The 72,089-nt window shown below is 36.0% G+C and overlaps 3 protein-coding genes, 1 long non-coding RNA gene, 2 other non-coding genes and 1 pseudogene across 12 annotated transcripts; 3 read left to right on the top strand and 4 right to left on the bottom strand.

The window, feature by feature from the left end:
* The first annotated feature begins 12,185 nt into the window (after positions 1–12,185).
* Positions 12,186–13,188, top strand: LOC147499054 (monothiol glutaredoxin-S2 pseudogene; annotated as a pseudogene).
* An 8,588-nt stretch (positions 13,189–21,776) lies between these two features.
* LOC147499053 (Galactose oxidase/kelch repeat superfamily protein) lies at positions 21,777–29,497 on the top strand. Its single transcript, XM_086560864.1, has 17 exons — positions 21,777–22,090; positions 22,228–22,271; positions 22,345–22,423; positions 22,507–22,659; positions 22,750–22,827; positions 23,140–23,244; positions 23,522–23,588; positions 23,683–23,744; positions 24,544–24,683; positions 24,962–25,088; positions 25,208–25,322; positions 26,886–26,974; positions 27,359–27,442; positions 27,536–27,922; positions 28,419–28,922; positions 29,063–29,122; positions 29,226–29,497. Exons 2-17 carry the CDS (start codon positions 22,234–22,236, stop codon positions 29,304–29,306), a joined length of 2,169 nt encoding a protein of 722 aa, XP_086416990.1. The 5' UTR covers positions 21,777–22,090; positions 22,228–22,233; the 3' UTR covers positions 29,307–29,497.
* An 806-nt stretch (positions 29,498–30,303) lies between these two features.
* On the top strand, positions 30,304–34,504 carry LOC147499052 (uncharacterized). 7 transcript variants are annotated; one of them, XR_015195681.1, is made up of 6 exons: positions 30,315–30,657; positions 30,743–30,868; positions 30,979–31,036; positions 31,275–31,528; positions 32,587–33,085; positions 33,986–34,383. XR_015195681.1 is itself a non-coding variant. In XM_086560861.1 (5 exons), exons 1-5 carry the CDS (start codon positions 30,446–30,448, stop codon positions 34,062–34,064), a joined length of 741 nt encoding a protein of 246 aa, XP_086416987.1. In that variant the 5' UTR covers positions 30,304–30,445; the 3' UTR covers positions 34,065–34,504. The 7 variants fall into 7 exon arrangements, 3 of the variants coding, with proteins under 3 accessions (XP_086416987.1, XP_086416988.1, XP_086416989.1); XR_015195679.1 differs by having other exon boundaries at positions 30,317–30,657; positions 30,731–30,868; positions 32,587–32,735; positions 33,986–34,504; XR_015195680.1 differs by having other exon boundaries at positions 30,317–30,657; positions 30,731–30,868; positions 33,986–34,504.
* A 5,283-nt stretch (positions 34,505–39,787) lies between these two features.
* LOC147499049 (putative serine/threonine-protein phosphatase 2A regulatory subunit B'' subunit TON2) lies at positions 39,788–51,921 on the bottom strand. Its single transcript, XM_086560860.1, has 12 exons — positions 51,427–51,921; positions 51,244–51,335; positions 51,112–51,174; positions 50,943–51,041; positions 50,045–50,203; positions 49,096–49,167; positions 48,805–48,937; positions 48,507–48,571; positions 48,222–48,297; positions 47,097–47,198; positions 41,288–41,480; positions 39,788–40,289 (listed from the first exon to the last, which is right to left on the bottom strand). Exons 1-12 carry the CDS (start codon positions 51,569–51,571, stop codon positions 40,052–40,054), a joined length of 1,437 nt encoding a protein of 478 aa, XP_086416986.1. The 5' UTR covers positions 51,572–51,921; the 3' UTR covers positions 39,788–40,051.
* On the bottom strand, positions 40,757–40,873 carry LOC147499051 (small nucleolar RNA snoR104). The gene has a single exon (XR_015197278.1). It is a non-coding gene; the product is annotated as a small nucleolar RNA snoR104 (small nucleolar RNA).
* Positions 41,011–41,127, bottom strand: LOC147499050 (small nucleolar RNA snoR104). The gene has a single exon (XR_015197279.1). It is a non-coding gene; the product is annotated as a small nucleolar RNA snoR104 (small nucleolar RNA).
* A 6,920-nt stretch (positions 51,922–58,841) lies between the features above and the next one.
* On the bottom strand, positions 58,842–60,411 carry LOC147499048 (uncharacterized). The gene is made up of 3 exons (XR_015194403.1): positions 60,180–60,411; positions 59,700–60,091; positions 58,842–59,141 (listed from the first exon to the last, which is right to left on the bottom strand). It is a non-coding gene; the product is annotated as an uncharacterized LOC147499048 (long non-coding RNA).
* Between the last annotated feature and the right edge of the window lie 11,678 nt (positions 60,412–72,089).

Here is a 72,089-nt window from a genome sequence, read left to right as displayed (position 1 = left end):
CAAATTGGGTTGCAAGAAAGATTGCAGCACAGATGAAGGTACATTACAAGACCATGTCTCCAAGATTTATCATGGCTGAAGTCATGAGAGGAGATTTCCATGTTAGTATTAGCTATTGGACTGCTTGGCATGCAAGGTTGAAATGTTTGCAAGATATTCATGGTGACTATGGAGCAAGTTATAACATGTTGCCTGTGCTATGTGATCAGGTATGTTATTTATACCCTTATTTATATTTGTAAATAATTTGGTTGTTTATCATAATGGTGTTTGAACTATTTCAAATGTTTACTTGATACAGATTTTGAAAAGTAACCCAGGATCCAGAGCATGTTATTCTAGAACTGATGGTACTTTGACATTTGAGGATATGTGTGTTTGTTTTCCTGCTTCTTTGCATGGTTTCTTGAATGGTTGTAGGCCTATCATAGGACTAGATGGATGTTTTATGAAGGGGAAGTATGGAGGGCAATGCTTAAGCATGGTGGCCTTGGATGGAAACAATGGCTTGTTTCCTGTGGCCATTTATATAACTAGGTCTGAGAATAAAGATAGTTGGATTGGGTTTTTGAATATAATGAAGAAGTATGGAATAGATGAACATATGGAACCTGTGACATTCATTCATTTGATAGACAGAAAAGAATTGGTTGAGGCTTTGGCACATGAATTTCCTAGGAATCCCCATAGGTTTTGCTTTAGGCATATGTTCAAGAATTTCAAAAAGTACTTTAAAGCCAAATACTTAGAGACTATAGTTTGGGGTGCAGCTAAGTGTTATAAGAAACTAGAGTTTGAAAAGTTAATGGAGAAGCTAGGAAGAGAATGTACGGAAGCCAAGGCATGGTTGCTACAAGAAGATGTGGAATGTTGGGCTAGGTCACACTTTGATCTTACTACAAAGTGTGATCATATTAGCAACAACTTCTCTGAGTCTTTTAACAATTGGATATTGGAACTGAGAGATAAGCCAATAGTTCCTTTTGTTGATAAGTATCATACATTGTTAATGTCTTTTCTGTACAAGAGGAGAGAAAAGGCCAAGGAATGGGATGAGGATGGTCTAGTTCCACAAGTGGAAAAGAGAATCAAAGAACTGATAAAAAAAAGTCCATTGGTATCATGTGGAATCAAGCAATGAGGTGGTGATAAGTGTTAAAACTGAAAATGGAACTAGATTTTGTGTGAACTTAGTTGACCATGAGTGTAGTTGTATGAGGTGGCAGTTATCTGGTATAGTTTGTGTACATGCAGTGGCAGTGTTGTATCCAAGGAGAGTGTATTGGAAAGAATATTGTAGTAGCTATTATTGGGTGTCAACCTACAAGCTTGCTTACATGGGACACATCATGCCAATGCCTGATATGTCTGAGTGGCCTATGAATTGTGTAAGTTGTAGTCTATCCGTAATTAATGATTGTGTAGTTTCATAATCTCAAAAGGACTAACATATATTATGTATGTAGGATCTTGAAAGACAAATCATGCCACCTCCATATGTCAGAGGCATTGGGAGGCCCAAAAAGGCAAGGACTAGAGGAGCAGATGAAGAAGTTAATCCCAACAAGCAAATCAGACTTTGTTCTAAATGCAAACAACCAGGACACAATGCCAAGACTTGTAAAGGTCTACCTGCTGCAAAGAAAGATAAGCATGGAAAAAAATCTCAAGAGGAAACTCAAGCTTCAGCTCCTGTTCCAGATGAAGCTCTAGAATCCACTGAAGCATCACAAGCATCATCTCCTACTCAAGCATCATCATCAAAAGCAGCAAAGAGGGTTTGTTCTAAGTGCAATCACCCAGGACACAATACCAAGACTTGTAAAGGTCTTCCTACTACAAAGAAAGATAAGCATGGCAAAAAATCTCAAGAGAAAACTCAAGCATCACAAGCTTCAGCTCCAACTGAAGCATCCAAAGCAAAGTCTGCAACAAAGTCAACCATCAAGCAGCTCTCAAAATCAAGTTTTCAAGCATCTCGGGCTTCATCAAAACTCCTCAATCAACAATTCACCGCAAACTCGACTTTTGGACCACCAAGAGTAAGAAGATCAAAACTGCGCCAAGCTCAAGTTTTTAAGGTATATTTTGTAATTGTTTTAAGTTACAATATGCTCCCCTATGTCAAACCCTAGTTGATTAGCTTAAAATTATGTTATGTTCGTTATCGGGCACCGGAACAAAGGCACACATTTGGTGATTTCTTGTCTAAGCAACTGTGCAAGTCATCCACTAGTGTGCTTGAAGCACCGAGCTAACATTTATCTTTGGGAACCGTCCGTGGCACCAATAGTAACCAAAAGGCCAAGGCCACATGGACCGGGATCAACTCCATTTATGCCGGGGACCAAAGATCTCAGCCTTGGGTGCCACCGGGACGTGGGGGGATGCACCATTCAAAGCAACTAAGAAAATATCGCCTCCTCTTGCTCCGGCCCTTGCCAACATCAAGGAAGAAGTTTTCAAGTTGTCGGACCCAAGTGATGTGGGTCCAGTATAGGAGTGGAGTGAATTGTTTTTGTTAGTAACTCATGTCAGACATTTGGTTAAGGTTATGCTCAAGGTTTTTTTTTGTTAGTAACTCATGTCAGAAATGGTTAAGGTTATATTGTTGATTTTTTGTTCATAATGAGCACATGAAAACACAACTATTATGGCTATGGCTATTCAAGATTGTAAATCAAGGATATCTGTGTTTGAAAATTTATGTTTGATTGTACTGTGTTTTCTCTGGTTTGAGGACCGGGTTTTTTATACTGTGTTTCTCTCGGTTTTATATTTTCTTGTACCTGTGTTTCTCTGGTTTAACCAATAAGCCTTATCACCACAATAGTAGTGATAACTGATAACAATATAAACATGGGTACCCTATAAACATCCACTTTCAGACTTGGCACGCAAGCATGATAACCAACATTATGTATACTAATAAAAATGTGTTATAAGAAAGTGGGTACCCTAAGAAAGTCAAACAGACAGGGTACCCAAACAGACAACTCAAGGTACCCAAACAGACAAAATGGCAAAGAAGAAACAGACAGACAACATTTCAAAACACAAAATCAAGTTCACACAGAACTTTAACAGCATTTCCATTTCCATTTCCATTTTACAGAATGCTTAAAACACAAAACACAACATTACAACATCAAAACACAACATTACAACATCAAAACAAAACATTACAACATCAAAATAAAACATTATAACATCACTTCATCTGTTCTTAACAACATCAAAACAAAACATTACTCCCTAACTTCTTAACAACATTACAACATCACTTCATCACTTCTTAAGCTTCGCAAGGACAGGACACAGAAGCAGCAAGTGCTTGAACCACTTCCTTAGTTCTTTGCCTTTGTTGAGGTGATGCTTGTGGTGGTTGATTTGTAAGAAGTGGCAAGACCCTTTGTAGATCTCCTACCAAATCCATGAGTTGGAGCTGAACCGGAGCTGGAGCTGGAACTGGAGCGAATACAGATACATTTCTCCTCGAAATGATTTGACCGGATGTTCAAAACACGGTGGTGGAGCATCCGCCTAGAGAGTGGACCTCGTTTGGAGCTACAAGTACATTTTTCCCTCGAAATGATCTCTCCACATGCTCATAAACGGTGGTGGCCAATCTGTTTCCGGATGCTCATGATTTCCACTTCCATCTCCACCACTTCCATCTCTCCACTACAAAACAAAGTTCCCTACACTTACGCGATGAAGTCATCCTCAACTTATCATTTTTCAACACCACCTCCATGAAAACCCTACTATTCACCCTTGCTTTCAACATAGTTATGACAGCAGCACAAGATTCCTCTATATTGTCATGATCCACCTCCATCGAGCATAACTTGGCCTTCACCATTTCTACACTTTTTGTCAGACCACTCAACTGAAAATGAACTGAAAATGAACTGAAGACCACTTTTTATAGAAAGATTTTTGGAACTGAAAATGATAGCAGCACTCTTTTTGGAACCTGTTAGAAAGATTTATAGAAAAATAGAAAACAATACAACACGGTCTCCAATCTTTACCTTAATCTACTAACAGCATTCATTCTTACCTAAAAGTAACTTCATAACTCCATCCCATTAATGATAAAGTAACTTCATAACTTTATAACATATTAATTCCCAAGTCAAAAGTCAATGAAAGTCTAAGAAATAGTTCTAACTCAAAGTTTTAGTTGCTATTTTTAGTAAAGAAATAGTTCTAGTAACTCAAAGTTCTAGTCTAAGAAATAGTTCTAACTACAACTAGAGGAATTACACCTAAAGTACAACTAACTAAACAGCTATAATAACTAACCCTAATAAGTATGTTGAAGTACAACTACGACATCACTGATATGTTGAAGTACATGCATTCCCAATCTAAACATATAGTTAAAGAAACAACCCCAAGAATACTATTTTTAATTTAGACTTGCCTCCCCAATATAAACCTATAACTAGATAAACACCCCCATTCTAAGATAACCATAAACCCTAATTTCAAAAGTAGAATAACCATAAGATAACCATAATGCAAACAACCAACAACCATTTGACTTTGATTTTCTTCACCTCCAACTCCAATTGACGATTCACCATCTTCAGTTTACGATTTTTTGCTTTTAAAGCTTCAACTCTTGCCTCCAATGTTTCTTCCTTGTTCTGTTGACGATTTGGATTATCAACCCAAAAAAAAGTGGCAAGACAATTTGGGGTTGTTCTTGTTGTAATGTCGCATCCATAGAACAATCGACACGGGTTCGTGGTCAGATTGGACCTTTTAACGATACGGGATCTCCATGATAACAAGTTCTTTGGGATGAACAAGAAGCGTAAGACATTTTAGTAATTGAAGATGAGGCGTAAATTTTAGGGTTCAAATTTAGGGTTTTTAAGTGAACAAGATGTTTACACGTGTTGTTTTATTTTTCAAAATAAAACTCGGTCTTGTGAAGTCAAGGGCTATTTAGGTAATTTTATATTTGAAAGGGTAATTTGGACATTTCACAAAGAGATAACGGTCAAACTGCATTGACTTAGACGGAGTCTGAGTTTGGGGGGCAAGTCTAATTTCCCTGAATTTGGGGGGGCAAGTCTAATCCATCTTTGAAATGGGGGGGGCAAGTCTAAAAAACCCTTTTTTTTATGAGTATGAGCTCGAGTTCGAGTTCAAACGAGCATAATTGAGTGTGATACCCCTGGGCATGGCCAAGGAGGGGTTATGATCATTCCAATTACATAAGGAAGAACACTCTCTGCTAGAGTAGCATTAATCCAAATCAGTAGAATCTGATCTTGTTTTATCCAATCATTATACTTAGGATTAATTACATCACCAATAAACTTTTGAGGACATGCAATTGAACCATCAACATAACCAAGTAGATATATTATTACTTTGAAGAATTGGAAGAAATGGATATTTCCAGAGCAAAACGTTATCTTTATTCAGTTTTATTGGAACAAAGTGAGTGCTATTAATAGAATTCGTATTTGGTGACGAAGAAGAATTAGCGGAAGCATTAATTTGAGAATTTTCAGCCATTGCAAGAGCAGTTTTGATTTAACAATAGTATAAATTGAGATAATAGATGAAACCTGGTGATTCAGTTTGAATCAAAGAAGAAGAAGAAGATGAACTTTTTGCTCGATTTGAGAAGCTTGAACAGACTCTAATGGCGGATCAATGAAGAAGAAATAAGAACTAGCTTCTTTGTCTCTGATGGCATGAACAAGTTCTTAAACTAAAGGGAGTTGAGAAATGAGGAGAAGGAAAAATTTCATTAACTTTCAATGAATGATTGCATCCCTTATTTATACTAACAATCTCTAATCAGTTAGAGAGTTTGTTGCAGTGTCAGAGAACAGTTAGAGTTAGTTATAACTGAATTGGCTGAGCTGGATATTCTAGGAGCTTGAAGTTTGTTGTAACTGTATTGCTGAGCTGGACACATACGTGGCCTCTGATGATCTAGAATTACTTGAAGTATGTCATACTTGTATAATATTAACTGATTAAGTTCTTTAACTCGCGCATTATATTGGAGCTGCCTTTGCAGATGCAGTCCGTATGTGCACTTATTGGCAAATGCAGTCTGTATGCGCACCCATTGTTGGCACGTTGCTAGCAAATAAATCAGACGTAATACACACAAGCAGGGATATAGCTAGTTGAGGAAGTGTGTTGTGCATCCATGATCCATATGCCGCGGTATGTCCACTGTGGTTGTGTATGTACACGTGAGACAACGAGACGAATGAATTGACGCTACATGTACTCAAAGGCCGTACTAATGTATAGCTAGCATAGCTCAATCTTGTAGATGGGGACATGCATGAAGAATCCCACTATATGTATATGCCGAAATCCATATAGTCCATGGATTAATACTGATACTAAACAAAAATCTAGATTGGAAATAAGAATAAACAAGTCAGTTTAGGCGTGGATTAATATTTTGTTCGATATTTGAAAGAGAAAGGGGGAGAATTTTTTCAACTTTTTCATTGGGTTGGCAGGACAAAGTGAATTAAAACTGTTTGTAAACTAGATGCTTTATCTTTCTTTATTTGTGTGAAATGTGTGTTATATATGTAATATGCGAGGATCCGACCTCGGAATCCTCTTATCCAATCCAAAAACCTTCATCAAACACTTTTCTTATCATTCACCCTGTCCATGTCATTTACCTTAATTCGATGTGCCCATCATTGCTTAGAAGTTAGAACATAATCAACATATTGTAATAATAACATTTCGTCCACAATATCATTTTCTAATTGATGGCATATAAGGTTTTGTCAAACATATAGCTCAAGATCCGGCCGGTGTGCATGTACCAAAGCTGTAACAAGTCAAGAAGGAAAAAGTTATCTATATGTATTCGATCTGAGATCACAAAATTTAGACATTGCCCTATATGCTAAGTGAGCAGCTTGACTTAGGGGTGTAATACGAGGCGTACAGGGTCAACCGCAGGTCAAATAGTGATGGGTCGGGTCGAGTCTAAGAGATACAAATTCAGTGGTCTTGGACGGGCAGGATGGGTTAAAGTGTCATGTCTTAGTACTATCATCCGGCCTGTTGGGTCAGCTTACGGGGCGGGTTTCGGGCAGGTCATCCAAGTCGAGTGGAAATTATCATTTTAACTCAATTTCACAAAAAAAAAAAAAAAAAAAAAAAACTTTATAATTCTGCAAGTAATATATTTCCAATTCACAACATAGAGAAAAAAAAATAGAATCAATCAATAAAAAATAAACAAAAATAAAAAAAACTTGAACTTGAACCTAAAACCATATTTGTAAATTTGAAACTTTTTTCTCCTGATTTACCATTTGTAAATTGATTATTTTCCATAACATGATAAAATGAAGATGGGAGCGAAGATCTATAGTACAAAACAATAAAATATAAACTAAACAAATTTGAAATTAATACAAAGATGAATTATTTATCTTCTCCAAAATTTCAAAGTTGAATTTAAACTTTTGATATTTGCCCAATGTTCAAATTTGAATATTTGAAATTGATGTTGAACTCATAAGTTTGTGTTCATATCTCTCAAATTCTTACAAAAGTTAAAAGAAAATATAAACAAAATACAAAAATATTAGAGTTAGAGTCTTGAAATTGTGCGGGTCAACGGAGTTGGATCAACGGCTTTTGACACGGTGTGGGTCGGGCGGCTTGATAGGTCGGATTTGAGCATAGAACCTACACCCATAGCCTGACCACGTAAAAACGGTGGTGGAGTGGGGCGGATCTATTTTCGGGTCAGTGCGGATTTGGGTGGCGGATGAAAATTGGGTACCCTACCAAATAATGGGTGAACGGTTTTTTTTTACACTCCTAGCTTGACTGGTGAGTAGTGACTGGGAAGGTCACAGATAATGCTCAGTTTTCATTTTGTACTGATGTGTATTAAAAAAAGTTGAGAGATATATATAGGATTCATGTTATTAATCTTTCAAAAAGTGTTAGTTGTTTGATTAGTTTTATCATAAATAGTTGTTGAGATTTTATGCTATGCAAAGCATCAATTTGGCTAGAGTCAACGACTGATTTTGGAAAAGACAATCTTCTCTTGGTGAGATCATATTCACAGAGGATCCTTTCTTTTTAAAATTATAGTTGTTGTAACTTGTAAGATATATTCTCTACACTCCATTAGGTATAATAAAACGTTTGTTTTGATGTGAATGCAATCATTTGGGCATATTATATTATTATATTAGACACTATTAATGTTTGTTATCTAATACACCAAGACTCCAAAATGGCATAGCACTATTCTTTCATAAAGTATTTTTAGGTGAGATACTATCCTAACATCAAATACCAAATTTTCAATAATTAGGTATTTTTTTTTTATTTTTAGGAGAGACACATGTTGATTAAAACACCAAACCAAACACCAAATCGGGCAAAATTTGGTTTTTGCTTTGGTGCTTTATCAAATCTCTTTCGCGAGCAGTTTTTCAAACACCGCATGGGCTTAGGTTTCTATGACGCGATTTATCCAAAACCGCGTGCGTGATATGAATAAAAATGATAGAAATTAGGAACTGTGCAATTGTACCTAATAAAAATAATCCAAAATGATAAAAATGATAAGAATTATCCAAAATGATAAAAAAAAATTATCCAAAACCTATGATTATGTATCTAATAAGAATGAATTGTGCAATAAAAATTATCCAAAATGATAAAAATTATCCAAAACATCTCATATTACATAAAATTTATTTAGCTCTCTTCTTACAGCCCTTTACCACTCAATGACTCTCCTATTTCTATTTGGATGTTCCGAAGCTGCTTCTCTAAATTTCTAACCTGAGAACCAAGATTTTCTCTGTCTGCACGAAGGTTAACTACCTCAGCCTGAAGTTCCTCATATCCCTGATGTTGTTGCGTATATACCTGCTGAATATCTTCATACGTTTTTCGAGTCTCATCATATGCACGTTGGGATTACTGATATGTTTGAGAATATGCCTCATCTCTTTCTTGGCTATAATGATATACGACAGTCCTCATCCCATCAAACATACGAACTTTGTTCTCATATCTTTCCCGAACCTCAGCCTGAAAATCCAAGAAAATACAGTGTGAGTACATATTATATATATAATGGAGAAAATAAATAAAACAACTAAACTCGCCAGGGTATACTGATCAATCTGCAGCTCTAACTCATAGAAACGAGCATCAGGCACCTCAAGAATGGAAATGTAAGTAGCGTCCCCATTAGGTCCACACACGGCAAACATCTGAAGATTAGTGGCAGACACAGAAGCTGAATGATATGCATTCACAGGTTGTGGGTTGTAAACAGGCTGTGGCGGATGAGGAATACGTAGCTCACGTCTCATCCCTTCTAGGCCCACAAACTCAAAGTTGCTAGCCTGACCAACAGGGGGCAACAACGGACCCATAGAGACACAGTTCCACCACCTATAATATTGAGCAGCAGTCTACTCAACAACAAAAGAAGACGCATCTAGCCAAGGACCACCATTGGCATGAACTTCATGAACTTGAGTTCTACTCCACGACTTAGCATCACTAACATCTGGTATGGGAGCACATGGAACTCCATAACATCCAGTCAACTGTCTCCAATATTTGTCGCCACAGTACCAAACCGTACAGTCACGTGCGGCAAAAACAACTCTGTGACGTGACAAAACACAAGCATGTTGCACAACTGGATCATCAAAAGCAGTAGACAAACACCAAGGTCTCCACTCAATAGATGACAATGATCTAATATCAATCTAAGCACAAGTCATACACATATTATTTCTAATATGCCCCCTGTTACAAGTCAAGTGAGGTCTTGACCAACTTCCAAATCTAGGGCAAGTATCAACAATCATGTCTATGTTAGGACAAAGACAACAGAATACTCATAAAACCAAATCTCCAAAAGTCCTGTGAATCCTGCAATCTAAGGACTTTTACTTCTAAATGTCTGTGAAGATTTGTCTAACGCCACTATCAATGTGGCATATACTGATGAGCTACCAAGGTCGTCATAATCTCTCATATTATGCAAATCAGAAACATAAGCATAATATCAAAGTCATATCGTAGAATGACCATTTGGAAACAAAACATGATGCCTAATAAAAAAAAAAAAAAAAAAAAACCCTAACATATACATCAGCACCCTCACTACCAGGTAGAACAGTCAAAGCTAACTCCGCTTGTGTATTAGGATCCAAGAGAGGTTCCATGTATACAATCGTAATATGAGATAGCTTAATACCAGAAGAATCATAAGCATCCACATCCAAGCGAGGAAAAATCATAAGCATACTACCAATGTTCTCATAATTTGTGTTAAAAGGTATCGGTTGGCCTATACCGATACTCAACCCATAAATCATGGTAAAGTCTAGTGGTGTGAACCCCAACTCCGCACAAGAAAAATGAAATGTATGAGTTGTATTCCACCATCTTTCTACTAAAGCTATGACCACTGCCCAATCAGTCATCTCATAATCTACATCAACCAAAAGACCCAAAGGTGTACACAAAATATTATCTCTAATATGTACAAACTCATCCAAACTCTTAAGAATCTTCCACCACTCTCTAACACCAATTAAAGTCATCTAACTCGGTAATCAATAACTTGCTGATATTATGGAAAAAAAAATAATGTATATAAGATAAATAATTAATTAGTCCAACTCAACTAATTAATGCATAATATTCAAAACATTTAATCAAAACTAATTAATTACCTGAGAATTAGCCACTACACTCGACACGTGTTTTGTATCACGTGTAGAAGATATAACTTGCATATCAAGTGTTTCATCGGGATTAAATTGTCAATCGAAGTCGTTCAATTGATACTCAAGTACATAGGGATGTCTATCAGTCGGCGCAACATCCTCGGCTTCTTCTCCCCTACTATCTTGTACTTTCTCGGGTTCTTCTACCTCTACATTATCGCCAATATCGTTTGTGTACTGTCAATACTCATCGTCATCTTCGTCGAAAGGTTGAAAATGATCCATATAAAATTTCAAAAGTTTAGGTAGGTTTTTGTTTTTTTTTTACTAAGTAAAGGGTTTATAAATTGAGAGAAAAGTTAAAAATAAATGAACCGCGCGGTTTTGGTCATGTTTATAAAGACATAGCACGCGGTGTTTCAAACACCGTGCGGTTTCTGGAAAACCGCGTGGGCTTGGACTTCAGTAGCACGGTTTTGAGAAAGCTGCGTAGGCTATGCGGTGCGGTTTATTCAAAACCGCGTCATTTGATATCAACTATTTGATATCGCTACTGAAGTTGGTTGGTGTTTTTTTTGGTTTGGTATTTGATTTAGTTAAAAATTTTAGTGTTTTATAGATTTCTCTCCTAAAGATGCTCTGATAGTGAAATTTTCTTATTGCTAATGGAGAAAAAAATTGAGAGAGAAGAGAGTTCCGCTTAGTTCATCTTCGGCCTCTTCGGTGGCTACGTGTCCCACCTTTCACGGGTACAAGAACTCTAACACTGACTTTCTTTTAAGTAAGGGTGGAATTTGAGCCGAGGGTTCGGAGCTTGGCTTGGGCTTGGCTCGTTTAAGCTCGGCTCGAGCTCGCTCGTGTAACAAATGAGCTTGATGAAGCTCGGCTCGTTTAGCTTAAATAGCATATTTATAGTGTAAAATAACCAAGCGGCTCGGGCTCGGCTCGTTTAAGCTCGACTCGAGCTCGCTCGTTTAACTATATGAGCCGAGCTCGAGCTCAATTTAAAGCTCATGTAATTAGCGAGCCGAGCTTGAGCATGGTAAAGCTCGGCTTGTTTAGCTCTAATTCCACCCTTACTTTTAAGTGTGTATGGTCTAGTTACTTCTTCAGTCCATATTTACTCAAGTACACCTTGCTACTATCTTTATTCTTCAGCTACTAGCTAGTTTACTAGATTTAGCAAAAGAAAAGAAAAAAGACGTCCATGATGTCACTTTTTCTAATAGGTTAGGAAAAGAATATACTAATGATGAAACAGATTGATACAAAGGCAATGGAGATAAAGATAGCAGGGTAATCCATCTTAATATAGCAACTTGTTACACTTAAGAAAACTGAAAACGTGTTATTCTTCTGATCTCCTTTTTTTTTCTCTCTTTTCCTATCAACTAACCAATACAGTACAGGTTCTTTATAAATACTCCCACATTGAAGCTCAATCTCAAACACATCCCTACTGTAATCCAGATCTTCTAATAACATTGATCACTGCATTACACAATTTCTTCTTTCATTTGCAAATTATTCTGTTTTAACTCATTGGGAGAGGTATCCACGGACCGGATAGAAAGTTGGAGTTTTCAGTCTTAGACATACACATGGAGAGAGCTCGTTTTCTACCTCCTTCAGATTTTGGTGTGGCAAGGCTTGCGTCACGAAGTGCAGTTGTTATCTTTAGTATGACAACTTGCTGCATGAGTCATACCATTAAGACATTGTTCCATGAGCTCAGAGTGAATTTTGCAGTTCATGAGCTTGATCAAGACCGAAATGGAAGGGAGATGGAGCGAGTTCTTTTGACGCTAGGCTGTAAACCAGCTATACCAGCTGTGTTCATAGGTGGTGCATTGATTGGAGGAGCTAATGAAATCATGTCACTACACCTCAGTGGCTCTCTAATTCCCTTGCTTAGAAGAGCTGGAGCTCTTTGAGTCGAATTGGAAGGAGTGTTTTCCAAGAAGCTCCTATATATAACGTACGTGTTAGAAATTTTTATGGCGACTTATAATAACGAAGTAATATATATATAATAGTAACATCATCAGTAATCAGTTGAGTGTTTTGGCTAATAGCATCACTCACTTCTATATATATAGCGTGTTATGGCTGAACTATAACGCCAATGTTGTAAATGTTGTAATCGTAGTGTGACACATTTTGCATCTATGTTTTCACTACGGGCAATGCATGGTATATATTATTGTATATATGTTTTCGCTAGCTAAAGAAATCTCTTAAAGTGGAAATGTGATCTTAACAATTCGATCTGTCAAAGAGTGTATGTATACATCTATGTGAATATCCAAGCGGATGAATTATTGAGACATGACGTACTTCAAAATAGAGTGGTACATCAAATGTTTCCAGTGCTTGTCCTACGCTGCAACTATATATATAATTCTAAGTCTTCAAACAAACTCAACTGGGATAGTTCAGAGTGGGATCGTAACCAATTCTGTAGAAGACTGGTATACTTTTTCATATCTTTTAAACTCTTGTAAGTTGTAACCAACTCAAGGTATCTCAGCTACACATCTGTAATAACTAACGAATCATACTGAATCCAGCTATAGACAAGTGTACGTGATATGTTTTTTACACGTTAATGAAATCTTGGAGTTTCAGTTTCAAGTGTTCTCACTTCTCAATGCATTTATATGGCGATTAAGTTGATATCAGTGTGTACGAGTTAGTTGTTGTCCAACTCGATCTATCTGTATATATGTTCGCGGCCGGCTTCATCCAGCAATCAATATGCATGCTAATTTGCTAGCTAGAAAAGCTGATATACAGGAATAATTCATGCATTTTTTTTTCGGTAATCTGGAATTCACGCATATCTCTGTGAGGGGTTTCGATGTAAGCCAGTAAGATGTACTGTGTGTTTATCCTTGATACCAATTTTAGAAGAAAAGGAATAAATATGAGAAGAAAGAATGTGTGGCAATGGCCTCACTGAGAAAGTGAGAATCTCTTTAACCAAAAATTCTCAACTGTACGTTGTATGTGTGCTAGTTAGATTAATACCAATGTAGAATTAAGAAATAATAAATTGGTCGGTTAAGGTGTGTAATAATATTCAGTACTTTCAGTTCTATATTTTTGTAAGAGAGAGTGAACCGACCTTTCAATTTTTATAAGCAAGATTTTGCATTGCCTTGTCATATCCATGAAAGCAAGATGTAGCTTTCTACGTGTTTCACTCTTTTTGAGTCATCTCTTTCTAAGAGAGTACTAGAATGGGAAATTGTTGGTTGACAAATCAATTTATTATGCTAGAGTTGGACCTTGCATGATATCCTTTTATGGATCAAATTCCTTCTCCGTAATCCAATTTAATCTGCTTTTGTTCTCTTTATACCTCACTCTTTCCATGTCATTATTTACAATGATCATCATTTTATCAATATATAATTAGTGCATGCATAATGCATATTTGTACCTTATATTAGGCAGTTGGAACATGATTCATATTTGTTCAATGCCTACATCACGAACCAAAGAATTAGTATCACCAACTAGCTAGCTTAGTTAGAAATGAGCTTGTAGCTCAATAGTTGTACGTGCACTTTTTTTCCTCTTGTTCTGTACAAGAAGGTTGATTTAATGAGAAGTACATTTCCTAACTAACCAACCTCATTCAAATCTGTAGTAAGTTACTCCAGGGGATTCCTACTTGGAAATCCAGGCATGTGGGTTTCTCTAGATACGAATCCATTTTGTTCTGTTACATTTTTTCACTTTTGCGTTCAATATAATTCTCTAATTAGATATACATATTGCTATGTGTGTTTAAGTTAATTAATTAAGACTATTTTTTGCAGGTTTATCAGTTGCGCTGTGAAATTTACTTCACGCCACGTGTTGTCATCTTCGCATAGCTGAGTTTCTCTAGGTTTTATTTAATGGAAGTTCTGAGGTGCCCAGGCAGTTTGATTTGATACCTGTAATAGCCATATTCAAGGATGTATCACATAGGTACTGGGCCAAGAGATAAAGCCCATACCATAATATGTATTGAGCCAAGAGATAAGCCCAAGACCAGACTAGGCCCCATGGGGTAAACCTAAGGAGGAGATATAAAAGAGAATAGAGGGGAGACTCAAAGGAAAGGAGGGAGGGGAGACTCAAAGGAAAGGAGGGAGGGGAGAAAGAGTAGAGGTGAACCTTCGAAATGGGTACATGAGAGGCAACCGAATGAAACATGGATCCAAAAAGCCGGGAATTGCCCCTAAAGTCGGGGACCCTCCATTCGAGAGTCGAATCAAACATGGGGACAAGCTGAGTTGCCCCTCATGAGGACTCCATGCAGAGACATGGGGATGAGATCCTCCGGACATGGGGATCAAACATGGGGACAAGCCGAGTTGCCCCCTCATCAGACTCCATTCCAGAGTAGAGACAGTGGGGGGGATGAGCCCTCTCGGACATGAGATCCGAATCAAACATGGGGGCAAACTAAGTTGCCCTTCATCAGACTCCACTCCTTAGCAGAGACAGTGGGGGGGATGAGCCCTCTGCGGACATGAGATTCGAATCAAGCTTGGGGGCAAGCTGAGTTGCCCCTCACCAGACTCCATTCCAAAGCAAAGACAGTAGGGGGTAGGGGTGGGAATTTGGCCCTAACGACCCTAACCCGGCCCTGACCGACCAGACCCTAAGCCCTATAAAGCCCTTACAACTAAAGCCCTCACAGAGTTTAGGGCAGGGCCGACCCGGCCCTAATACCTTATAAAAGGTGGTCGTGGCTAAGGTTTTAAAACATAGGCCCGACCCTAACTAAGCCCTAACCAAGCCCTAGTTATAATTTCACTATAAAATACACAACTAAAACTATCCAACTCCTTGTTACATATTTTCAATTAAAATAACACTCTCCTTTGTAATTTATCACTTACCGTATGGGTACTTCTAATAACTTGTCTTATATCATAAAAACTTGTAAACCTAATTGTTTCTATCTCACAACTCACGTACACCTCACAACTCCCCGTCTAACCTAGTCGCCAAGAACAATAATGAGCACTGGGCACTAGCCTAATGAAAAATAGGTTGACGTCAGTAAAAACTCATTCCATACTCTTATTTGTCTTTGTGTTCTTCAATGTTAAATGTAATTTTGGTGAGATTTGAGTACAAGAAATAACGGATTTATGTCGATTGAAAGCTCATTCCAAAATGTGTCTTGTGCATTTTAACCGTAATTTTGAAATATAAATATGAGTCTATATGTACTTCGGTTTATTAGATTGTGGATATACATTTTAAATTGTTGGACTTATCAAGAATTATTACTAGATTGGTTGTTATTCAAATTTCAAAGTGGTGGGACTTTGAGTTTGCAAATCTTTGAAATTTTTTGTAATATAAATGAGTTTTAAAAACCGATGCAAGAAAAAAGAAAAAATATATAGCCCCGTAATCCCGACCCTAAACTGTTAAAGAGGGCTTAGGGTAGGGTCAGGGCTTGAAATTTAGACTTATGACCCGACCCGACCTGGCCCTATGGGGACTTTAGGGCCGGGCCAGCCCGGCCCTAATAACTGAAAGGCTTTAAATGTTTAGGGCCGGGCTAACCCGACCCAGCCCATTGCCCACCCCTAGTAGGGGGGATGAGCCCTCCGCGAGTCGGAGTTCCAAAGTGCAATTGGGAGCAAGCAACATATCCAAAAGGAATAATACTATTGAGTTCGACAAAAGAGAAATAGAGGGGATGAGACCCTTTGTGGACGGGATATCGAGTTCCATGAGTAAGTGCAAAGGGGATGAGACCCTTGGCGGATACAAGGTTGAGTTCTAAGAAAGGAAAATAAAAGGGTGAGACACTCCGCGGACATAGTAGTGAGTTCTGTGAAGGAGAGCTTATGGCTGGGCTGAGACACTCCGCGGACATAGTGGTGAGTTCTCTGAAGAAGGAAAGATGGTGGCTGAGGTGAGACACTTCGCGGACAGGGTAGTGAGTTACGAGAAGGAGAGCTGGTGGCTGGGGTGAGGCGTTCCGTTGACATGGTAGTGAGTTCTATGTGAGAGGTGATGGCTGGGTTGAGACACATCATGGGCATTGTATTGAGTTAAAGAGTGAGAGCGAAGGGGATGAGACCCTTCGTGGATACGTTAATGGGGTATATGAACGAGAACCGATGGATTGAGTACTTCACAGACATATAGTCCAGTAGCAGAGTACATGGATATGAAATGACATGAGGAGAAGAAGATTACGTATAGTCACAGGATACTATGGATATCTAGAGTTCAAAGAGAGAGACAATGAAGTTTGAGGACTTCTCGGGTCCGCCGCCGAACCCGAGAGATGGCAAATGTAGTTGCCATATTCAGGGATGTATCACGTAGGTACTGGGCCAAGAGATAAGGCCCAGACTACAGTATGTATTGAGCCAAGAGATAGGCCCAAGACCAGACTAGCCCCCTGTAAGAACCGTTATTTTCAGAACAAATATTTCTACAAACCGCGAGAACCCACGCGCAACGGAATTAATAGGGTTCACGGTTTTGGATAGAAAGCATACCTTTGAATCTAATTTAGATAACTCTGAGAATCCAAGTTTTATGAATCTGAATCAACAATCAACCCATTGATCTTCTGTTGTATTCCTTTAGAATAGATTGGACGTTGTGTGGGCAACGATCTACCAATCCCCTTATTTCTTACAAAGCTAGATCCAATTTTTGGATCTATATCTTTCCTTGTCTCTTTTTCTAATACAGTGAATAGTTTTTTTTAGGTTAAGTTTAGCCAGAGAGAAGAAGTATTCTATTTATAGGCTACAACAGGGACCATGAGGAGAAATTAGGGTTGGGCCTCCTGACGGGCTTGGGCTTCCCATGTTCGCCCAGAACATACGGCCCAAGTCCGTCAACAAATGATTTATTCCACTAAAGGTCATTGTTGCACTACCATCCTAATCCCAAATTACGTGTCAGCATTTATGGGCTCCATATTATATGCTCGTTGATCTCTCCGTGTTTAAGATATCGAATGTCTGTTGATTAAGTCAAGTTACTGACAACTACATTAATCAACTTCTTATGTTCTTGAGTAGTACCACTCAACTTCATTGTCATGTTGGAATAAATCCACCTGCAGGGTTTACATGACAATTTTTTTGAGCTCCTCAAGGGGACATTATCAACCCGACTTCCTGCGGATCACAGATTCCTTCTATAATCAACAGCACACCTTACATACAATGTCATTACCCAATCCATCGAGTTTGTTGATTCACAAATGAATCTCACTCATTGATGATTTAAAGCAATGTACAATGCATGTAAGTGCCCATTATTATATCCGGATTAGGATGACAAACATCCATAATAACAGAGGCATTTGTTCTCTTATATAGTCAGTATAAAGAGAAACAACCTCACTTGGTCTTGTTCAATACACACAAAGTGTACTAGTGTAATCTTATAGTCAAGATAGACTAATATCAGATTATACTACAACCGTACTAATAGTTTGTCCAAATCCATCTAGGTTGTGAACGATTACTTATATTTTATAAGGTACTGATGATATGATCTTTTGTGTGTTCACACCATATCATCTACAACATAAAGTATTAGACACATGCATATAACTAATAACATATATAATATGCATAACATTTGCTCATATGATTTTCATTCAAAATATAAAGAATTAGAGTTAATACAAAAGTAATGCTTTTAGTATATAACCCTATCAGCCCCCATGGGGTAAACCTAAGAAGGAGATATAAAAGAGAAGAGAGAGGAGACTCAAAGGAGGGAGGAAAAGAGAAAGAGTAGAGGTAAACTACTGTGGTTTGATCTCGGAATGGGTACGTAGGCAACCGAACGAATTGGTGCAGCCGATCCAAAATAGAGCGGGAATACGAGTAAAGTCGGAGGTCTGTATTGGGGTGCGACAATACCCAAATTATGTTCCATCCAATATTACTCAGTGCCACTTCCACACTTTCTATGGTGTCCATGACTTCTGCTACATTACTTCAATTGATGCATGTACGTATTTCTACAAAAGATGGTCTACTTGTAGTACTTCACATCTACTATTTATATAATCACTTAATAGGCAAAATGTACAACCTACTTTATATTTAATTTGCATTTTAGATATTTTACTCTTTGTTTTTTTGAAACTACAGAACATTACAATTAAATTTATTTGCACTTTGATGAGACTATGACTCAATCCTGGTAAGTCAATGCTGATGTGACCACCATAATATACAACATGTCCGTTCATTTCATTAGGTGGCACAAATAATACATGTGAGAAGCACATGATGTGTTTTTTTTTTTCTAAAAACTAAAAAAAAAAATACCAAAATAAAATCAAACACTCAAAACAAAAATTACAACTTCATCTTCTCTACAAAAGCAGTTCACAAAAACCCTAATTATAATTTTCAATTATTCACTTGCATTAAAAAAAAAAAAAAACATTACTCTTAAATTAAAATAAAACTAAACTTAGAACATGACACACAAACATATAAGCCAACAAATTAAACCATACTCATAACAGTACAGGACGTACACATGCACAAACATAAGCCAACACAATCAATTATTCTTCTTCTTGTTCGTCATGTATACACTAGCAGCACTTAGAGCCAACACAACCTCCTTAACTTGCTGCATAGATGGCCCTGTCGTTGATTGTGTTGCTAGTGATACTGTTGCTGCTACGTACCACCGCTTCTGCTAGCCTGGGTGATTTTAGCTTCTAAGGCATCTCTCAAATCTTGGTGGAACTTTTGGAGTTGGTTCTTGTCGAGCTCCACTTCTCTCTCCATTCTCCTCCATCATCTCAATACAACAAATTTTACCACACTCGTTACAAACACTCAAACATATCTCATTATCTTCCATCGCAATCTCCGTAAATTAATATACTCCTACCACTATTTGTTTACATCATTTTTTGTACTGCTTCAACTGATTTCTCAAATTATTTAATTACTATCTCCCGAATTTCAAATACTTTTCCCTTCACTTTTTTAAGTTGAGGTTCACTAAATAAATAAAACTGTGTTTGGGAGGAGGTGAGAACCCAACTATCGTCTGTTTGAGTTTTTATAGCAAGAGTTTGAGTTCTTATAGCATTTTAACCCAATAAATACATCCAACTACTTAATCCGTTTCTCAATCCTCACACACACACATTCAAATTTCAAATAATTTCAATTTACAAGAAAACATTTATACATGGTTTATTAGGTTTTGACACTTATTAGTTAATTAATATTTTTTTAGCCATACCCATTTTTAATTTTCAAACAAGATTAGAAATTAGTGTGCGCTAGAAAAATGGGAAAAGAGAGTAGGGGTCATATGCCTTTCATGTGGTGTTTTCAGCTATTGTGGCATACAAAATAATGATATGACGCTACAATAGCAAAAAAAGTGACACAACAGCATTTGTTGAACGGAATTTGGCCCATGATCATTAACTGAAAGAAAAATCAATGTATAATAATGTATGTACTGCACTGTCTATATAAAGTGCAAAAAAAAAAATATATATATATATATATATATATATATATATATATATATATATATATATATATATATATATATATATATATATATATATATATATATATATACACACACGTTGTACATTTTGCCTATTAAGTGTTTTATAATTAAGTTGCACCATATCCTGCTGGTCCCGAATTTTCTTAAGAGTATGTATCAGTTTTTATTCTTTTGAAAACAACATGTATCATTCTCATTCTCAATCTCAACTTGGAGCATGTGTGACAAGGGCTGTCAATGGGTTAATTTCGATAACCCGATAATTGATCCGAACCAAACTGATAAAAAATGGTTTGGGTTTGGGTAATTTGGTTTGTTCTCCATCGATCTAAAACCGAACCGAACCGATAAGATATTGGTTTGGCTTCGGGTTTGCCCTCCACTGAACCGATATGATAGTATTTTAGCAATATTTATGATTAATTTTGTATATAATTATCAATTATTATAGGGTTGAAATTAATTAATTTAATTGATTTTATAGTTTTCGGTTCAAGTTGGTTCGAGTTCGATTTGCAATATATTTTATTGGTTCAGTTTGGTTTCGAATGAAATATAATATTATCTGTTCGGTTCGGTTTGAGATTCCTAATTTTTTTTTATCAATTTGGGTTTGGATTTTTCATAACCCGACCCAAACCGAGATTCATTGACAGCCCTCTCTGTGTGAGAATGAATGACCGTACCAAGACTTAAATATGGATCAAGACTTCACACCCAACATTCCAAGTTGTGAGCAATCATAACTTTCCACTTTCCAGGCCTGTAGCCCAGTCTATATAGTCCAGTAAGTCCTTGCAGCCAATGTTGAATCCATTTAATAGTAAGATAGCCCAGGCCCAGTTACCTAGGTATAGACAGGCCCACAATTCGAAAGATTTTGTACTACTACTTTCTGATCTGTCATTATTCATGATGATATAACACGTGGCAGCTACAAATCCCAAAGATAGAGTTTCTCTTGTCAATACACAAAGGACCAAGAAAGATAGATAAAATCAGCGGTCCACACTCGAGAGCCCCAAAAAGTTGTCAGCAAAACCAAACCCCCAAGTCAAGTTGCAACCTGATGAAAAGGCCGTAATTATGATCTCTGTTTTCTTGCCTCGACCTTCTCAACGTCATTATGACTTGTTACTCCAAAGCTAATAATCCCATACTCTTTCAACTTAATTTTTAACGTGTCTACATCGCTTTTGATTTGATAACATCGTTACTTTCAAAACGTGGCGACACGATATATAGAGTGGCAAATATTAGATGCGTATGCATCAAAGTGATCAAACAGATTCCGAATCTCATATACATCAATCAAAGGGATAATTGAAATTAGAAATTTGTAAGGGTAGAGATTATGACATTGTTCAAGGTATTAGCAAAATCAAAACTAGACATTCGGGCTATGGTACAAGGCCTATAGATAAGACAAAAAAATTGAAAGATTAATATAAAAAAAAAGGCCACACAGCTAAACATGAGTCAGTCACAGTGTCAAATGAAGTAGGCAGCTGAAACTACTGATACAACTTCACAAGCTCAGATTCAGTAAAACTCATAACCAGACCTCTCTTTCTCCAGCTTCTACATACACAGAAAACCATCTTCTCTTTTCCACATACTTAACAACTAACCACTTCCTTGTTTTCAACCAGAATCTCTCTCTCTCTCTCTCTCTCTATATATATTTACTTCATTTCCACTCTTCTAACAGCAGACTTCAATCTTAAGACGATATTTTATTCTCAACAGCAATATACTCAGATTGCTAACTTTCTGTTTTCCCACACTTGGTAAGCTTTTTAAGCTAATAGACTCATTTACTTATTTGCTTACTTGATGATGTCATAATTATTTTTTTTATCTTTTGTGGGCAGTGTAGTTTCTTTTGTAATATTTCATAGTTTAAATGTTGACTCTTTTTGTTTAGGAGAAAATGTTTGGATTTTCGCGAAGACGAATGAAGCTTGGAAGGTTAGTTTTGCTAATTTCTTATATAGCTAAAAGTTAAGGAAGTGAATATTTTTTCATATATGTTTGTTAATAGGTTGAAAGTTCATCTATCTGATCCAACTCAAGGGACTAGAAGTCCAATCCGACACATTAAACGCGGTACCAAGTCAATTGTAAGTTATATAAGAAGAATTTCATTGTATATGGTTTGAGTTAGTGAGAATGTATGTTAATTCTTCAAGTTATAATGTTTTAGGGAGAAGAAATTGCGCCGGCAAGTAGTAATTCTGATGAACTTAATTGCCAACATTCGCCCGCTGAGGCTGAACTTAATAATTGCACCTCGGGGAATTCTGAAAGTTGGATGGTTTTGTCAACTGCTGGAGACAAGCCTATAGCTCGATTCAATGTATGCATTAGTTATCTTCGAGCCTTGATTGTTTGCTTATTCGATTGTCCTAACTTATTATTTCTAATATTTATTATGTACATCATACAGCATGCTGCAACTGTGATTGGGGATAAAATGGTGGTGGTTGGTGGTGAATCTGGTCATGGGTTGTTAGACGATGTGCAGGTACTAGATACTTAATTTCTCTGTTTCTTTAAAATTTTAAGAGTGCTAATAGGGAATTAGATGCATAATATCTAAACTTGGCAATGGGAATTAGGGGTATTGTGAGTTTGTGACCATCAAACTTTTGGATGGTGTTTACAACGAAATAGTTGGATTTCAATCTCAATCCAATGTTTAGCACCTTGTTTGCATGCAAGGATGGGTTTATCTTTGTTTGGTTACTTTTTCAGCCCTTGATCTTGACTTTGCTCAAATTTGATATTCATCTGACTATTGCTTTGAGTTTTTTTTTTCTGTGATTCTCTTTTGCAGGTGCTTAATTTTGAAAAATTTACCTGGACAACAGCATCTTCAAAGCTTTATTTGTCACCAACAAGTCTTCCACTAAAGAGTCCTGCTTGTAAGGGTCATTGTCTGGTAAAGATCTAATAGCTTCTTCTTCCACTAGATGGTGGTGTATCATGTCCTTCCATTAGTTATTTAAATCAGTGCTATGCGTGTTGCAGTTTGAAATGTCTCACTGAGTGATAGTTTTTGCTTTCTAGAATGAAATTAGTTCGAAGTGAATTATTTGATCCGTTAAGTTTGGCATTTTAAATTACTACAGAATTATCAGAGTTCTAATGCATATAAATTGTAAATACTCCCGGACTGCTGAAGGTTGTTCTTTCAATCTTTTGTCTTGCTCAACTAGGTTACTTGGGGGAAAAAGGCACTCCTGATCGGAGGAAAAACTGACCCCGAAAGTGACAAACTTTCAGGTTAGAATTTTTTGTTGTTTGATAATCAAATTTACCTGTTAGGAGGGAGGAAATAAGTAACTCATGTTCTTCTGTTCTTTATTTGGTAGCACAGTTTGGGCATTTGATACAGAAGCAGAATGCTGGTCACTTTTTGAAGCAAAAGGGGAAATTCCGGTATTTTCTCAGACTTGATTGGAAGAGCATGCATATTTAACTGTAACTGGATGTATGACGTCATCATAAATGTCCTGGATCATGAGCTTATGGCAGTGTTTGTCATGGGTTACAGACTTACAGTAGTTAACGGTGTAAACTATTATCTTCTGGTGTTTAGGTTAGACTTTCATTTAGGGAATTCAAGTTCGTCAGTAAGAACATATTTGGCACAGGCTTGAGGTAGGACAACCTTCCTGAAGATAACACAGAAAGGTTATCACAATATCAAGCAGGCTCAAACATAAACCATAGCCTCTAGGGTTCACAACACTGTCAGGGAATTTGTAGAAATCCATCCGACGGGTGCAAAAGTAAACTACTTTGATGAAAATATCAGTCAGGTGGGACCACGTAACATCACATAGCCATGGTGTCATGAATCCCACCTTATTTTCCTGGTCCAAGATTTAGTTGGATTTCATAAAATCCTTGTATCCTGGGCTTGTTTATGCTCAGTGCTGAAAATCTGTTGTATGTACTTGGACATCTTTCTTGCCTATGGATAATGATTTATTTAGTACACTTCGAGAAAGAGTTACCCCATTTTCCAATGAAGTTATGGTACAGTGTATTCTAAACCAGGCTTATTAAGATTTATTTGCAGTTTGTCTTACTGTCAATGATTTCCCAGCTAACATGATCTGACCCCAATTTATAGTCTGTGCTCTGTGCTTTTCCTGTAATTGAGTAGCTGATCTTATGTCACTGGTAGCTAAAGAATGATGTGTTGTATGCTTTGGTTTGATGATATTACCAGGTTGCCCGCAGTGGCCATACTGTAATCCGAGCTGGTTCTGTTTTGATCCTTTTTGGTGGTGAAGATGCCAAACGAAGGAAACTGAATGATCTTCATATGTTTGATCTAAAGTCTTTAATGTGGCTTCCTCTTCATTGCACGTGAGTGAGCTAAGAACTTGCTTATTTTCGACGTTGGTATTACCTTATTACTTCATTCTTGTTGAACGTCCATTTTGTTGGCCTCGCAACTTAACTTTTGTATATCATTTTATTCGTGACACATTGCTATGCCTATTTAACTTTACTTTTTTGTAGGTCATTGCTATCTAGTGAGTGAAAACTAGAAAATAAAAACTTTTTTTTTGTGTGCTGTCTAGAGTAATCTACAATGTTTGGCTTAACTTGCTTGTGTTAAACATATATGAATATCATTACAGAGGTACCGGACCATCTCCCAGATCTAACCATGTAGCTGCCCTGCATGATGATAGAATCCTTTACATATTTGGAGGAACTTCAAAGTCCAGGACTCTAAATGATTTGTATTCTCTTGACTTTGAAACGGTATGTTAATTTGGCTACTTGGCTTGTATGTATTAATATTTCTTGTGCTTGTGCTCATGTGCTTCAATTCCTTACGAATGCTGCTGCGGTATTTTGAGGTCATCTTTTCTTTTCTCCAGATGATATGGTCAAGAATTAAGATCAGAGGGTTCCATCCATCTCCTAGAGCAGGTTGTTGTGGAGTTTTATGTGGATATAAATGGTACATTGCAGGGGGTGGAAGCAGGAAAAAACGTATGAAGCAAACTTTTGTAAAGCACTTACCTTGGTTATACTTTGATATGGATTTCACGCTGAGGTTTTTTCTTATTTTAAAATGCATAGAATCCTGTATCTTGGAAGGCAACCCGGGTCCAATCTGTGATTCTCTTCTCGAGGCCATATTATAGCATATTTTTATGTTCTGATTATTCTCCTGTTACTTGCCTCTTTCTGCTACTTAAGTATTTCTTATAGGAAGTTAACTGTCTTTGAGTTTGTTGATAAATTTGAGTCATTTAGATTAGGAATAAAAGCTTGTCCAGGTGATTGGGCATCTTGAACTCCAGTGTTGAGGGTTAGTGCGTGGAGTGAGCTTGAGTCTATCATTTGAAGGTTTCAAATAAAAAGTAAATATGGAATAAAAACACTGTATACTGATGTACGTATTCATGTTCATCATTCACCATGAATATTCTTTTAATCCACCAATCTTCCCTTGATACCCGTATTTTCAGATTAAGGGGATTCAGTGTAACAATCACAATTGATCTTCAAGTAGAATGGTTGATATTGTTTCACCGGAATAAAATTGCGTGAATGTTTGTTGTTCATTAGGGGTTTTACTTTAAAAGGAAAATCAATTCAAGTGTATTAATGGGTAGGCGGGTTCCATTTATTTTTTTTCTTTTCCTTCTTTGTTTTCAGCCTTTTCTATCTTTAAAGTATATAAACACCCGTATCCACTGTTCATCAAAGTTTTGTGAAGCAGACCAATTTCTCTAACAATAATTTGGTTGGTAACAAATGATAATTTGAGGATGAAGTTCAAGTATATAGATTTTTATTGCTATTTCCATCTTTCTGTATGATAAGGAATCAACAACTGGGGATTAACTTATACATCTGTATATCTATTAATGGCTTAATGCCATCTTCTACAATAGTTCATGGGATCTTTTAAGAATGGGGACATTAATTTAATAAGAATCACATCTTCAATGGTGTATGATTCAATCACTTGTTTTTTTAGCTATCTACCTATGAAGCACGGATACTTCTATACATCTTGTCGGATATCGCCCGGATCGACATGGTCGGATCGTGATTTGGAGTATCTGATTTTTTAATTAATTTTTTAATTTCCGATACGTGGGGGATACGTGGGGGATAGTAATCTCACAAATTTTTTTTGGAACTTCAACAAAAAAAAAAAAAAATGAAATAAAATCCAAGATAAGAAGAGATGCAAGAGAATAAAGATGAAGTGAATTAAGATGTAGAAAATGACTTAGTTGAAATTGGACAACTTGATTGACAAATACATTGTATTGTTTTGAACTTTTTTGTTGGCATTTGCTTGCAGTGGTATACACTTATATAAAGTTGCTGCTTAATGTGTTTGAATTGGTCATTTTATGAAGTAGAATTGCCATTTTAATTTGAATTTGGTGATATATATATATATATATTATTCAAACGTATCCATGACGTATCCGTATCCTATATTTTTGAAAAATTCTTCTATTACTACCAACAATCCGTGCTTCCTAGCTATCTACATCTTGTCTATCGACACTCGGCTTTTTTTATTTTCAGGTCACATGGAAACCTTGGTTTTTGATGTTCTAAAAGTGGAGTGGTCAGTAGTTGTTGCATCTCCTCCTTCTTCTATTACTACCAACAAAGTGAGCATTTCTAGTCTTTTCTGGCTTTATTTTTGAGATATCAAATGTAGTTTGGATAGTATATTCTTGCTCTAACAATATTTTCAAGCTAGGCATAGTTTTGATGGAGCTCACTGTGACACTGTGTGACTTGCAATATATTCATGTACTTTACTGTTCTTTGTGTCACCTTCTAGACGAAACATTAATAACCAAAAAACTATTCTTTTTCAACAAGGTGCTACTAAAACAATTAATAAGGGTTATACACTTACACTCATTGCTCTTACCCCTACGTTACTCAATATCAGAATTGATACATGCAGCCTCATATTTGTATGCGACAACGTGTAATAGTTGCTTATTTTCTTCTTGGTATAACAGCTTAATAGTTTTCTTATACAGGGATTCAGCTTAGTAATTGTGCAGCACAAAGAAAAGGTCTTTCTTGTTGCATTTGGGGGGTGTAAAAAAGAACCATCAAGTCAGGTTGAAAAGAGAACTCATATTTAGCCCTTTTCTGAAGAGACGTCCCATGATTTTATCTGAAGTGTTAGCTGTTATCATTATAATTTTTTACAGGTTGAAGTTCTGATGATGGAAAAGAATGAGAATTCCATGGGTCAGCGAACTACACTTGACCAAGGGTCATGTCCATTGGCATTTGCAAATCGATCATATACCATAAAGTTGGCTGCCCATATTGATAATGAAGCTCGTCCATACCCAATTGACTCTGTTGCCAGACATAACCTTGCATCTGTGCTAGACCATCATGGTTCTAGTAGGAGATCTATATCTGAATCCTGTCTTCTCAACTCAAATCCTGTCTCTGGAAATGTTTCACTACGCAAGCAATTTCACAATGAGGGGGAATATAATGTAGCTCTCAAAATACTTCAAAATATTGAAGGGGAGAAGTCTAAAGGGGTCGAAGATTGCTCCATACTGAAGACTTCATCTATACAGGTTCCTTGAGATAATCCGTCATAGTACATCGTAATTTATTGAAAAGAAAGTAACTACATATCTTCGCCATTTTCCTAGATGATTTAGCTGAGTTAGACCTACTGGTTGCCCTGCCCTTATCCTGTATAATGTCCCTACTCAAGAGGTGTGTATGATTTCTCCACGTCTTGCTAACCTGACCCAATGTTCTTTGCAAGGAGAGGTTACATGTTTACTTTCATGACGCATATAGTGCCCCTACATAAGAGATTTGTGTGGTATCTCCACGTCCTGCTAACCTGACCCAAACATTCTTAGTAAAGGATAGCTTGCATGCTTACTTTCATGACAACATAATATTTGGCTGTATGAAATGATGTTTCTGTTCTGTCATGGATATAAGTCGCTAGTTTTAATAAAAGAAAAAGTATGACCACATTACAAACTGATCTATCTCTATCAATATGTAAATGTATTAGTCTATTGCTGCTAAATTATTAGGTGCTAATTTGTTCAGGAAACAGATCAAAAGACAAAATCACAAGATACAGGAGTTCAGACTGATATTTCTGTAAGTGTGTCCAATGCAGAAGAGATACCTTTCATATTTGAGGATGATTTAACAAAAGCTCCTCAGAAGCATCTCAATGGAAACCTAGATAAAGAGGACAGGATAATCTCTGAAACTGATGGGAGCTCAGCAGGCTTGCATCAGGCATATGAAACTAAAATGTCTACTTTAGCAAGACAGAATGGGATTCTAGAAGGGCAGTTGGCTGCTGCACTTGCAAGCAGGGAAGCTGCAGATAAAAATTTACATTCTGTTACTAAGAGTAAGCAAGATGTGGAGAAAACGTTGGCCGAGACATTCAAGGAATTGGAGCTGCTGAAGGAAAAACTAGCGAGCCTTGAGGTTGCACAAGAAGAGTCTAACAATCTATCAAATATTGTGCATTCTGACAATGTACGTCTTGAGCATGATGTGGCTTTCTTAAAGGCAGTTTTGGATGATACACAAAAGGTGCTAATGCTCAATGGAGATTTACTTCATATGTACCTTATAACTTTAGTTAAATTAATAATCAAATGTGTCTTCAGTTGAATGCCTGTATGGAAATTCTGTTGGTTTTGAGTGATTTGCTTCTTGTGTATGCGCTGCAGGAGCTGCACTCAACTAGGGGAGTCCTTGCAGGAGAAAGGGCAAGAGCATTCCAGCTGCAGGTATTCTTTGAAGTAGTATTTTGGTTGTTTTTTCGATCTGCCACCATGAGACTGGTACGGTGGTATGTGTAATGCTTTCATCAAATCCACATTAATTTTACAGGTGGAAGTCTTTCATCTGAAACAAAGATTGCAATCTATGGAGAATCGAGCATCAACACCTAGAAAACCATTTAATATGTAGTTTGGATAGTATGTACGAACTTATCTCTGCTATAGTGCTATATATGTACGTCATTTTGAGTTATCTTTTTAAGTTTATTCATGTACTGTTTATATGGGTTAAAGGAGAAAGGGAGAGTAAAGCAGCCTTGTATATTGATGTATGTTCAAGTGTAAATTTTTTAAAAAGAAATACGATTTTAGTTCTGGTTAGCTAAATTAGTCTGGCAGAAAATGCAATATTAACAACGCAAAGACGGAAGAACAATCAGTGCGTAAGAACAATCAGTGCGAAGACGGTTGTTTTCTTGTCAGATGAGTGTAATTTTATCAGGAATATCATGGTATGTATTGCTGCTTTGTAAAACTTGACGTATTGGCAGTTAGGGAATTAGCTACTCTGAGTTTCTTGGCATAGTTTACTAAATGGGGTACTTCAGGAAAAAAGAAGTCAAAGTTAAATGGTGTCATTATTGTTTCAAGAAGTTAAGAAGTGGTAAATGTAAAATGAGTATCCCTTGCATACATGTCGCATTGGTAATTTCATTGTTTCTTATCACGGACAAAATTAAGTAGCTTCATTATTTCGCAATTCGGCCCGACATCCATCAAATTTTAGTTTCCCACATTACATCCACATCTTATAAAGAAGTGACTTGTTTCATATAATTTGTTTAATTCTATCCTCTATTTGTCCAAATTGCAGGCAGTTGGTTACAACAGACATATCTCCGATCATTTATAGGGTTCGTGGTACAGGATGAATGATTAATGATCAAGATCTAACCATTTGTTTTACATCCAGAGCTTCACTCCAAAAATAAACATATAATCACATATTCCATGGCACATTCCACAATTCTCATTTACAAATATCTCCAAAATTCCATAGTGCGATTCAACGATTTTCAAGTACAACCTGCTGTTCTGCATCCGTTTCTAATCCCACCTGTCAAAGTGTATAGAGATTCGCAACACACATACATATCGAAGGGTAAAAAAGTAATAATGTACGAGTGATCCTTGAATTAGAGGACTAATCCCTAAAGTTAAAAAAGGATGGAAACAGAAAAATGTCAATTTCCATGAAAATTGCTTGCGCAATTCGAAACAAATCTCGAACACATCAATGATCGAAAAGCAGCAGTTCTATCCACCTGTATGCACGTTTATTGCATCAATTGTATTAAAAAATGGACCAATTTGGAAAAACGAAATTGCCCTCTTTGTAATTCCAAATTCAATTCTTGGTTCTTAAAATCTAGATATTCAAGTAGGCAATTTGAAGAAGAGAGATTACCTATTCTTAATGAGAAGAAAAGGAATGGTCTTGAAGTCGAAACTAGTGAAACGAGGCGGTTTTCACATCAAAGGTGAGATTTTTAACTGAACTTGAGCTATTGAGTTTATTTTATTGTCTGAATTGATATTTGAGCGTCGGTATAGGAGTGTGAGAAGATTGAGGAGTGAATTGCATAGTGTAAACCAGCATTCTAGGCCATTACCGTGGCGGCGATTGTTTAGGCCATCAGGATTCAATGGAAAAGAGGAGATTGAGGAAAGAGTTCTTAGATGGAGAGCAAGGTATATTCTGTTTTTGTAATTCTAACTTGTGAATTGAGTTTAGTTTGAAGTTTGTGAGTTGTGTTTAGTACTTTAGAATGTTGGTCTTATTTTTGTTTTTGGTTTTTCAGTATTTATAATCGACGTTTGCAGGCACTTCCTCTTCCATCCAAGAATTTACCTGAACAGGTACTCACATTACTTGAAAATGTAATGTTATTAGATTACTACCATTACATGAATATGCAAAGTTGAACTTTGTGCCTAGTGTATTATATACTTTTTAAGTGTGTTTTGCACATTCTTTAGAGATGTGGTGAGAAGGTTTTCCTCCTACCAATTTAGTGATGTTTAAGTCTTGATTCCAGCATTTTCAGTTTTTGCATCATCATGAATTGATAGGTTTATTGTGTTTTTTAACTTATAGGATACATCAAGGAGTTCAATATTCAAAGAAAGGATGCAGTGCCGAATAAAACCATGGATTCAAAGGGAACTGCGGGCCATCCTTCAAGACCCGGACCCATCAGTTATTGTTCATCTAGCTACATCTCTCTATATGTTAAGCCTTGAAGAGAAGCTGAAAGCATCATCGGAGCATGTTGACCTTGAGGATAAATTTGTGAAACAATTAAGACCGTTCCTCCAGGATCACACCAATTTATTTTGGCATGAACTAAGGTATAGTTCGAGTGTTCAACTAGTTATTCATTGCAATTGGCATGTAATTATGCTTTCTATCTGGCCATGATACAGCGAAAAACAGTGTAGTTTGAGGTTTTCTGTGCACATTAGATATTTTCCTTTGTTTGGATCACTTTTTACTTTCATTAACTAACAATTCTATTAGTCATCCAATTTTACTAGTCACACAGTTCAACTAGTTGTCTTTATGGTTGATGTTATGCTTTCTACTCAAACATAGTATAATGATTAATAGAACTTACCTTCGCTGTGTGCAATGTTGGGTGGACTATTCTAGAAGGATGGATTACTAAGATGAGACATGTAAAAGATATCAAAGCATTTCTTGCTGTTATGTTTCACTATTTTTCTATCGATAACAATAGAGGATTATTAGATAGTATACAAAAATCAGTTCTAGGACTACTTTACAAAGACAATAACAGAGCAGAAAAGAACAAACAGAAAACAGTTACAGTAGGATCTACAATTCAAATCACCGACAACCTTGTCCAACAAGGAATCTTATCTGAAGATGAAGCTCCCAAATGACATGCACCTCCATTCCTCTGAGATCTTTGAGACTTTGACCAAAGAAATATCAGCCATTTGATTGATAAAATCACCTCCTCCATGTATAAAGATTTATCGTCAAAATTCTTGTGTTCTTCTTCATACAGAGGCCACACTGTTATCGGACACCTAAAATTTGGTTTCCTAGATTGTGAATCTTAGATTATGCATGAAACTATTACCAATAGTACGTGTTAGATATTGTATGATGTTACTGAAGGTCATTTACTATTAACTCTTTTGTGTACGTAAAAGATTATTATATTCTTGTTGAGAACTACTCTCACGTATTATCTGAAGCTCATGAGTCTTATTTCTTCTTTTTTCATCTTTGCCAAATCTGAAACTTGCTGAGCTGCAGGACTAACAATTCATTCTGTTTTCTTTCTCTGTTGGATTATGTGAGCATTGTTTGCTGGCATTACTTTTTAATTTGATACTTAGCTGGAAACTCTAAAGTTGTAAGACGTTTTATATTGCAGATGTTTTTCTGAAAGCGCATTCGAAATGGCAACTTATGATTCTATAGTTGAATATAAACCGCTGGAGTAGGTTAGGAGAAGTGTATTCTGAACAACAGCGAAGTTCTCCATGTTGGTATTGGGAACCCATAGGTGCTCGCTGGGGCCTGGTAATGTTCACGCTTCATGTCTGTATCAGGAGGGAATGTGAACTGTAAAGTTTTACAAACATCTAAAAATCGTTGTTACTATCATTATGAATGTCATGATTATCCACTGTTTAGAATCACGAGAGAAGGGATTTTTATTGACTGCAAGGCCTTATTATATATAAGTATCTTCTTAATGTTTACAGCCTAAAAGGCTAACATCTTGGGTGGCACATAAATGTGCACCATTATACGAATAACTCTATGAAGCCTCCAGTCGCCGGTTGGGCATCCCTTACCTTGTTTTTCCAATCAATCAACTGAGATAAGCGGTCAGAGATCATTGAGTTTGTGGTGATTTGTCATCTCAGGTTTACTTTGTTGTATATTTTCATTATTTTGCAATGCTTCAATATGTCTCTGAGACTGCATCATCTACATGTTTATTTGAAGGCAAGATAACCATTATAGGTGTCTGTTGCTCTACAAATAGCATATTGAGAGATCTTTGTAGAAGTAAGGTGTATACTAGAAAGGAATAGACAGAGAATTGGGATTTCAGTTGTGGGTAGTTTAATATGGGAATTGATTTGATTGGTAGCGAAACTGAGCTAGAGTGACATATATGGATACCATTACGGTAAACTACTGCATGATACTGGGTCCAATGGGTCCATTATTTTGGTAGCCAAATCAATAGGATAAGGGGCCAGGTTTTCTCATTTCAACACCTGTTTTCGGACCCAAGGAACTGAAGCAGGATGAAACCCTGTTACTCTTTAGCAAGAAACCTTATAGATTTATGTTATTATTCGTCAAAATTTTCTTTGCCACGTTACCGGACAAGGGTTTACGGTTGGTGATCTGTTGCACTTAATGCCGAACATTAGGAGTGTTCAGTGTTAATGGAGATGTGTACATCAAGTAAAAAAAAACGAGAGATGCTAAATAAGGAGTGTTTATTTTATTCTGTTTTCAGACATTGCAAGGTAGGTGAGATTGCAGAATAAACTCAGCACGGCAGCATGCATTCTCTTTCAATTTCTCTTTTTTGTGTCTTAAACTTTTCAGTAAAACAAGCATGGCCAAATACTAGTGATATCTTTTGATGTGTTTAAAGAAGAGATATTAGGTCACTACAAGGATATTATTCTCTTAAAGTATAATTTGTGACTTGTTCAGTTCATGCTCTGCATCAGCATATCTTGTGATTCTTCGTTCTCAACCGTACTTGGCATAATAACTGACAACATTTCTGCTATTCCTATCAGGATTTTCAGCGGTTGGTTTGACCGTGCTATATTTTCAGTTTTGGAGCCACCCAAGAATCAAATGAATCTTTTGTTGTAGGCCTATAAGTCTATAACCATATGACTGGACATCGAATCTTTGGAAGCATCAGGATTAATTTCAGGCACCCTATGCCAGCATCATAAGTGCACCTGTGTGAGTGCTGGATGTGGATACTCTATACTTGCTGAGGATCTCATCCACAAAAGTTGTGTCTGTAGAAAATTATAGGCTTATTTTGTTAGGAAGTTGTGCTCTGTAGAAAAATATAGGCTTATCTTGTTAGGAAGGTTTTTACATGCTCTCTTTTAAAGAGTTTTGCAACTTATCAAGAAGGGATCCCTATCAAGAATAATAATTGGAAGATTTAGTTTGCAGAGATTCAGTGTTTGATGTACTTGTGTCTTGTCATCTTGTATTGACTTGGAATGTAAAACGACATTAATGGGAGATATTTAAACTGCAAAATCTGTAAACAGAATTAGAAAAATTGTTGTCAATGTGTTATCGATGTATGTCCATATAACAATACAGGTATTAAGAGCTCAATTCTCAAGGAGATGGTTTGGATAAGCAGCCGCTGGATTCCACCTCTATGTAGTATACGTGAATGGACTAGATAGAATATACCCCTCAATGTTACTGAATTTTTTTTCCGGTGAATGGCAATCATCTTTTGTAATCTAGTTCTTGTAAAGGACACAGGAGACTTTGTTTGTAAATGTATTTTTAAATCTATTAACTATCGATATTTTTAGTTGACATGCTTGCTTACAGGATTCAAGCTGTAAAAATGAAGTGCTTAGTAAAGCCTCTTAGGGATGTAAGAGGGTGTTCTGAATTTTTTTTACAGTGACTTGTGTGACTCTAAATTCTGTCATGTGGGGTCCATCTTTATTCTAGGTAAATCACATCTACTATCTATATACTAAAAGAGAGACCTTTAAAGGAAGATTTTCTCTCTTCTATGTGGCATTATAATATGAGAGTTAAGACTTTTCTCTATCTTATGTGGCACTCTAATATAAAAGATAATATTTTCTAATAGCCTACAATCCCACATATATGGAATCTCTTTAGAGAGTTTGAGTGTATTTCCAATTTTTATATATTTAATTAAATAAAAAAATTACTAAAAAATAGGTGATTTGTAATATTTTTAGTGTTCCAATTCTTATATATTTAATCAAATAAAAAAAATTACTAAAAAATAGGTGATTTGTATAAACTAATTTCCTATTACAAATCATACAATTTTAGTGTCTATGATAAAACACCGACTTGTTTCGAATATATCCTTAATACGACCTCAAAACATAGTTAAAAATAATTATACAAAAAATAACATCACAAAATATATAATAGAAAATGAAAAAAAAAATAATAACGGCAAAGTAATAATGACAAATGTTTTAAAATATATATAATATTTAATGAAACTAACGTAAAAAAACAATTAATGGGGAACCAAAAACTGGATGCAAATGCATCGAACTAATCTCAAATAATATTTAACGGGAAATTGAAAACTAGCTGCAAATGCAAACACTAAACTAATCTTAAAAAGTAATTAATAGAAACTTAGAATATTGATACAACTGCATTAAACTAACCTCAAAGAATAATTAACGGAAAATCAAAATTTGGATGCAAATACATCAAACTAACATAAAAAAATAATTGTCGAAAAATCGGAAAATGAATGCAAATACATTGAGCTAACCCTCAAAGATTAAATTAATGGGAAATCGGAAATTGGATGCAACTGCATTGAACTAACCTAAAAAAAATTAATTATAAATTGGAAACATAATGCAAATGCGTGGAACTAATCTTAAAAAGTAATTAACGGAAAATTCAAAACCGGATGCAACTGCACTGAACTAATCTCAAAAAATAAACTGGATGCAAAACCTCAAGAAATAATTAACAGGAAATCGGAAGCTAGATACAAACTCATTGAACTAACCTCAAACAATAATTAACGGGAAATCGAAAACTAAATACATATGCAACTTTATCAAATAATAAACGAGAAATCGGAAACTGGATGCAAATGCATTAAACTAATCTCACAGAATAATTAACGGAAAATCAGAAACTGGATGCAAATGCATTGAACTGACCTCAAAGAACAATTAACAGTAAATTGGAAATTGGACGCAAATGTATTGAACTAACCGAAAAGAATAATTAACGAGAAATCAGAAACTAGATGCAACTGCATTGAACTGATCTCAAAAAATAAATAATGAGAATTGGGAATTGGATGCAACTGCATTGAACTAACCTCAAAATATAAATAACGGAAAATCAAAAACTGGATGCGGATGCATTGAACTAACCTCAAAACATAGTTGGGTTATATGTTGTGGGAATGTCTCGATAAGTATAGTTTTGCATTTAAAATGATGTTTATCTTATCTCTTTCCGTATGATTGGGAACTCCTTGCAATTCAAGTAGCTTCAATATATATGAACTTCACCTTATTAGGCAATCTCACAAAACTTCAATCAAACTTCTATTATTAAACAACAAAATGAAGTTGAAGGATTTTATCAAAGGTAAGTTCTTTTTTTTTAATGGAGAGTGAGGTTTCCACATTATAAGAAATTTGGTTGAGTGATCAATATAATATTAATATATAATAGTTCTGCATATTTGCAAATATTTTTCAGAATAATTAATATAACAACACCCATTCGTAAATAATCTTTGAAGATTCCACATAGTGAGCCATGCAAAATTTAAATAATAATTAACGGGAAATCGGAAACTGGATAATCTTCGATGATCTCACATAATAAATTAAGTATAATTTACTTTTTATGTCATGTTTGCAAGGACACTACAGATGGATCAGTAGAAGTTGGTATTACACACCACATTGGATAATTATAAAGAAATCGGAAACAAGATTCAAATACATAACTGAGCTCAAAAAGTAATTAACAGGAAATCGGAAACTTTATGCAAATTACATTAAACTAACAACAGAGAATAATTAACGGTAAATTAGAAATTGGATGCAAATCCTTGAAAAATATTTAACGTAAAATTAGAAACGGTATGCAAATACATCAAACAAATCTCAAATAATAATTAATGAGAAACTGAAAATTGGATGCAAATGCATTGAACTTAACTCAAAAAATAATTAGCAGAAAATCAAAAACCGAATGCAACTGCATTAACTAACCTCATAGAGTCATAGAATAATTGATGGGAAATCGGAAACTAAATGCAAATGCATTGAAATAACCTCAAAGAATAGTTAACAGGAAATCAGATACCCGATATAATTGTATCGAACTAACCTCAAAGCATAAATAATCAGAAACTAAACACAGATGTATTGAACTAACCTTAAAGAGTTATTAACGGGAAATCGGAAACTAAATCCAAATGCAATGAACTAATCTCAAAGATTAATTAACGAAACATTGAAAAATGGATGAAACTGCACTGAACTAACCTAAATGAATAATTAACGAGAAATTATAAATTTGATGTAACTGCATTGAACTAACCTCAAAAAATAATTAACAGGAAATCAGAAACTTAATGCAAATGCATTGAACTAACCTCAAAGAACAATTAACATAAAATCAGAAATTAGATGCAACTGTATTGAACTAATCTCAAAGAATAATTAACGGAAAACCAAAAGCTGGATGCAACTGCATTAAACGAAAATAAGATATTAACTAACGAGAAATCAGAAATTGGATGCAAATGCATTGAAATAATCTCAAAAAATAGTTAACCAGAAATCGGAAGTCGGATGTAACTACATCGCACTGATCTCAAAGCATAAATGTCCACTTTTTTAGCCTTCTCACATGAGTAATTACGAGTAATTAGGAACCCAGAACGAAAGTGAGTTTATAAAAACAGACTCTTACATGTATGCAAACTATATAGAAATTGTAAAATATCGAAATAATTAACCTAGAAAAACAATTAACGAGAAATCAGAAACTGGATGCAGATGTATTGAACTAACCTCAAAGAGTAATTAATGGGAGATTGGAACCTGGATGCAAATGCAATGAACTAATCTTAAAGACTAATTAACGAAACATCGAAAACTGGATGCAACTGTACTGAATTAACCTTAATGAATAACTAACGGGAAATCATAAAGTGGATGCAATTGTACTGAACTAACCTCGAATAATAATTAACGGAAAATCAGAAACTTGATGCAACTGCATTGAACTAACCTCAAAGAATAATTAATGAGAAATTAGAAACTTGATGCAACGTACTACATTAAACTAACCTCAAAAAATAATTAATATAAAATCATAAACTTGATGCATTGAAATAACCTCAAAAAATAGTTAACTAGAAATCGGAAATCGGATGTAACTGCATCGCACTGACCTCGCAAACTGTATAAAAATTGTAAAATATCGAACTAACCTAGAAAAACAATTAACGGGAAATCAGAAACTGGATGCAAATGTATTAAACTAACCTCAAAGAGTATTCTCACATTGAGCATTATCACAAAACTTCAATCAAACTTTTATTGTTAAACCTAACAATAAAAAGAAGTCAATGAGTTTTATCAAAGTTTGATGCTTCCTTTTTATAGAGAGTGGCGCAAAAAATTTAAATGAGTAATTAATATAATTTTCATATCTCATAGCTATGCATAGTTGCTAATTTTTTATAATAATTTAATATAACAGCACCCGTTCGTAGAACACGTTCATGTGATAAATCTTTTCAAGTGGGAGTAGTGTATTCTTTGAGAATATGAAAACAATCAATCTGTTTTAGTGATTTGTACACATTAGTACGTAAGCCGAACGGTAATGATTTACCGCTAAATCACCATAAATCTAATAAAACTATTATACAAACTAGATCGAGTTTAAGATAATTCCATTTGAAAATTACGGATTAATATTCTAAACCACAAAGTGAATACGCTATCTCAATTTGATCCCTTAGTTTCCAAGTACTTATGCACCATAATCGCTACTCATTAACGTATTTCGGTTGATTTTCAATAAAAATATATTCTGATTCGAAAATTTGCCACTAAATCACCATAAATCTAAGAAAACTATTATACAAGCTAGATCAAATTTAAGATAATTCTATTTGAAAATTACGGATTAATATCCTAAACCACAAAGTAAATAGGCTATCTCAATTTGATCCCTTAGTTTCCAAGTATTTATGCACCATAATCGTTGCTCATTAACGTACTCCGGTTTATTTTCAATAAAAATATATTCTGATTTGAAAATTTGCCGCTAAATCACCATAAATCTAAGAAAACTATTATACAAGCTAGATCGAGTTTAAGATAATTCTACTTGAAAATTACAGATTAATATCCTAAACTACAAAGTGAAGAAGTTATCTCAATTTGATCCCTTAGTTTTAAGTACTTATGCACCATAATCGCTAGTCATTAACTTATTTCGATTTATTTTCAATAAAAATATATTCTGATTCGAAAATTTGTGCGAGACATTTTGTAAAGCTTTTTTAACACACAAAATATTTAATAAATCCCAGGCGTATGCCCGGGTCCAAAATCTAGTATAGTTGATAATGGCGACTCCAAAACATTTGATTGATAACGTCACACATTATGTACGGAAAATGTTGATTGATAATCAAATGTTGGTTGCATAAAGAGTTATATACCCTATGGAAACGCAATCGATTTTCTTAAAAACGAGGTTCCAACTAATCAGAAGCGAGATCTGAAGAGGTTCCAACTTCAAAGTAGTCAAACACATTCAACACCATATGGTTTGTCAATCAAGGATTTCTGTGCAAACTATGTACTCATTAACAAGAACATGAAGGAGAATAACTAGGATAACATGTTTTGGCCCTAGCACTCATTAGATTTGGACGTAATGTAAATCCAATGTCAACCTAATACGCAGTTACCTAATAGACAACCTTAATGTGATTTGTATCAAAATGTCAGTAACAAAATACAAGCTATTGGAAGCATACATTCTTGTATCAGTACAAATACCAATTCTCAGAAGCAGAAATCAAGAATTGGTCACTCTTCTTCTGGCTCTTCCTCTTCTTGGAGAAGATTTTCTCTGTTGTCATGTGCCCAGAAGCCACGGACGTCAATAAGCATGCTAGCTACAGTACCGCCTTGTTTACATGAAAGTAGATCACCCAGTGTTATCCTTAGAGGATCGGCTGGTTTCACCATATCCCATATCTCATCCCTTACATCCTCAATGCACAACTCATAGTTCCCTCCTTCAATCCATTTCTGATGTACATCTCTGTTTTGCACCAAGAATTTTTTTCAAACCAAGCAATATTAACAAATAACTTCAGTAAAAGATAATATTTCGCAGGTGCCAACTAGCAAAGTTGGTAAAACCTTTGGGTGACGATACCAGAGGCCTGGGGTTCGAATCTTGCCAGCATCAATGAGTTACTGATCTCGTTTAAAACCAGGCTTGCCAACCAAAAAAAAAAAATCCAGAGAAGTATGGTTCAAATATAATACACTATAGCTCCATGTCCACATGGATTTTAAAATGTATGGTTGAAATTGTGGAGCATGACTACATAACTACCAACAAGAACACCTACAGACTTGTAGCTAAGAAGATTGCATCAGGTAAGATCTGCTGTTGAATGCTCTCCTTATTCTCTTCCATGTTCAGTTTAATACAGCAATGGAGATTCAGGTTTTGTGATGTTGGTGCATGGGTTGCAAAATGTTGACAGTGCTTTTTGGACAGCAAATGTGAGGTAATTTGAGACTTATAGAACTAATCTGCAGAGCTACAAGCAGGAAATTACCAAAAACTGTGTAGGAAGATTGTATCAGTTAACATCTCGCTTATGGATGCTCCCTTCTTGTTTTCCATATTCAGAAATATACATAAAAAGTGGACAATATTTTGACGGGAAGAAAATTCATGTAGAGATAAGGATTCAGGTTTTGGAGTTTTGGTGCATGGGCAACAAAATGTTTACAGCGCTTTTTAGACGGCAAATGTGCGGTAATTTGAGACTCATAGAACTAATCTAAAGGGCTACCAGCAGGAAATTACCAAAAACTTTGTAGGAAGAATGTATCTGTTAACATCTCGCTTATGGATGCTCCCTTCTTGTCTTCCATATTCAGAAAGATATATAAAAACTTAAAAAGCGGATAACATTTGACGGGAAGAAGATTTAAGTAGTATAAAAAGGACAACTAAGCTAAAAGTTCTTTAGTAATCAAAGAAAGAAAATAACAAACTAGCACATACAGGACAATGTTTACCTGAAAAGTGTGTGAATATCTGCTGTTGTAAGGTATCCCCTACCATTAAGATCGAGACAACGGAACAGATATGTCAACCCCTCCGGTGTGTCTTTGTTTTCCAGGGCCAAAACAAAATCAAGAAAGCTTTCAAAATCCATCTCTCGTGCATTACCCACTCCACCTTTGCCCCGGCGTACATGCTCATCAAATGCTGGAAAAGAATATGATGAACAATACAAAAGCTCGCAAAAATAGAAGGAACGAGAATACTATCCAATCACGATAATGAGGGGATGTTTTGTGCTAAACAAGGTTACTATAACAACCCCAATTTTTAAACAACGTAAATTATATTATTTAGATTGAAACTAATTATTTTGAAGTCTAGCATGTTACAAATTTGTTATTTTTTAGTGAAACATTAGTATTCTTGTTGTTGTTGATTTTATGAAGTAGATTATTTGAATTGGTTGTTAGAACTTTTGTGAGTATTTGAGAATTATTTTGGACTTGAAAACATTGTCAAAATGTACCCATTTATATAGGTATGGACCTTGGGTGTTTTTAGACCCACATTAGGCCCAAAAGTTAAGTTAAACAGACTTGAAACATTGAATAAAGAAAACCTGCGAATTTCCTCTGTAAAAATCTTTTTATTCAAAAACAAAACCCTAGCCTCCATTAAAAATAAGAATATTTTTTATTGAAAGAAAGAAAAGAAGAATAAGAAAAATGATTGGAGAAAATGAAGCTTTGATAATCTTTTACGAGCATTCAATTCAATGTGAGTAGTCTAAACCTTATTTATTTTAAAATTTTAATTGGTTGATTATCATATGATTTATATTAGTTGAGTATTGATTTATTTATTGGTATTTTGTAATCAAACATTATTAATTTGATTAAAGGCATACTAGGAATATTGAGTTATTGCATAGCTTGAGTAAGAACTTAATTTTTGTAGAGTTATAAAAAATTATATATTGTTGTTAAAAGTTCTCTATGTAGTAATTTTCATATTTGAATGGTTGTGCTCTATAAATTGTTAATTAGTTATTAAATTTCACATTTTGATAATTCTAAGTAAATTTTCGTAATTACATAAATAGTTTTTCTTAAAACGTGTTTTCTCATTGTATTACAAGTTAAAATCAATTTATTCTAATTTTTGTAGATTGAACTTTTTGAGTAGACGTGTTTAGGCATATGATTCACTTTTTTTGGATAATAAATGATTTTGCTATGATTTTCACTAAATATCTGTTTTGTATGATTTTTAGGAATTATTCATGACATCAGAAAATTCTAGATTTTTGTGAGTAGGTTCCTGGAAGTCTCTACTGACTGCAATATTAATTTCACAATTTTTGGAGTCCGTTTCATAAGATTGTTAACTTGTGTGCTTATAAGATTTATCGACCAATATTGTAATTAATTAGTGCACGTCAGTAATTGAGGTTTTCTGCAAAACCCGTCAAAAATATCAGAAAAGTTCATTATGACGAAACATAGGTATTTTCAAAACGATCCTTTTGGTATATAGCTTGTTCTGTTTGGATATATGGTTAGAAAGTTATATTAATTTTTGCATAACAGTGTCTGGTATTGATTATGAGAATTTATTGTATGAGCTCTATAGTTGATTTTTGGGATGAATTGAATGTTTATGGTGCTATACACCCATTAGCATTGATTTTACTATTTTGGAACATGCATGATATGATATTGATTTAATATACGTGTGAGAGTTTTATTGTCATAATGAATTGGATAGTATGGATCTATGTATGGTTTATCTTGGTACAAATTACCATTGAAGTATATTGTCGAAATGGGAAAATTTATGATGATAGTAGAATCTTAAATGTAGATTGAATATATGAAGACATTAATGAACTGTAGGGTTGTATGTGAAGAAGACGTATATTGGACAAAAAATACTACTCAAAACTATTTTTGCGAAACCTTTTGTTTCTGCCAAGATGGAGACCTTCTAGTACTCGGATTTGTATAAAATTTAATTCATAGTTTTCTGACACATTGTAGTCTGACATATTAGATTTTTAGATCTATCCAACTGTTACGTTTCTATCGAGACTTCTATTAGTGGGACTAGTTGTAGTATAAACTACACCAGAAAACTGCAGTGCATAGTCTTTACTTTTGATTAAATGGAGGCTGACCCATTATTGGATTGACCTCAAATTTTATCTATAACTTTATTACACTAGAAAGTCTAGAGTTTCAGAGAAATCCAATGGTGGGTTGTCAGTCGAGGCACAGTTTTAAAAAGTTGTGAGTATTAGCTAAAAATCTAAAATAGATATAGTTAGGTGTTTAATTTGGGTGTTGGCATGATGGCATTATATGGTCAATATTTATACTTTTGTTATATTCTTACTATTGTGGAAAGATTGGCGTATGTGTTTTATTTTATCGTAAATGTTAAAATATATGGAGAATTGGTTATGGCTAGTTATTAAATTTTGTTGGTGTATCTTGGAAATTTAAAGTATCTGTGATAGATGATATGTAGAACTTTATTGTGCTCTTTTAGAGTATTGCTCCTAGTTGGTTGATAATGCATTCGATTAATGCGTTGCTCTTGTTTGAAAATGTTGATATATAATTTATATAGTTGATATTGTGGTGAATTGAATGGCTATTGTGTTTGGTATGTTTTGTAATTATTCTATTGTTTGAGAAGATGATTTCATAATGAAAGAATTACAATAATAAGAACTCTTGGGTGTTAAAACGTGTTGTAAAAAGTTTTGTAAAAATTTAATGTGTCGCTTATATATTTAGATCTATCCACGCCTCTTTGTTGAAAAGAAAAAAAAAAAAAAATATTTATAACTAATGATATTATGTGAAAAGCCGCCTTAAAAATGAACTAAGGTATTCGCCTTGCAGGCTGCCTGTATTTCTTGAGTGTACGGGAATATAGGTCTAGATTCCTTGAATATACGAGAATGGCCTGTTTTTTTTTTATGTCCAAAAGAGACTTTGCTTATGCGTATGGAAAGCCCAGAGATGGTTGAGATGGTTCTGACTCACAAATTACGAGTTTACAAGATGGAAATATATTTCCTGGAGGCGATATCCCCGCTTGAGACATGTCTTGTAGTGGTACTTGGTGTGAGAGAGACACACGGGGTATGTGTGATTTGGCAAATGTGTGAAGTTCAAATCGTGAACTAAAGGTTGGGCTAGGTATATTATATTAATAAATGAGTCAATGAGATAATTAATAAGCAAAGTGAAGTATGATTTTACGTATGTGTGAGTTATTGCATACGAATATTTATGTTTTATGATACATATGATTTATTATAATGAAATATATATGTGGTTTGAGTGAGTTGATACTCACGAGGGATGATTGTACTCCCTGGTTGTGATTTTCCTCGTTCTTATAAGTAGACGAGTGGTTTTTAAGTAAAATATTGGTGTTGTGTATGAACGAGTTGTTGGATATGATTGGTTGTGTATTATGATATGATGCATATGATTTCTTATATAAAAAAATGTAAATGTGGTTAGCGTGATATGATGGAATATGGTGGTATGACATGAATGTTAATATTGGTGATGTACTATGTCAGACTGTGTATTCTCATGGTTGTTGTGAGAGCGAAGTAGATGTATGATTTAACTGTTTATATTTGGGAAACATAACTTTGTTTTGCAGGAGGGTAGGACTTATTAACATCTTATACAGAGACGTTATCCTATCCTAACACATAAGCGGTTATAGGTAAGATTTTAATTAAATTAATTTACTAGATATTGAGATTGAAATCTTACTTGGGAAGAAACTACACCGTTATGAGAAAATGGAACTTGTCTTCCAAGTTGAAATGATTGTAATAGTAAATTTCTTTATTTGAAAAATTGAACGTACTGCTATTTTATTTTAGTCTTACTCATACCAGTAAATTTAATTTGCATTTGCCGACCCATGTTTGCTTTGGGGTGTGTTCTTGGGAACATAGATAGCGAAGTGCAGTAGATGAGGACGCTTGATTTGGATTCGCTCTTGGAGTCTTTCTGGTTTAAATTTTCTAGAGTGTACAGTTTTGTTTTAATACAAATGTAATAGAGTTAGTTAGTAATTCGTGAATGAAGGGTTGTTCTTTTGATCTAATATGATATCAGATTTTTAATATGGTGTTTGATATTAGGATATTAGGTTTTCGTTTTACTCCTGGGTTTTCAGATGATTGAATAGGGTGGCAATAAGAGATATTTATATTTTGAATAATTATCTATTTTAATTGTCTGGAAATTCAAGGTGTGACAGTTTTTCTAACTTGTAATACAACGATAAAACATGTTTTAAGAAAACAATTTATGTAATTACAGAAATTTACCTAGAATTACCAAAATGTTAAATTTAATAACCAATCAACAATTTATATATAGCACAACCATTCAAATATGAAAATTACTACATAGAAAACTTTTAACAACAATATATAATTTTTTATAACTCTACAAAAATTAAATTCTTACTCAAGCTATGCAATAACTCAATATTCCTAGTATGCCTTTAATCATATTAATAACGTTTGATCACAAAATACCAATAAATAAATCAATACTCAACTAATATAAATCATATGATAATCAACCAATTAAAATTTAAAATAAATAAAGTTTAGACTACTCACATTGAATTGAATGCTAGTAAAAGAATATCAAAGCTTCATTTTCTCCAATCATTTTTCTTATTCTTCTTCCCTTTCTTTCAATAAAAAATATTCTTATTTTTAATGGAAGCTAGGGTTTTGTTTTTGAATAAAAAGAGTTTTCCCTAGAGGAAATTCGCAGGTTTTCTTTATTCAATATTTTAAGCCTGTTTAACTTAACTTTTGGGCCTAATGTGGGTCTAAAAACACCCAAGGTCCATACCTATATGAATGGGTGCATTTTGACTAGGGTTGCAAGTGGATATCCAAATATTCGAATCCGATTCGAATTCGTATTCGAAAAATCGGATATTATCCGAAAATTTCGGATATTGGATTCGGATAATTTTTTATGTCCGAACTGATTTCGGATACAGATTCGGATACTGTCGTATCCGCATCTAAAAATATCCGATCCGATTTAAAAAATTAATAGTTATTATATATAATTTATTTATTTATTTATTATTGTATAAGATATTATATAAAATCATAAACTAATAATATAAAACTATAATAACAAAATAATAATAATAAATGACAAATATATATATATATAATAGTTTTTATATTGGTAAAATGAATTATTCAAAGCAAATAAAATTTTAATTAATATTAATTTTTTGATCGGATATTATCCGATATCCGATTCGGATAAAATTTTTAATATTCATCGGATTCGGATTCGGATATCGGTATAGGATTCGGATTCGGATATAGGCATATCCAAATCCGAACCTATCCGTTTGCACCCCTAAATCCGAACCTATCCAAAATAATTATCAAATACTCACAAAAGTTCTAACAACCAATTTAAATAATCTACTTCATAAAATCAACAACAACAAGAATATTAAAGTTTCACTAAAGAATAACAAATTTGTAACATGCTAGACTTCAAAATAATTAGTTTCAATCTAAATAATATAATTTACGTTGTCTAAAAATTGTGGTTGTTATAGTTACATTCTTGGGGAAGAACAAAGTGAACTCCGATAAGTTGTCAAGAGTTTAGAGTTTTAAGATAACATGAAAACAAGTCAAACAACTAAATGCTAAGTTGCTAACGCATGATGCATGACCCAAATAAAGTACAAATACAAAAACTTAACAAATAAGTATCAATTCCTAACCTCGTTCAATAAAAATCTCTGTCAGTGTCCCATCAGCATATTCACGAAGCTCCTGCTTACTCAATGTACCATTGGTGTCTCTATCAAGAGCAAGAAACATATCTACATCGAAAGAGAAGAGGATATCGTTAAAAATGACATCAATATTGTAATTGCACGGGACTTCATGATCAGTTATTCCACAAATCTAAGACTTCACAGCTAGGTGGAAAAAAAAACAAAAAGACAAAATGCCTATTTATCCTCATGTCCCTTGTATTTCAAGGAATATGGGCCCCTATGAGAAACGATATCGTAAAAGTCAGCTTTGAGGTAAGGTCCGTGCTATTGCTTTTTTGGGTGTTGTTTAAGTTTCCAAACCCCGCTTCACTTGCATCACTTTATCAGATTCACGCTGTGAGCAATTGTCTTCAGAAATGACATCAACATCATTCCCAAAAACACAAATTCCTACACTCTATCACATATGTGACTCATGTTAAGGGGATTCTTCGCCTTTCTTCATTAACACACATTATTTCAGACACTGTTGCACAATATTCGTGTTGTTAAAGCCCTGAATAAGGAAACTGCATTATTCGGCAGAGTGAACAAAATAGCTTCAAATGGCATAGGAAAAAGGAATCTGAAGTAGGAATTTAGGATGTGAGCAATAGATTCCTCAGAAGTATACTACAATGGACAAAAACTAACAATGATCATTTTTTGAAGGTTATCTATGGCTAAAATCCTACCCAAAACTGAGCACCAAGAGGAGACTCTAGAAGGAACTCTAGCCCAGCAAATATATTTCCACGGATAGTTAGGGTGAGATAGACTAGGAGTTTGGTTTAGTAATGTAAAAAAGGTAGTTGAATACCAAGACGTAATAGTAAATCATCCTTTGGCATCACGAGGCAAGGACAAAGTTTCTTTAATTTTAAAGAAATAAGAATAATTCACTATTTCCACTGTTAAGTAGACCAACAAAGTCAACCACTCAAGAATACTATAACTATTGTATAAGAACAAAAGGGCAATATTATCAGGAAAAGAAAAAGAACAAAATGGCAATGACAAAGTAACAGGGTAAAAAGATACTAATAGTAAAATCAGTTGTTTCGATGAATAATGTTAGACACGCACCACATATTCTTTGTGCAGATGTCAAAGAGAACCAGTTCTCTGCTTGCTCTGTATCAGTCACTTCTTCCTCACTTTCCTAAAACATAATTATAGAACAATAGCCATCTTTAGATACTAAAAGATACATGTGTACCAAAAAATATCCAAAAAAGCAAACAAAGAAACATTTATATAGAATAAAAGATTCAAATAGATCATGACAATAACGATATCTAGATCTTTCATAGTAAGTTAAATACCGACAACAAAAGAAGTGAAATATGGAAGTTCTAGTGTCCTACGTACCTGATGAAGTTCCATGAGTTCTTGAAGACAGTTACTAAGCAGAACCTTCTTTATACATGCTTTTCCTGTCAAAAAGTAAAGCTACCAGTTAAAATTCTTACTCTTTCTAATAATTGGTTTAGTACAAGAAAAGGAATAATGCATGCAGGATGCCAAGAGAACGTACTAAGAGTAAGAAAACCAAAGACAACTAAATACACCCACATAAAACAGTAATAAAGGACACATCTGTGTTACCATATCAGAACATGAACACGCAAGTTACTATGGGAAAACACAAAATCAAATTATGAGGTACCTCGTCTATGTGGATCACAGAAAAAGAAGAATTTGCGGGCAGCTATACGGCAGTACATCTTCATAAAAGCAGTGGGCATATCCCTTAGCTGTGCCAAATTCGGAATAAGACCTTTAATGTAGCCTTGCATTTCCTGAAGATACAAAATGTAAGCAGGTGTTGATATTCGTAAGAAACACATTAACTTGCACTAAATAGTGTAAGTTTAACAAAGCATGTACAGGAGACAACATTTCACGGAAGTACAACAGGATTTTTAAAGAGATTACATGCTCAAAAAGAGATCCATACATCGGGCTGAAGAAAACCGTCGGAATCCTCATCAAGCTCACTCATATCAATTCGTGCCTGCGTAAGCGAAACCTGAATGTTGAAATAGAAAAAAATCATTGATAACTTTATAATCAGACCAAAACATAATGTACGCTTAGACAGATCAACATGCATAAATATGTTGTATCAAGATTTAGCTTTTCTACTTCACTTTCGAATCTTCCAAACTCCACTATGCATTCTCCATTTTATTCCAAACTGCATCATTATAAATTTCTCACTCAGACTAAATGTTTTCTACAATAACTAGTATTACTATCATACAACAAACCTTCTAAATATTCAAATTAGATGTTCATATGTTCAACCTGAATACCGGGCGTTCATTTAAATAATGTTAAATAGGATTAGTGGTCTGGAACTATAGACCGAAAAATAGCTAGGGGGTTGATGCTGGTTCTCGAATGGATCTCCTCGTGTTAATCCTACAAATTCAACGAACTAGAAACAGTTTAATATCACAGGGAGGAAAGAAGAGTACTTCTTGAAATGAAACCCAGTCACTTCCTCCCTGGAAAAAGTTATGTTTGTATTACAATATATAGCTTTCTGTTATACTGAGGTGTCAGACAAAGTAGACAAAATCTACTTTGAAGTAGTCAAGTGCCCCTCGTAGAACAGTTCAAAATATACTGCAGTAGCATACTGGAGAACCACAGTAGCAAAAGCGATTTTAAAGCCATAAATATTTTCAATAAATACATATGCTCGGGCAAGTCAACTATACCGACCCTTTTCAACAATTACAAAGTCTTCACTTTAATTGCACAACCTTTTAGTACGTAGCCGGCCATTTGACTTACTTGATAGTGTGCATCAAATTTATATGAAAGCTAAGTCTGTTCTTACAGAAGTAGATTTGACAAAAGGAAAAAGAAGGTACATAAAGAAGAAAAGTATGACCTACCGTGCGCATTACATAAAGGTAGAACGGCAAGATTGCTATTCTGCCTACATCATCTTTCTCAAACTTCATAAAGTTTGAAGGGCTGAAAAAACGTCGGCATTTTGGGCCTATTTGCTCAGTACATACAGATGCAATGTGGCAGAAATCTTCGTAATTCATCTGCAAGAAACAAATCACACAACATTTGTGATATTCTATTTTAAAGTTCCAAAAGGAAGGTACAATAGAAGATTATGCAAAAACAAGCCTATCAGACGTGCATACTTGAGGCCCAACTGGAATGGACTTGCACCCCCATGTGTTTGATTAGTGTGAGTTACTACCCCTAATAACGCTTCGGTGCTATGAAGTCTAGTGTGCGAGCAAACAATTCCCTACGTATCATCACACTAACCCTTCTAAAAAAAAGTTCAATATCCAATGTGGGACTTAAGTCCATGCGCTAGCATGAATAATACAAATAAAGGTTCAGAAACTCCTTGCCTCCAAAACACAAATATTTGAAGATCGCCATTGGTCTAGGAGATATATGTCCCTCCTTTGCTGGGTTATAGCACAGATCCAACAACTAAAATCAACATGCAAAGGGGTCAGCTTTTCACGAGTGGCTACTGAATTTAGTAGACCTTTACTTGCCCACCAATTACCCACTCAAATGTTGTAAAGGAGACCAAACTCAATTATTAACGAGCCACAAAAATGAAAACAGTAAAAAAGTTAATACAGTGAAGAGAAGAAAAGAAAGGTTTCGTATAAACAGAAGAGAAAAAATGACTTGTTCACGCATTCATTGCAATCCTTTTAGAATGTAGAGATAGTACAGTGGTTGTCTACTAATGAGTAAATTAACAAGTATAATAATTATACCAAAGGACAGTGGGTAAAGGGAAGGAGAGACCTTTTCAGCACCAGTAGAATCATCGATCACACAATTTTCCCTTAAGCAAACCCACATTGCATCCAGATCGTCAGCATTCAACAAAAGATCTGACTGCTTCTGCATAAACAAAGAGAGTAATCTGAACACAGTGCAGCTAGAATGATGAAGACCACCAACTCTCAGATACCTTCAAAAAGCGATACTTTGCTAATCTTTGGACCCTATGACTGATAGAGCCATCTTGAGGTTTCTGCACAAGGAAAAAAAAAATTAGACCGTAAAAGCAAAGACGAAACAATAAGAAATGTGGTTCCTTTACCTTTCTGTAAAAGCTTGGAATCGTTCCAGCTTCAGCATTTTTGTGTTGCTTCTCTTTAAATATATCTAACAAAATTTTCTTTGTTTCAAGCTCTGCAAATGAGAAAGGAAAGTATTAATCTTGGATACAAATTGAAGAAAATATATATATATAAATAATTATAAAAAAAAAAGACGAATATACCCATGAGAGCTTCGGAACCAAGACCAGCACCAGATCCAATGAATCTACGAAGGTTACGAACCCATAACATGGATGAAGCTGGTGGGATCATTTTCCTCTGTTGTGTTTCGTGGCTTTCGCCGTCACTCGAACCACCACTATACATTCTTTACTTTCGTTTTCTTTGACTCAACCGTCGGAAAATATCAAATTTAAGGAGAGAGATAGAAATGGAGAAGAAGAAGAAGAAGAAGTAGGATTAAATATTCGACTTTGGCCACTTTTAATTTAAGCGTTTGGCTCTTGTATGTATGTTCACAAATATTCCGAGTCACAAATATTCACCTCCACTTAGTATTTCCCCTCTTTTCCACCCTTTTGGTGAAAAAGCAAGGTGCCAGGGCTGGTCTCGGCTCGTTTTGGGATCGGCTTGTGCTCACTCATGAAAAAAATACGAGTCAAATATGAACTTAGTTTTAGGCTCGTTTCGGGTTCTAGCTCGAGCTACTCGTCACCAAATAGTTTTCTTTTATCTCTTTTATATATATACTAGTTGATGTCCTTGCCTTCGGCACGGATTCCATAAAAAGCATCATCAACAATGTCATTTAAAATAGTATTTATTACTTAGGGACCCCAATTTGTGTTGGGCAGACTCCCACAAAAAAAAACTATAATTACAAGTGTGTCATTGGTTTCAAAAAATCTAAAAAAAAAACTATTATTACAAATATGTCATTGGTCTCCAAAAAATTGAATTCGAAACCTCAAACTTAAACGACCCGACTAGGTCGTTTGGACTAAGAATCCCAAACGACTTTGCCACTTAACACCGTTTGGGACTTTAGTCAACGATTTCGGCAGTCATTTGGACTAAGTCCAAAAACGACTGGGTTACACCGTTGGGACTTAGTCCAAACAAACCCAATACACCGGGTCAAGAGCCCAAAAACATAACTTTAATTTTTTTTCCGCGGTTCAAATCCCAAACGACATGGCCACACGGGTGACCGAGTCCAAAACGATGTGGTTATGTCGTTTGGGATTTGGACTTAGAAAAAAATGGCACACCGTTTGGACTTAGAAAAATCCCCAACGATATAGCCACACCATTTGGACTAAGTCTCCAACGATATGGCCACACCGTTTGGACTTGGTCCAAAACGATGTGGCAATGTCGTTTGGGATTTGAACTTTGAAAAAATATAAAGTTCTGTTTTTTGGGCTCTTGACCGGTGTGGGGTCGTCGTTTGGACTAAGTCCCAACGGTAAGCCAAGTCGTTTGGGACTTAGTCCAAACGACCTAGCCGGGTCTTTTAAGTTTGGTGTTTCGAATTCAATTTTTTGGGAACCAATGGCATACTTGTAATAATTATTTTTTTTAAAGATTTTTTGAAACCAATGACACACTTGTAATAATTGTTTTTTTTTGGAGTCTGTCCAACACAAATTGGGGTCCAGCAGTAATAGGACCCTTTAAAATTTTATATGCATTTACTATTTATTGTGATGGAAAAAAATTTTGATAATCGCAAGATGTACATGTTTGCATATATGCAAATAGGCAATTCATCTCTTCAAGAACTGGTTGTAAGTGTTGGACATGACAACGATAAATATCAAATATTATTCAACCATTTTTTGAACCATGTGATTAAGCAATTTAGTATTGATTTTCAGAGAAAAAGAAATGTCATTGTGACCAAACTATTTAACAATTACTATGACTACGTTTACACATTAATTATAAATCAATCACTATGCGACAATTTGATACAATTTCATTCAAAAAGTGACTATTAAAAACTTTATACAATGCTGCTCAAAAGTAAGGCACAATGTGATTATACCATGATACCAATTAAGTTAGCATCATGACCTATGCAGACTATCCTAGCACCTCCATGACCTAGAACTTTGATTTCAATTTGTTAAGGTGGACGCCGTGAAAGTTTCATTGTTCTTTGAAGCATCCCAGTTCCACATGTTATACCAACACCATTCAAATATTCACGTCCCGATGTTGAGCTCTGCAAATCTCCTATCATAAGCTTACCTATGATTCACATATCGTTTATTACTATCACTCCGAGCTTAGGTTAAACATAAACTATTTTAAAAACTGATAAGTTGCTAACTTACCAAATGTGCACCAAGAGGTGAAGATTTTTTGCGAACAAAAAAAAAACCATGAGGTTTTCCAGCTGAGTAGGCCTATTTGTATGAAGAATTCCAAGTTTTGGTCGCAGCTGGAATCTTTTGTACATTATAATTTATTAGTCATCGGGATGCTGATTAAAAGCCATTAAAGCAGTATCACGAAGGAATTGAAAAAAAGATAATACCCAAGACAGTACACAAAAGAAATTCATTGACACAGGACTTTTCAAAAATTCTAATTTCATTAATGCAACACTAATAATGTATGTTATATAGAAAACCCACTAAGGATGGTGTTTAATATTGACCGTTCAACTATAAAGAGTCCAAATAATGGTAAGATAATACACAGAGATAGTCAAAGCTGACGAAGCAGTTCCTACATACCTTCAAATACTTCAAAGTTCAAACAGTTGCAATTGAAAGACTCACAAATCGGCTATATGGATGGTCCTTAACCACATTGCACATACTCACAAATGGGTGATTAATTTTTTTGGAGAATATACCAACTGACATACAGTAGATGGGATCGAGGATTGAATGGAATAGCGAATAAATCATCATCTCAAGATCAAAACTCCCTAAAGTAAATGGTAAAATAGAGAAGAGAGTAGAGTAGTCATGAAGAATATAATTACCTTGTATTTGGTATTGCACATGTTGTGATTGGTGAGCCACATAAAACTATCATCATTTCAAGAAGAAGCATAACCAATACTAAAAGAAGCAATGTGTTACATACGGTAACCATAATATTCAAAGCCACACCCTATGATTCCATAAAAATAAACAAATGAATGATAAAAACATGACAATATTGTATCATTCCCTGTCCATGTTCAATACCACCTCACCTGCCAAATAAGTTCTGAAAAACACCTAAAAGAAAAGAAATGAAGCAAAGAAAATTAACAGTTAAGGATTCTAAGGCATTTTATTATCTTGACAAATCTCTAGGCAGTTTAAAAGAGATAATCACTTTTGCGAGCTTTCAATTTCATATTTTACTTGCGGTCTTGATGGATGAACTTGCATAACCAATCAACATTATTTTCAATTTTTATGATTCATCACCCTAGGTCTGTAGGATAAATAAATTGATAAAAGAGCCAAGTCCAACAAACTTATCCCTATATGAGCAACCCAAATTATACACCTTCACGACAATATTTACCTTCAAAACTTCTCCACAATATTTTCCTATTATTTTTCTTTCTCTTCCTCGGTTTTTTTTTGTCGGTCTACTTCTATTTATAAATAGAAAAGTTATTTAGAGAGTAAAACAAAAACAAAAATGCATCATGAATTTGTCAATCACAAACATATTAAAAAAAAAAAAAAAAAAAAACATCATATACCACTATGAATATACATTTATTATTAAGTAACGACAATTTCCATCCGTTTAGCCACTAGATTTGAGCAAAGAAAAGTGTAGCGTGTTCAGCTTTTTCTAAAGGTAAGTGTAGTACCACACAAATAACATAAGAAATGAACTCTGCAAGAAAACAATTCGTACCCTATATAGATTGTTGTCTCTTTCTTATCTCTTGTAAGTAACCATATCTTCATCCTAGTTGGGCAAGTTCGTGTACGCAGTTGGGAACCTAAATTTCAATTTAAAGTCATTCTCCAGGACTCTAATTTTGCACAAAATTGTTAGAAAACTATTGTGCCTCACAAACCAAATAAGTATAATAGAAATTGCATTAAATGAATTCTACAACATCCAATAAATTTTGATAACCAAAACGAACAAAAAAGCCAGGAGAAGATATTTACCAGAAAGTCAATCGTGATAGGAGTGCAAGACTCATCCCTATTTGTAGTTTGTCTTCCATTGTAGTTCAGTCAGCGGCGGACCTAGGGTTCAAGTTGATAGAGGTCAGTTATTTGGTTATTTTGATTTTTTTTTTCATTTTTATATTCAAATGGAAGAGGCAGTAGCTATTTTCTTTAAGAAGTCATAAATGCCCAGCTGAAAGTAGCTATTTTCTTAAACATTCAGCTAGAAGAAAGGACATTGAAGTATACAAACTTATTCAATATGCAAACGTAACTACTATAATAAGATAACCAACCCCAGGGATATAGTTCTTTAAACCCAAACCATAACAATTTGCCAAAAGATGTAATGGGAAATTTGATCCAAGATGGAAAAAGAAAAAGCAAAAATACACAGAGACAATAAACCACAAAAGTTATATAGTCATAACAAACGATTTGTTAAAAAAAAATACTTAGCAAATGCACCACAATCAATCCTGGACATTCGTTATATAAACTCATTGAATTTGTGATACAAAAAAATAATATATCTTAGGTAAAAGACCAATGCTCTGGACAGTTGGTCATTGAATAAGCTTTGTTCCTTGGCTCTAAACTTATAACTAATTAGGTGTATCAAATTAAAGTAGTAAATCAAGAAGAAAAAAATCAGTGAAACACACGTCTTCATGTGAATCAAAAGATCCCCTTCTGTGTCTCAGATAAGTTTTGTGAAGTAGATATAAAATATAGAAAGATTGCCTTCGGCACGAATTTCATAAAGAAACATCTTAGATAAATATAAAATTATACATGCATGTATTGTAATAGAAAAAAAAATTGAGAAGTAGGCAACTCGGAAATTACACAAATTCAAGCTGGAGACATTTATTGTACAATAAAATGGAAATGAATGAAAAAATGTATATTTAGATTGGAGAGTACCTTCAATAGAAAAGCTTGTCAAAATGATTGATTGCTATCCAAAGTTTATATTCATTTCCATATTTGTATCACGTTCACAAACACTAAACTTTAAAAGGAGGATTAATTAAAAATGGAAATACAAAAGAAAATGGTAATAGAGAAAGAACTAAAAAAATTAGAAAGGAGGACTAACTTACTACTTGATGTCGTCTATTTCGTGAAGAACCGGTGTGCAATTCATAAATTCAACACAATATGAGTATCAATAGGAATCACAACCCTCTTTCTTCATTGTTATCTTTTTTTCACCATGTCCGAAATGGTATTTGGAATAGTCCCAGTGATATTGTTCTTGTTCAAATCCAAGACATGGAGCCCCTTCAACCTACCAATCTCAGGCCATAAAATCCCAGTGATCTTATTGTTACTTAATAACAACAATGGGGGAAGCTTGACACCTGGTTGTATTGCAGACCGTTAGCACTCTGGTTACGCTTGACATAGACAGGTATGCCAACGGACGCCGTAGCATTTGTACAACCATTTTGCGAAGTAAGGCTCTTCAAGTTCATCAAGCTTCTTGGATGTTCTCTTGTAAGAGAATTATTTGAGATGTCCAAGTAAAACAGTTCTTAAAGCTACGCTTGACAAAAAGATAAATGAAAGAGACGCGAGAAATCGTTAGGGATCTCCCCATGGAAATTATTCTTAGAAAGGCTCACGATTTTCAACTGCCTACAACTCGATAGAGTAGCAGGAAGGGGGCCCGAGAAATGATTAGTGCAATATCAAGTGAAGTTAGATTGGGCAGTCTTGTAAAAGTGAGACTGATGTTCCCTGTAAGAGAATTGTTCCGAAGGTCGAGCACTCGAAGCATTGGACAAAACGATAGAGAAGAAGGTAAAAGCCCCGAGAAAATATTGGAGTTTGTACTGAACTACTCTAGTTCTCTGAGATTTCCAAACACATCTGAAACAACTAAAGTTTTAAGTTTGAAAAGCTTACTCAATCTCTTGCTCAACTGTCCAGAAAAGTTGTTGAAAGAAATAGATAGCTGCTCCAAAAGATGACGTCAAATATAGTGTGTCTGGAAGATGGCCAGAAAGCAAATTGGAATTGACATGCAGCTGTCGAAGAGTCGTACTGCAATTGGTTAAACCTTCCGCCATGAGCCCTCCAGAGAAATGATTCATTCATAGATAAATCCAGAATCTGAAGCGCATTTGAGGTGTTGCAGATTTTTGTATCGATGCGACTATTGAAACAATTGTCACTTATATTGAGTACAGCAAGATTCGGATAAGCATCAATTTCAAGCAAACCCCCAATAACGAAATTGTTTGATATATTAAGTGACAGGATAGACATTAGACCACCGAGAACCTATGAAACTGATCCAGATAACATGTTGTAGTTAAGATTAATAGCCCCCAACTTCTGCAAGTTAGAAAGCTCTATGGGAATATCATTCAACTTCACAGAACCAAGGGAGATTTTTTCCAGATGCATTGTATGAGTATTAATTAACCATGAACTGAATTGATAACCCAATTCTCTCTATCAACGCTTTATTTTCGGTTCCATGTTTCACTATCTTTAGTTGTCCTTACAGGTTAGTCTTGGTCAGATCAAATAGTCTATTCCTTTACACTTTCCAAATCTGACCGAATTTCTGAATTTCCTAGAGTTTCTTTGAAATGAAGTATACAGTATTACAATGTAAGCTTCTATGATTACAACTTCTACAGACTTCTTGTTGCATAGCTTCAGGAGTGCTATCTATTCTACGTGATAATTCCTCTATTGAACAAAAAAAAAAATCATATATACTAATACCAACATGTATTCAACATGAATTGATAGCTATTTTTTGTTAGTAAACAACATAACCAATCATAACTAATATGTCATGTCTACATAGAGAAGTTATCTCGTTTTTCCAAATAAAGCAGGGCACTTACCAATTGGAGTATGTTGGCGTTGAAGCTATACTTGAGTTCTTTGATTGTAGTTTACTCTGATCTATGAATAGTCATCATAATTATTAAAATAACAATTAAAAGGACGCGATATAATAGGAATAAGACTTGCAAAGAACACAAAGTGTGTTTAGCAAAAAAGAATTGAAAGTAGCTAACAAAGTTTAAACAAATGATGTACTCTATCAATGTGGGAATCCAACTGTTTGGTCCTAAAAAATACAGGACAGTGTACAGGACATGATATAATCGGAATAAGAAGCGTCCTTAGCAAAAAAAGAAGCGGATGTAGCTGACAAACTTTAGGTAGATGCTATTCTCTTTCATTGTATTAGCTCAGGTGTTCTGAAACTGGATATCTTAGCTCCAGGACAAGATGTGATGGCTGTTGTAGCCCCAAATAAGCCGTGCATGGAAGTTGGCATCTATTCTTTGGTGACAGATTATGTACTATACTTAGGTACATCTATGGCGGAACCTCATGTGGCTGGAGTAGTCGCACTTATAAAATCCGTTTACAGGGATTGGAGCCTTGCAGCAATTCGTTCAGCAATCATGACCACCGCATATGCTACCGATAACACACACTGAGCAATAGGAGATTCATGGACTGGATTGTCTGCTACAACTCTAAACTTCGAGGCTGGCCATGTAAACCCCCATATAAGCTATGAACCCTAGGCTCATCTATGATATTGGATTCAAAGATTATGTTGAGTTCCTATGCAACCTTGGTTACACAGATCAACAAATGAGTGTTGTCATCAGGAAAACCCTTTGGACTTGTCGAGACAACGCATCTGATCTAAAAAGGAGAAGTAGTGCAAAAAATGTCTTTGTACCTTCAATGTGCGCAATCGACATGCTTCACAGAGCCCTGCCCAGGTCTTCTTTCATTATCTAGCAAACGAAAACATATGGGGTAGACAATGTATTAAACAACTACACCAAACTGTAATTAAATTACTTCACCTAAATTAGCACCAATCTTCTGAAATTCAGTTACAAAGCCTCACAAAGTCAAAACATAATAGTTTTGATATATAGATTCAAGTAGTGAAGACAGAATGTGATAATTATTTTCAACCTAATTGAGATACCTGAGAAAGCATGGAATAAGCAATGCGATACGGTTTCGAACCAAATTCAATGGTGAGAGAAACTCATTACTGATTTACTTGAGAGAAATGGGTTTGTTCAAAGGGATAAAGAGAAAGTGAATTCAAACTAAGATCACAAAAGATGCCATTCAAAGTTGATCCTGTGTAATAATAGAAACAAAATCCAACCAAAGCGGACAAAAACATTTCTTTTGGATAGAAGCTTTGAAGCACATTTAGTATGTATTACACAATGATCGAAATGGTCATTTATCAACATCAAACATCAACATGGCTTGCTCCTTTATTGAGATATTTAAAGATCAGATATAGATTTAAACATGGCTTTAGCGCATACCTCAATCGTCGATATTACCCATAAGAGGTTCAATAAGTCATTCTTTTCTTCCGTCCTTTATAAAACATAGAGCAATAAAAACTTGATCAATTAAATCATCAACAGACCATATAAAAAGTTTTTTTAGCAACAACTAACAACTTTGTTCGACCAAATCACCTACTGTTACCAATATCTAATTACTTGAATGGAGCGTGCAAAAGAGTACCTCCAATAGATAAAATGAATCCATTTGAGTATCATTGGCACTACCAATTTTCCACTACTTCCAATTTTCTGTCATTCTTAGTTCAGTGTCCAATAAAACAATGAAAGTAAAAGGACAATTGCAGAGCATGAGAGGAGAGAAAGAGAAAGAGAAAGTACCTGCCTGAAAGAGGAGGGCTTCACAACTGAAGACAATAACAATAAAGAAAAAGGAAGAAATCAGTATTAAATACAGGAGATAAGATAATAATCTTCGAGAGAGAAGAACAGTACCTGAGCGGATTACAGAGAGGGAGACGTACTAATGGTGATTCGAGAATGATAGATGTTGAAGGAGAGGAAGAGTGGCTAAGAGTGGGGAGATGAAGGGTTTTGAAACTTGATAACTGTTTAGATATAATTATGCCTAATTAATACGGGAACTTTTCAATTCTATAATCGTTGCTAATTTATAATCTTGCACACACTCACTATGAAAGAGAACGGTTGTGGGAGAGAGAACGAAAGTTCAAATTAAAAGAGTCACAAAGAAACGAAGGGTTTTTTTTTTTTTTTTTTTTTTTTTTTTTTTTTTTTTACAATTAATAATATAATTAATTTCTAATGTAATCGTGGCACTCGTCTCGACCGTCGATTTATACCCCTCAAAACTAATCCCAGCCGCGAGTGAGAAGGCAGTCCTGTTTTGTTAAGTTGATATATATATATATATATATATATATATATATATATAAATATATATAAAAATACCTGAGAAAAGAGAAAAACAAACACATGAACCCATAAGCCCACAAGGAAAAACCCTAAACAATAGCCATGTCTCTAGTGTCAAAAGTTAAAACACATTTTATCTCAAAAGGCCAAAACTTACAGGCGGCTCTCAAACCCCATTACACCTACACCACCATCTCAAAGCTAATCAACTTATTGAAACCTCCATCATTGAACTTCAATTCTTTCAATTTCATATTTGTTTTCATGGAGTAAATTTAACTTTTTTTTAATTCTTTTCATTTTCTTTTGCCCATCATTGATACTCAAGGTGATAGTGAGAAGTTAAAGTGTTGCAGACTTGCTGCTATTGTAGAAGCAATTGATCCAAACAAGGGCATTGCAGCTAAGAAAGTTGGAAGATAGAGATATAAGAATACTGATTTTGTTATATTTTTTGCTTTCATTTTTTGAAAGTGATGGTATGTAATATATAGCTCGTTGAAAATTTGTATGTTGATTGTACTTTGGATGCGCTTCTTACTTTCCTAAAATTGAAATGTAATATGTTTTGGATTTTTTGTATTTAATTCATTCAAAAATGGAGTTTATGCCATTATTTCTAGATATAGTTCACGAGCTACAAGTCTCAAGCTCGTTTTGTAAAACGAGTCGAGCTCGAGCTATGTGTAATTAGAAACAAGCCGAGTTTGAGTGCAAAGTGGAGCTCGACTTTGAGTTTAATTTGAGCTCAGCTCGAGCTCGACTCGAAAGCCCACGAGCCGAATCTGAGTATGCCAATACTCGGCTCGCTCGACTCAATGACCACCCCTAGTAAGGTGAGACTGCCCAATGCAAAGGTGACAAATAATCTCGGACGGGATGTTGGATTCCGTCTGAAAGATTTTTGATTGAGACGGAATGTAACATCCTGTCTGGTATTTTATAATGAGACGGAATGAAACATCCCGTTTGGTGAGTCTAATATCAACAGACGCGAAACAACACACTTTCACCTTCTTCCATATTGCCAAAAATTTTTTTTTTGATTTCTTCAATTCCCAATGACTTCTCCACCCCCCCCCCCCCCAAATGATTCCCCACTTGCCTCACCACCTGAAGAGATGGTAGATGGTTTGGAAATTTCAAAATATCAAAAAAAAATGGACAAAAAGAATCATCATCAAGAACTCAAAATGTGGGCGAGGAGGATGAAATTTAACTTGGGTTTAATTTTCCACCATGTTGTGAAATCGAGGAACACCCACCATTAGCGTCAACATCGGTCCAACACATAGCAAATAGAGTGGCCGCGTCTCAAGTAAGTTTTAGATTTTTTTTTATGTTAATTATTATTATTTATGTTAGTTTATATCAAGTTTGTTACCGTGTAATTAGTTTGAATTTGTTGCATTGCATTAAAAAAAATTGAGTTGAAATTATATCGTGTTGAATAGTTTGTTGTATTGCGTGTAATATAGGCAATACACCTATGGAAAGTGCGTTGTGTACTTTCAAATGTTGTGTCATGGTGGCGTTGTTTGAAATAAAAAACGGATTATAATTTTGTCACGGTTACCAACATTATAGCTGTCACACCATTTGAGAATTTTTTAAATTCAAATTTGGGACAAAATGATCAAGCATTGTTGTTTGGGATAGTTGAGCGGTGGTGGAAATCTACCCACACATTCCATTTCCCATGGGGTAAGCTTGTGATTACCCCTCTTGATTTCACAATGCTCACGGGTGTAAGTACCCTCCGTTCTACACTACAAAGCACGTGTCCACATGGCAGGATGTCTTACTTCAGCTCGTCCCACAACATCAGATCGTACCAACGACCCAGCATCCAGGTCGTCACCAGCAGCAGTTACATCCATTCATGGAAAGATATCAACTAGCACAATCTTAGAGCTCAATCAACACCACAATCAAGGAAACATTAACTTTGTAACAACACATTAATGGCAAATCACCAAGATAGCACACAAGGTAGATCTGTAATCCATAATAGTTCAAGCACACATCTATAAATAGAGAGAGATGAACTACGTAAGGCTTGATTCAAGTTTACCCCGAGAAACTTGATACGTAGGCAACTCTTATCCCAAGAAGAGTGCAGCCATTTCCTATCCAACAAATCATCAGGTCGTAGTCCCAAAATAACCAACATCTACATTGGTGCCATCTGCCGATTCGTTTCCTTAAGAAAAGAACAACCACTCTTTTCTCAAGCCCACGAAGCTGGTCAGAAAAACCACAATGGAACCCAACCTACAAGCATTGGTAGACCAGATGAAGACACTCCAAGAAGCCTTCATCACTTTGCAACAAGAAAACTAGACAATGCGAGAGCAGGCCAACTCCAACGCCAACAATGGCACCACAGAAGCCGGGGAGCACAACAGCCTAACCAACACCACCGATCGTCGTTTAGAAGACTTCGCAAAAAAACTAGAAGTCGTTTAAAGAGCGGATCGCTCGAGAGAAGATGATAGAGACGCACAAAGCATCACCATTCATCCAAGATATCCGAGACAAAGCGGTCTCGCCCGAGAGTTCATCCAACCAAAGTTCCGTTATGCGACGGTACCTTTCTGCTGGCGAAAGCAGCGTGAGCTTCGCTTTAACCAAATCCTAGCACTCTATATCCATCGACTCACGACTACGAAGTGCAAACTTTTTCCGGCCGGTTTAAAGGGCCGGAGCAATATCCGGTTTTACACACTCCCTCCAGATTCGATCAACAACTTCGACCTTTGGCGAGGCGTTAAATAGCGCAGTTCGGCCCACAAATAGAAAAAGAAGCGTGCCAACCTGGACTCCTTGTTTCAGCTCAAGCAAGCTCATGGCGAAACAATCCGAGCCTTCCTAGGACATTTGAAGAAGGACCTCCTCTCGCTGGAGTCAGGACTCAGTGACGGTTTTGCAATTTCTGCGTTCACAAACGCCCTCTTGGATGACTCCGACCTAGCAGGGTCCTTCATGCGCAACAAGCCAGACACCTCAGCCGACCTGTATTACAGAGTCGACAAATACATCAAGTACGAAGAGTGGATGGCCAAACACAAAGGTAAAGAGGTCCTCACAGTTAGCAACGAGCCAGACCCCAAGGAAAGCAAGCAATCTTCAAACAACAACAACAAGAGATCCAACGCCAGCAAACCCTCATACACAAAGAGGGAATTCTCTAACTTCTCCAAGACGCCAAGTCAAATACTGAAGAAAATATATACAGCACCATACTTCAAACCAAACATCAACAAGGTGATAGCCATACCAGAGCGTCCATACTGCCATTTCCACAAACTCTACCACCACGACACCAATGATTGCTGGAGCCTCAAGCACTACCTCCAAGACCTAGTGGAGGAAGGCAAATTAAAAGAGTTCTTGCCAAAAAGCGATCTGAGGCACAAGTTGGATGCCGAACGCCACAGAAGCAGGAGCCACATCAATGAACAACCTGCCAACAACAGAAACAGAAGCAGGAGCAGATCAACTTGACGATCTAAGTCTCCAGGTCGGTCAAGGCATAACAGGAAACAACACTCCTCTGACCAAGATGAGGACAAAATAATCAACATGATTACAGACACCTCAAACAACGAAACATCAGGTCGGGAGAAGCGCAGAAGAGTGGGAACAATCCAAGAAATCTACAACCTCTCACACAAAGCCGAGATGATCAACCCCACCGACCCTAAGAGGACAACAACAATTTCATTCACAGGAGAGGATCTAGACAAGGTGTGCCTACCTCACAATGATGCATTGGTAGTGCATGTCAAAATCAACGGTTGGACAGTCAAAAGAGTCCTCATTAATCCAGGGAGCTCATGCGACATACTGTTCTACCAATCATACAAGGACATGCACCTGCCGGACTCGGTGATGATAGAGTGATAAGAGCCCAAAACTGTAGTTTTAACCCCTTAATAATCATACTGTTAGACCAATTATGTGAATAATAAGTAAGAGTTAACACTGATTACGGCGTTTTTATGCATTTCAGGCTTCAAAGTCCATTATAATGCGTAAATGTACCACTTTAGCGAGATCTGAGGAGCAAAGTCGTGAGAACTTCCGAAAGCCGTATCTTTGGACTCGGACCTCGAATTGGGCATACCTTATGTCAAAACGACCCGCTCGAAAAGAGCTTTGTAATGGTCCAAGCCTTGACCCAATCAGAGGAGCAGAAGTGGACGAAAAGTCTGTGGAAGTCAACTGCAGCTGAAGAGGCCTTTTGATTTGAAAGAATTGGGTTTTGGGCCTGATTCTCTGGCCCAAACCCTGGCTCCAAGCCCATGCACGAATTTTGGATCTGAATGTATAAGAACAAAAGCTTAAGTCTTTGTTAAGGGGAGATTAATTAGTAGAGAATTAGGGTTCATAGCTTAGAATAGAAAGTAGCCATTAAAATAGCTTCTAGATCTAGATTTAATTGTTTTCTTTAATTAGTTTCAAATCCCTTATTAGATTAAACCTTTGAATCTTGTTCTTCATTTGATTAGATCAATAAAGTAGTATTCTTTATCCATTTCGATTTTTGTCAATTCCAATTCTAGATCTAATTTCAATTCATGTCCTTAGTTCAATTTAGTCATTAAATTAGATTTCATTATTGTTTAATTAAATAAATTTCAATGCTTTATATTATGTTTAGTTTTAATATAAATGGAAATGATTGCGGAATGATTCAAGGCTAAACCTCCATTAGAGGGGGTTGTGAAGCCTTGATGAAAGCTTGAGTCCGATTATCGTGAAGTCGGTATTTTTCTATTCCACTCTAGAAATGATTAGTTCACCATGAGAATGGGTTTAATTGTTCACATGCTAGTTATAATTGGTAGAAATGCCATGTATAATTAGGGATTAGGAATAACCAAATTGTTTCATGGGCGATTCGATTACAATTCTGACGATTCGTCGTTAGTGGATTAAGTTGAGTTATGGTGGAATCAATCCCCCTCTAACTCCTTATCATAGAATCAACGTAGCATTCCCTTAGTATTCTGATAACCGACTAGTTGCATCTTGTGGGTAGTTGCATCGTAGTATAATTCCTTCGTTAAAACTCTCATAGACTTAAAAGCGACTAGTTAGATTAGAAAACATCCATGCTAGAGCACTAGAGTGGAGCGAACTCTATCTACTCCCCTATATCTCAATTGGTTGAGAGTAGAATAATTCTTTGATAAACAAGATAGCATCATGAATAAGTTTAGTTTACTTTACGTTTTTGGATGCATCGTTCATTAAATGAGGTAAACTATTCATTTTACGGTTATCAAATGCAAATTGCCATCTTAGTTGCACTTTAGCATTGTTTTCATAATATAATTAGTTATTTTTAAGTCCCATTTCACCCACCCACCCTTGTTTGATTCATACCGTGGTTGCCGTTTCAGTTTTGGAAAAATTCGCGAGAAAACGCGATGAAGCGCCAGCTTCAAAGAAGCGATTCGCTATCTTCATGGACTTTCGCTTATACACCGAAGCCGCCACGCTTCAAAGAGAGCGGCGACCGACCAGCTATCTTCATCGAGCTTCGACTTTGCCTTGAAGGCGCCAGAGATAAAGATAGAGCGCAGCGCCGCTTCTCTCTGAAAATACAGGATTTCCGCGGCTTGTTTGAACTTCGAGTTGTCAAGTTTTTCAGTGTTCTATTCTCTTATATACACCGAACACGCGTAAACAAGACGCTATTCATAAGCGAAGCAAGGGCGTAATCGGTATTCCTTTCTTCCACACCTCGCGTCTCCTCGTTAGAGGTTTATACTAGTATATCGAATTGTGTGGAGTGTTGCATGTGTAGTTAAGCTCGACTTAGTCTTGCATGAGATTAAGGTGCGGTCGCACAAAACACCGAACGTAAATACACAACAACATCAACAATCAAGTCTATCTAGTATACCACACTACACCTCTAGCTACTATTCCACACACACCATACGATATAATGGGGAAGAAAAGAGACTCCTCTCCGGACTTCTACAAAGCCTTGGCGATAGCCCCAAATCTTGCATCGTTCTAGCAAACCCAAATGGGATTTGAGAATCCCTCCAAATATTTTTAATTTGTTACCCGCTTTTTATGGTTTAAACCTTACCAAACACATCGTAGGATTGAACAAGTCCTAACAACATTCCACCATCCTACGGTTGGTTGAACAAATTAAATTAAGGGTATTCCCTTTCACCTTAGCCCGATAAAGGCGTCTTGGTTAGCTGCTTGGCCTAATTCTCGTGGACTTCGTGGGCTAAACTTGTTGTTTGTTTATGGAACATTTTTACCCACCCCTAAAGACGGATGAGATGCTTTCTAAGATTCATTTCTTTTCGACAAAATCCTCATGAAACATTTTCAGGAGGCTTGGAATCGTTTCACCGATCCGCTTATAGAGTGTCCACATCATAACTTAGCTTAAAGACACGTTAGTTCGTGCCTTTTCAAAGGACTTCAACATCACCATAAAGAAGTCCTTGACATAATGAACGGGGTAGTTTCTTAAACAAAGGAGCCTCGGAGGCTTATAAATTTTTAGAGGACCAAATAAAAAGCGTAATAATAATTGGGGGTAGTGGCGATTACTCGCTCCGCTAGTTCTTCTTCCACGATTAAAGGCTACCCGGTATGTTTGAGGTTAAATCGGATCCCGAGCTTAAAACTCTAATTGAATCCCTCACAAAAAGGTAGATGCCATTTCGTACAACAAAAGCCAATCCCCGTTATGAATGTAAATTCAAATCCATGTAGTTGTTGTTGGAGTCCCGAGCATCCCTAATCCCGGTTGTCCTATAGCCTATGAACAGGCTTGTTCCATTAATAGTGAACCTAAGCGCCTTTGGAGACAAAATCCCAACTTCGGTTGGAGAAATAACCAAAACGTCACACCTCGAGGGTACAATCATCAATATGTTATGCCAACGCAGAGCTTTAACCAAGCTCCACTACGACAACAAGGATTGTGGTCGGGGTAATTTTAATAATTATAACAACCAAGTGCAAACAGGCGACAAGGTCAAGCACAAGGTCAAGGTAATTATAATAATTATAATGCTAATAGAGGTATCGTTAGGTAAATAATAACTATCAAAATCCACCAATAAATAATTCACGGGAAATAGTTCCGAATACACCACCCGTGACTACTACACCCACACAACCGGATCGTCTTGACACCTTTATACAAGTGAGCCAAAACTTTTTCCAAACCATGGCTCAATCCAACCAACGGCTTCTACAATCCGTAAATAATTTAACCCAACGGTTGGCTCAAGATAAAGCCCAAACCAAAGGTGTGTTTCCGTGTAGCGCAATACCTAATCCTAAAACAACAAACACGGCATTTTGAGATAGCGGATAATACTAGTAATGAATTTGAAAATGTAGGTGAGATAAATGCCATCACCACTCTCCGCTTCCGGCAGAGTGGTTGATAACAAAGTAACTATGCCTATAGTTACCCCCACCAAGAGTCCCTACACCCGCTATATTACTAGATACTAAAATAGAAACTGAAGAGCCTACCACCCGTAGAGGTACCGATTACAACACAACTTAAGAAACAAAAAGCCACGGTTAAACATCCGGTGATACCATTGCTAAATATCGTGAAACCACCGTTTCCACAAAAATTAGCCATGTTAACTAGAGATACAAATTACGAGGAGATTAGGGATGTTTTAAGAATCTAACTATAAACCTTCCTTTCCTCGAAGCTATAAAAAGCTACCACACCATGCTAAGTTTCTTAAGGAATTGTGTACTACTAGGCGTAAGACAAATATACCAAAAGGCGCTTTTAATGTAACAATTCCCAACCTTATCCGAACATAATGGAATTGTTAAGTACAAGGACCCCCGGTCGATCCTCCCATCTGATGCACCTTAGGAGATTCCTATACGACGACGTTATCGTTATTAGACTGGGGCTAGTGTTAACTTACTCCCATTTTATTTGTATAGACAAATAGGTCTAGACAAAATGCAACCCACTAAAATGGCGTTGCAATTAGCTGATCGGTCTATTAAGTATCCTAAGGGTGTAGTCGAAAATGTGTTGGTAAAAGTTCGGGATTTCTACTATCCTTTTGATTTTGTAGTCCCGATACGAAGTCGCTTAACGACTTCGTCCGATCATTTTAGGGCGTCCTTCTTTGGCAACCGCCAATGCGCTCATTAATTGCCGTGATGGTTCAATGTCCATGTCTTTTGGCCATCTTCCGTTGAAGTCAATGTTTTTAAAACAAGGACGCAGATTTACCCGGTCGCCTATGGATGGAGAGGTTAGCATGATCGAGCTTTGCTCGAGATTATTTCAACAACACGTTCCCTGATAGTCATATGCCCAAAATTCTTTCCTTTGGAAAGTCAGACTCCAACATTTTCATTCCTACACTAGTCGATACACATGTTATTGATGAGGACGGGATAGATGACTTTCTCAAAGACGTAGAGGACTACCATAGTAATGTGGATATGACCAATCTAGATGGGGAATTCGATGAGTTTCTTCGAGTAGGTGACAATTCACCCTATCAAGAACTAACTAGCACAACATCCACCTCGATTCCCCTCCTTCCACCCTTTCAAAGGAACCCGGGTTTGCCCTTCGATCCTGTTGTTTCTTCTGTGCTCTATAATTTTTTAAATCCTCCTAGCAAACGGATCTTGAGGAAGGACAAACTTTGTGACACCTTCATTTTCAGAATTGAGGCAGTCCTTCACACACACACACAATGAATGAGTTCGGTGCTAAAACCAAATCCTCATTGTGTGCAAAATATCTTTCTAGAACTTATCCATATCTACCATATTCTCCACAACCATTCACTTTTCCACACTTATTTACTAGAACACCCACTCATTCAAAATGAAAAAGAAGGTGCATGATAGGTTACACAATAAGGTTACCCAACTTCGTTTGGATTCCACTAGGCCGAGTCGTAGGAAATCTTGGTGTTTCATTGTATTTGGATATATGTTTCTTGTGATATTTATTTATGGAATGATCCACAACTATTTCGGTTGTTGATATATGATCAATTGCATGTTCATACATATGTTTTAGATAAAGTCTTGAGTATCGACTATAAAGCGACTCAAATTTCTGTGTTGGTGCATTCCCTTTCATTCCAATATATTGGTGAGTGCACCATTAAGGTAACCGGACCCTCCCTATGGAGTGTGTGGTGTAAGTACGGATCCTAAGTCCACCGGTTCACATAATTCACGTTTTCCACTCTTGCATGTTTTCTCGGATTTTTTTGAGTCATGTTTCTCTATGGTGTGAATTATGTCTTTATTGCTTATTGTTTTTCCTTCTAAAACTAAAATAAAAAATAAAAAAATAAAATAAACATAGTAATCTAGGAAAGTCGGGGAATCGACTTTAAAAGACCCATTGCTAAAAACAAATTTTCTAAAATTCTTGTAAAAATTTGTTTGGGGGTGGGTGTTAAATGTTTCCGCACTAAATGTTTTATGTCCCACTAGAGTTGCTTAGGCCGTTTTATTGTATTACGATTCGGATTGACATGATCTATTAATTTAGAGTTCATTCGTTCGCATAACTTACGTCATGCACGCACTTCGAGGCGTTTTCCACTATCTCATATGTCATCCGAAGTCGGAATAGAGTGTTTTATGGATCATTGGATAGGAAATTCTCTCCTGATCATTTCCATATCTCATTCGCAAATATCGGACCGGTAACGAAGCGGGAATTTTGATTTGAAATTCGCGAAAAAATCGAAAAAAATCGAAAATTTTGATTTTGGGCTTGGGCCCAACTCGCGCCCACCCGCGCCCATGGAGAGCGCGCTCGCGCTCTTACATTCTCACGCAACAGTTCATCTCTTTCATCTTCCACCGCCATTAACATCTTCCAAACCTAAAAAAAAATCAAAATTAAAAAATAATACCATAAACCCACGCCAAAAATCATATCCCAACCCATTTTTGTTTGCAAACACCAATCAAAACAAACTCCACCAATTTAAAACTCGAAAAACCACCGAAAAATCAAACCAATTGGTGCTGCCGCCACCACTCCACCACCTCCACTGTTCTTCAAGTCGGTCAAGTAAAACCACCACCACCACATCTTATTTAAACCCCAATTCTTATTCCAAACACTAGATGGCTCAGCGCCGAATTATTAGGAGCAAGTGTTCCTTTTGCCGACCATTTAGCGCCCGTTTTCGGTGTGTGAAATGGCTAGTAGAGACTGGAGTAGTCTGTGGTACTCGACCGAGGACTTCTATCACGAAGACTTGGTCAGACGGTTCTATAACACCAGGGAGTTGGAGGGGAGTAAGATTTTTGTGTTGGTGAGGAAGAAGAGGAGGGAGTTGACTACGGAGATTCGTTGGTGAGATTCTAGGCATTCGCCTAGAATCAACTGATGCCGATTTTACGGGATCCGGTTTGTGGGTTGAGCCGTTGATGGGCGCATTGTCATCAATGGGAGCTACAATCCAAACTCCCATTGTGTGCGCCCGAGCTTATCGAGGACCAACCAACCGCTACGTTGACCGGTGGATTGGTCGGAATGTCCTAGGCAAGGACAAGGTCGATGACATCGGTCGACCTGCCTCCGCGTCCATCGCCCTATGGATACTCGAGGGCGGAAGTACGATTTCTGTATCCTGGAGTTTTCTTTGAACATGATCGGGGAGGTTGGACGTCGTTGGCACCTCTTCTGTGCGGCTTATCACTAAGATCATGTTGAAGATGAAGGCAACTCCGGCTACGAGAGGATTTACATTACCCCCGCGGGAACCAGCGTATCTATAGGGAGTGTGTCCAACAAGTCTGGAAATTGCCCGAGGATAGGGAGCAGGCTGAGGAGGAGGAGGAGGGTAGATGAGGATGAGTCGGAGGAGGATGAGGAGGATGGCACCTGCTTGATATCTGGATGCCTTCGAGGAGGTGTTGGTCGATCTTTGGCAGCATGGCTATGCTTCATAGGGGCATCGCGTTCACTCAACACTCTGTCTGCAGACCTCCGGACTCGACAGGACGACCATTCACCACAACCGAGATCCGCACCGGAGGGAGAATGAGAGATGGGGAAGCGGTGAGATAGAAGCCAGCGCCGGTTTAAGTGGACATGCTAGCGCGCTTCCCACCTCATCTGGACTCGCCTCACGAGGACACGACTACTAGGCATGGCGTCGTCGACGAAGGACCGCTCTTTGGACCTTACGGAGCCGAGGCCACCACCACTTTCAGGCGTGCCTCCGCCAGCTGAGTGGCGAGGTGTTTAGAGAGGATGAGGAGTGATAGTGGTAGTTATTTATGTTTAGTAGTTGTTGTGTTATTTACTTTTGTTGTCTTTATTGTAATGTAACTTTTATTTGATGAATTTGAATTTTGTAGTAATACTCGAATGAAATTTTAATATAAGGGTTTATTTTCATATTGTGTGCTTATTTCATATTGACCACACCTTCCAAACTT

Source organism: Coptis chinensis, chromosome 5, assembly GCF_015680905.1.
Source record: "Coptis chinensis isolate HL-2020 chromosome 5, ASM1568090v1, whole genome shotgun sequence".
Classification (NCBI taxonomy): domain Eukaryota; kingdom Viridiplantae; phylum Streptophyta; class Magnoliopsida; order Ranunculales; family Ranunculaceae; genus Coptis; species Coptis chinensis.
Note: the sequence above shows the minus strand (reverse complement) of the source record. Positions and strands in the feature narration are given on the sequence as shown.

Coding starts and splice junctions, on each gene's coding strand:
- LOC147499053 (XM_086560864.1), top strand. CDS start 22,234: ATGTTTGGATTTTCGCGAAGACGAATGAAGCTTGGAAG. Junction 23,745..24,543: donor AAGCAAAAGGGGAAATTCCG/GTATTTTCTCAG, acceptor TGATATTACCAG/GTTGCCCGCAGTGGCCATAC. Junction 25,323..26,885: donor GGGTGGAAGCAGGAAAAAAC/GTATGAAGCAAA, acceptor TTTTATTTTCAG/GTCACATGGAAACCTTGGTT.
- LOC147499052 (XM_086560861.1), top strand. CDS start 30,446: ATGCACGTTTATTGCATCAATTGTATTAAAAAATGGACCAATTTGGAA. Junction 30,869..30,978: donor GTTCTTAGATGGAGAGCAAG/GTATATTCTGTT, acceptor TTGGTTTTTCAG/TATTTATAATCGACGTTTGC. Junction 31,037..31,274: donor CCAAGAATTTACCTGAACAG/GTACTCACATTA, acceptor TTTAACTTATAG/GATACATCAAGGAGTTCAAT.
- LOC147499049 (XM_086560860.1), bottom strand. CDS start 51,571: ATGTATAGTGGTGGTTCGAGTGACGGCGAAAGCCACGAAACACAACAG. Junction 51,175..51,243: donor TTCCAAGCTTTTACAGAAAG/GTAAAGGAACCA, acceptor TTCCTTGTGCAG/AAACCTCAAGATGGCTCTAT. Junction 51,042..51,111: donor CAAAGTATCGCTTTTTGAAG/GTATCTGAGAGT, acceptor TTGTTTATGCAG/AAGCAGTCAGATCTTTTGTT.